General features: G+C 25.7%; 5 protein-coding genes across 5 annotated transcripts; 3 read left to right on the top strand and 2 right to left on the bottom strand.

Moving 5' to 3' along the window:
- Window positions 1–10363: 10363 nt before the first annotated feature.
- On the top strand, window positions 10364–13593 carry LOC145842419 (polyubiquitin-B). Its single transcript, XM_082949857.1, has 5 exons — window positions 10364–10496; window positions 10689–10916; window positions 11744–11971; window positions 12235–12462; window positions 13350–13593. The coding sequence occupies exons 1-5, from the start codon at window positions 10394–10396 to the stop codon at window positions 13478–13480; spliced, it is 918 nt and encodes a 305-aa protein (XP_082805983.1). The 5' UTR covers window positions 10364–10393; the 3' UTR covers window positions 13481–13593.
- Window positions 13594–26044: 12451 nt separating this feature from the next.
- Window positions 26045–28030, top strand: LOC145842455 (TIP41-like protein). The gene is made up of 2 exons (XM_082949908.1): window positions 26045–26292; window positions 27068–28030. The coding sequence occupies exons 1-2, from the start codon at window positions 26062–26064 to the stop codon at window positions 27617–27619; spliced, it is 783 nt and encodes a 260-aa protein (XP_082806034.1). The 5' UTR covers window positions 26045–26061; the 3' UTR covers window positions 27620–28030.
- Window positions 28031–29457: 1427 nt separating this feature from the next.
- On the top strand, window positions 29458–47778 carry LOC145843258 (uncharacterized). The gene is made up of 16 exons (XM_082950721.1): window positions 29458–29549; window positions 30055–30169; window positions 34129–34297; window positions 34660–34773; window positions 35166–35270; window positions 37179–37245; window positions 37938–38067; window positions 38970–39054; window positions 41265–41364; window positions 42342–42465; window positions 43035–43093; window positions 43428–44050; window positions 44585–44871; window positions 45753–45887; window positions 46656–46734; window positions 47548–47778. The coding sequence occupies exons 1-16, from the start codon at window positions 29458–29460 to the stop codon at window positions 47697–47699; spliced, it is 2436 nt and encodes an 811-aa protein (XP_082806847.1). The 3' UTR covers window positions 47700–47778.
- A 6460-nt stretch (window positions 47779–54238) lies between these two features.
- Window positions 54239–64154, bottom strand: LOC145842775 (phosphorylase b kinase gamma catalytic chain, liver/testis isoform-like). Its single transcript, XM_082950259.1, has 9 exons — window positions 64079–64154; window positions 61934–62161; window positions 61290–61444; window positions 60403–60601; window positions 57316–57548; window positions 56777–56918; window positions 56336–56449; window positions 56055–56131; window positions 54239–55133 (listed from the first exon to the last, which is right to left on the bottom strand). The coding sequence occupies exons 2-9, from the start codon at window positions 62143–62145 to the stop codon at window positions 54961–54963; spliced, it is 1305 nt and encodes a 434-aa protein (XP_082806385.1). The 5' UTR covers window positions 62146–62161; window positions 64079–64154; the 3' UTR covers window positions 54239–54960.
- Window positions 64155–64159: 5 nt separating this feature from the next.
- On the bottom strand, window positions 64160–67019 carry LOC145842776 (glycosylated lysosomal membrane protein-like). Its single transcript, XM_082950260.1, has one exon. It carries the CDS (start codon window positions 66958–66960, stop codon window positions 65740–65742), a length of 1221 nt encoding a protein of 406 aa, XP_082806386.1. The 5' UTR covers window positions 66961–67019; the 3' UTR covers window positions 64160–65739.
- Between the last annotated feature and the right edge of the window lie 3874 nt (window positions 67020–70893).

Below are 70893 nucleotides of genomic sequence, written 5' to 3'. Positions count from 1 at the left end.
ATTTGTCAACTTTAAAATATTTAATCATAACATTGTTTAAACATTGTAAATAAGTTTTAACCAAACCTAAAGTTATTAGACTAAAAGTAGAATCTTTAAAGTATTTTTTAATTATGCTTTTTTGCAACTTAAAAAATAGAATAAGACTAATGTTTTCTATTATAGAGAGGTTCTTAACCGTATTCATGTAATTTTTGCAACTGTTTGCAACTAACCATGTAATGACAAATTTCTTTTTTTTTATTACACGAACGGTTTAAAACTATATTAGTTTCATTTTTAAGTTATAAAAGTGAAATGAGTTTGAAAATGTTTGGTTATTAAAACTGTTTAACCTTAAGTTTATATTATGATGTATAATTAAGTTTAAGCTAATCAAGTTATAGAGTTTTGCAAGTATACTAAAGTTAAGACAGGTTTATAAATTCTTAATAGTTTTGCTTGTCTATTTAATAAGACTTACGTATTTAACTTCGACCATTTCCTCAATCAATAGTGATTACAGGCTGTAGAGCTCGGTCTACATCAGCAAAAAATCTTCTTATTACTCCAGAATAAAAGTAATTGCTTACAAATATTTGACGCTAATACCATTTATAAATACAGCTGCTCTGCAGTTGAGAGCATCCCCTGTATTGGAGAGACATCACGACAAGTATTCTGACGAATTACAGGCCACTATGAAACGGACAAAAATTTTATTGTATACGCTGTAAAACCTCTAATATAGTTCAAAACATTAAACATTTGAAACGACGTAAACAAAGCGAACTCTACAGCCTTAAATCAATATCAACTGAGGATAACAACCAAAGTTAAATACGCTCTAGCATTAAAATGAAATGTAAAAAAAAGGATTTATTAATTCGTAGTAACTAAAGTTTTATTTTCAAAACACTATACCTTATATTTACTTAAATTTATTTATAGGTCATAATTCAAGCATTTCTCAGACTTTTTTATTAACCAAATATTTTCAAGTTTATTTAACATTTACCGCTTGAAATAAAACTAATAAAGTTTTGAGAACGTTTGTGTATTTAACAAAATAAAAAACAAATAAGTAGTCTCTACATAATTAGTTGCAAATGGTACATAAATACTAATATATGATTGTTTTGTGTTTTAACAGCTTTTAAGTGTGCGGTATAGGTTTAAAAATTTAATAATTATAAAAAATGTATACAAATTATATAAAATTAAATAAAAACTTCAATTTAAAGTTTTATTGGGTGGTTTCAAAAAATTACGCTGACTAAAGTTGTGTAAAAGAAAACTTTCTATTTTGTTAGGTAAGATGTTTATTAATATAAATTAAATCAAGATTTGTTTATAATTACATATTTTTTCCTGTAAGTACATACTTTTTCATATTCTTACTATACAATTTCTGTTAAATGTTTTGCTTTTCGAAAACAAAAAAAGAGATCTCAAGTTGAGATTCTCAACTACTAAATCTCAACAATTTCTGTTTAAAACACAATAAAATAAGATTTTTTTTTTAAGCAAGGTAATAAACTATTAACTAGTCGTTTGTTATAGCTAAACAAATACATTAATTTTAAACCGTAATCATCTATAAATATTTCGTAATTTTTTCTAGAACTTTGTAAACTTTTAGACATTGAAGACTTACAGATACTGTACAGATTTATACATTTGTTTAATCAAATAAATAAACAACAATCAGGTTTGATATATTGTAATGGCTGATTTGTTGTAAAGTATGTCTTTTCATTTAAAGTTTGTAAGCTATAGAATATTTTTAGCTTTGTCTCTAGATAGTTAGATTTAACTTTTGCAGTTGTTAAAAACAACTGTTTTTTTAGTTTTTAAACTAAAAAACTTTATCTTCTGGTTTTTGATAAAACCACTTGCACATTAGGTAACTCTCGCACTATGTTATTAATCAAGGAAGTGTTTTTCTCAAAACAAAAATTACACAAACATCACATGATGAAAGTTTATTTTATTACATGCAAATTTTTGCATTCTTCAAAAGTTTATTTTAAGTGGAAAGTTTGTAGGATATGTAAGTTTATGTGAAATGAAAGGTACAAAAGTTATTTTAGTAATTTAATTTGCTTGTTGCTACATATACAAGATTTCTTTTAAGTTTACAATTTTTTAATAACATAAAAGTTTAAATGTAATAAATATTTCTCCAGTAATCATGTTTAATAAAGAAAATAATATCAAAATAATGTAAAATAACTGCTATGTGTTAATAAAACCAGGGTTGCTAAAAAACCTTGAATCCTGAAAAGACCTGGGATTTAACTATTTAGGCTAAAAATCTGTAAAACCCTAGAATTTAAGGAGTTTTGAACAAAAATCACTATTTATCTTAATTTACAAACAAAAATCAATAAAAAACCTAAAAAAACTTGGGACTTCGCACAGCTTTTACATGTTAGGTAGTAAAATTTTGATTTGACACAAAAAATCTATGATATACAGTAACCTCTCGCATCTTTACGCACTTGTGACGTTACGCATTTTAGAATTCTAAAAAACTAAAAATTTAATTTTTCTTAATATTGCACAAATTAGGTTTATTGTATATTTTTAAGTGAAATTAATATTGTTGCATTTTTAGTTTGTGCTTTCCATAAGGAACCTACTGAACTCTATTGCTTTGACTTTTATAGCTTAGGTGTCTTAACACTCCTCCTTTTATACCTTTAAAAAAAAAAAAAATCAATTCTTCAAATTCTTATGGCATGAAATTTCTTTCCTACTCAAAAAATCCATTAATATATTTTTGATACAATGCTTTGCAAGTTTATTCTTATGTGGGAAGAGGACAATTAAAAAAATATTTTAGTAACATAAACAATTTTTATTAAACATTTTTCTTATATTTTATAGATTTTTGTTCAAAAGAAGAAATCCATTACAGCACCAAATGCATAATTTTGTGAAAGGCTATAGAAACAAATTTTAATATAGACACCACACCATTTCTTAATTGTAAGCAAATGCCTAATTATAATTTGAAATTGCTAAGTAGAATAGAATATAAACGTTAAATATCAATTAAGTCACATATAAATAAAGATAAAATCTACTTATTATTAAAATTAATAAATTTAATTAGTAAAATTATTTTATATAAATTTAAATCTTTTTTTTTATTGTATGTATAGTTTCATCTTTTGTTTTCATATTTATAAATAAAATAAACAAATTGTTAAAAGATGGAAAGTACCCAGTATGTTTTAAACTAGAAGCAATATCAAAGACAGCCATTATAGTAAGCATATTTGGTACCTCTCGTATCTTTACGATCTCTTGTATCTTTACGCACTTTTTCTGTGGACACAATGTGCATAAATAAGCGAGAGGTTACTGTAGATATAAATGTTTTGTTATCATCAATTTTTTTTATAAAGAACATTCAAAAAAGCTTTAAGATATCTTTTTAATGTTGTTACATTATTTAATACAGTTTTTTACTTTAGACTTAAACCTTACAAAAATAAACAATGGGCAACACTGAGTTGATATACTAATCTTAAGATTTAAACAAGTTTGAATTAACTTAACATTAAAAAAATTTGTAACAAACTAGCTAGGGTTATTTAAAGTTTGGAACAAATTTGCAATGGTTAGCTTAATTTATTTAGATTTTTGAGACCAGCAGTTTTTATTTTATTTATACAGGGTTGCCACACACTCAGGGAACTCAGGAAATCTCAGGGAATTTTCAAACTGTAGAAAATCTCAGGGAAACTCAGGGAATTTTGGCATTTTTCTTTTAACTCAGGTAAACTCAGGGAAGTTTGATTTTTTCTCTAAATTTCAGGGAGGTTTTTGAAAATCTCAGGGAAATTTTTTTTCTAGATCTAGAATGAGGTTTAGTTAATCCAGTTTCAATATTTTGTTCAAAAGTAGTAATTTTTATTATTTAAGTGGTTATTTAGATTTTTTTAGCCTTGCGGCTAGTTCTTCAATATTCTTAGTATTAACATTGTAGTTTTTTTAAGTTTTAAATTTATATTTACTTTAGTAAAATCAAACAGTTTAGAGAAATGAAAGTTGTTGTTAACTATTCATTGAAAAGTTCTAATAAACTTTTTATTTTTAGTTACTTATGTAGTTTCTTCTGTATTGTGCTGCTTCTACTTTAATTCAAGATTTGCTAAATCAAGGTAAAGTTTCTAACATTTTGTTCAAGTCATTTCACAATGAATGTAAACTTTTTATATTTGCTATAATAAAAAAAATTAAAACAAGAATGACTGTTGGTTTGAACTTTTTAAGAAGGGCTGCTGTTTTAAATCTGGCATGTCTAATTGGAATGGGTAAAGACCGTTGTGTCAGAAACTTTTTAAGGTTGGTCCAACAACTTTTCAGCATGAAGATACTAAAAGCAAAAGAAGGTGATGACAGCATTAATCAATACATTGATTTGTTAAGTTCTTCTAACACTCAAATACTTTTTGAAAATTTTCTTGAAAAAAGTCACAGTTTAGACACCTTTTATTTTGACACACTCGATATCCCAAGCAAGTATAAAGATTTAACAAGAGTCCCTGAGGCTGTTTTTGTGCTTAACAATGGCCAGGCAAGTGTTGAACGGGGCTTTAGCTTAAATAAGGAAGTAATATCAACTAATATGGGAGAGATGACAATAAGGTCCCAAAGAATGATCAAAGATCATCTATATGCAAACAGTCTAGAACCAAGCACAGTTGAACTAAGTTCTGAATTGTTAAAACTTGTAAAATCTTCTAGGGCCTAATATTTGGCATATCTTGAGCAACAGCGCTTTGCTAAAAATGTTCTAAATAAAGGTGATGCTTTGAGCAAGTTAGGAGAAAAAAAAAGTAAACTTACAAAGCAACTCAAATGTTTGAATGAAGACTATGACAAATATACTGCAGATGCCAACAAACAGTCTGATTTAGAAGCAATGAAAGAATTATTAGCAAGAGGAATAGCTGCTAAGGACAACGCAAATAAACTTGAAAATAAAATTAAAACTATTGATTTAGAAATTGCATACTTAAACAAACAGTATTAAGATTTTTTTATTAGGTAATGTGAAATTGTTTTAAAATCAAAATTATGTTTTCAGTTATTTAAAATAGATTGTGTATGAACATCTAAAAGACATAAAAAAAATTTAACTTTAGATTATTTTGTATCAGTTGTTAGGTATTAAGTTGTACTTTGATATGAGATATTTCTTTAGCTATTTCTTTAAACTTTCTTTTTGCAAGTTTTTTTACAATAATGTTAAGCTTTTAAGTTTTATTTACTGCATTCAGAACAGTTGCTAGGAAAGACATACAAGTCATAATGAAGTTATTATGTATGCATTTAAGTGAGTTCTTCATGTGAAATTATTATTATAGTATAATTAAATTTTGTCAATTAAAATGTCAAACAAATTAAACTTTATTCTTTTATGTAGAAAGTTAACTAACAAGTTTACACAAAGTTGTGCAAAAATTTAGTTTTTAATTTTTAATTGGTTTAAACCTTTTAAGATTGAGTTTTTGAAAACAGTTTTTTTCATAAATTTAATGCAGAAGCATACACATACAACCTTCCTTTTATTATTAAAGAAGAAAAATGAGAATGAGGTATTAATAATTTGTGTTAGAAGAGAAAAAATTGTTTTTAAGATTTGAAAAATACTCAGGGAAACTCAGGGAAATTTAAGGTTACTCAGGGAAATTTTTGGTCACTCAGGGAAGATTTTTTGGCTTGAAGAGTGGCAACCCTGTTTATAACTTTGGTAAGACTTAATCTTCAACTAGCTATAACTAAATTTTTTTATATGTTTGATCTGTAATAAAGTTAAAACATCTGTCACATATCTTTACAGAAAAACAAAAATGAAACCCATCAAAACAACAAGCTAAAATATTATTGTCTATTTATAAATCCAGCACGAGTTGCATTGCAAAAGTATATAAAGTTCAAGTTTAATGTTTCAAGACTTAGTGTTTAATGGTTTAAGTTCAGATTCTAAAGTGCTTGAATTTTGTAAATAGAAAAAAAATTAATGGCAACCCAGTAATTTTAACAATTACAGGGTTGCCACAAAACCTTGAATCCTGGAAAAACCTGGAACTTCAGGGATTTTAAAAAAAAAATCAGAGTTAAAAAAAATTACTAAATTAACCTGTAGTTGTAAACCAGGGGTCAGCAAACTGCGGCCCGGGGGCCACATTAATTTTTTTTTTTCAATTAGTTAAATATATTAATGTTTTCAAACAACACAGATTAAGTTTTAGTGTTATCTTTAAAGAGTAAACTATCACCTAATTTTTTTGTTCCTAAAAATTATCTTTAAGTATGTTTTTTAATGTACATAAAAATGTTTCTTTTTTGACCTGCTGACCCCTGTTCTAAGCAAATTTTATATGTTAAGGCCATAGGGGGAGAGGTAAGCCATGTTTTTTACATTTTGACCTCATTTCATAGAATTTATTTTAAGCTTCATGATACTTTTTATTGTTTTGAAAAGTTCAAATTACTTTTTGAGATATGACCAGTCAAAGTCTGGCCTCATAATAGGTTCCCTATGGGAAGAGAAAACTAACAAAACAAAAAAAAATACTTTATATAAAACTGTTCAAAAATATAGGTTTAATCGTTTGCTAACAAAAGATCCTAGTGAAACAAGTTCACTGGAATATAAATAAAAATATAAACAAATTATACAGTAATATTCCTTTATTGTACCAATATATTTCTGTGTAAAAATTAATCAACACACTTCAACTGGGTTCTGTAGAAAATAATTACTGTAATATGAGAATAAAAACATAAAATTAAGTAGGTGTATATATGTTTTCATTAAAACAAAAATAATATAATTTACTACAAGTTTTTACAGGTTAAGGCCATAGGGGGGGTCCAACATTTTTTTTCACAAAAATTAACTTTGGCTTTTATATGAAAGCTTTAAGTATAAACTACAAGTCAGTTTTTATAGAAATCAAAAATATTATTCAACATTTGAGATATTTAATTTTTTGTAAAAATTTTCCTATAAAAGTATGACTGGCAAATTTTTTGGGGTCAATTTTTTTGGAAATTTAAAAATTCTCTAAAAATCTATCTCCTCCTTCATTTTTCAAGCAATCATCTTCAAATTTTCAGGAAATTTTCCTTTTAATATTTTGAAGAATCTGAATGTTGGAATTTTTGAAATTTTGAAAAATAAAAATTTTATCCACAAAAAACTAAAAAAAAAGGGTATATTTTGACAATATTTTTTTTTTACTCTAAATTAAAAAAATTCCTACAATAGATCTCTTTAAAGTTTAATGATACACATTCTGTAAAAAATTGAGAAAGATTACTCAAAAAATGAAGAAGGAGATAGATTTTTAGTGAAATAGTCTTTTTTTGCATTTTTAGTTTTCGCCTTCCATAAGGAACCTATTGAATGCCCTTTCTTTGATCGCTTATATCTCAAAAGTTACTTTGAGTTTTTTTAAGCGGTTAAAAGTGTCTGATAGCTCAGATTAAATTCTACAAAATAAGATCAAGTTGTAAAAAACAAAGTGGACCCCCACTATGACCTTAATAGTTAATAATAAGTAAAATACTTAATGTTAAATTCGACTGTTATAAAACTATACAATATTCATAATATAAACAAACCACTCACTTTAATGGAAATAAATACTGATTCAAATTTTTTATTGTTGTCAATCATTGAACAAAATACATCCAATAATTATTAGTTTTCATAGTCAATATTGGCAGAAATGGGTATAAAAAAGAGTGCACACCATTTTTTTAAAATAAATTTATAATGAGCAAGTTTAAATAATAATATTTTGAAAAAAAAAACAATTAATTAATAGTAGTATTGGTTTTTCATTGATCTTAAGTTTCTTTTTTATTATTTTAATTGACACTGCTCAAAAAATGTTATAAAATGTATGGTGTGGGGCTCAATGACCAAAAAGTCTTTCTCCACACCAATCCATTGACCATAGTTGTGAGCGTCCACATTTTTCTTTCATATAGGTAAAAATATTTTGTCATCATCAATTTTTTTTTAAACACATTTAAACTATCTTTTCAATATTGTTATACTACTAAACATAATATTTAACCTTTAAGGTCATAGGGGTAGTCCAACATTTTTTTTACAAAAATTAACTTTGGCTTTTATATGAAAGCTTTAAGTACAAACTACAAGCCAGTTTTTAGAGAATTCAAAAATAACATTTAATTTTTGAGATCTTTTATTTTTTGTTAAAAGTTTCCGCTACAAACGTATGAATTGCAAATTTTCAGGGTCAATTTTCTTGGAAATGTTAAAATTCACTAAAAACCTATCTCCTCCATTTTTTAAGCAAATACTACATTCTTAAGGAAATTTTTTATTTTTAAGAGAGTGCAAGAATTAGTTCAACAACTAATTGAAAATTTTCTGGTGAAGTGTTGAATTTAGCCTTAAACTGAATTTAAATGTTTCATCTGTTTTAGTAGTAAATTTTAAAACTCTAAGATAAGAGCCACCATATCAATTTAAGTATTTGTGCAGAAAAAAAAAACATATATTTTTATTATTTTTATGACTAAATAGTTAAATACATTTATATAGATATGAATATTTTTAATATGGTTGCTGCACATTCAAGCTAGTTTAAAGTTTTGAAAAACAGGCTCTTAGTAGTTTTAGAGGTGTTATGTAATTATGACAAGTTTTATTTTTGTATCTTATTAACTAAGAGTTGACTAAGTTGAAGTAAATTAATATTTTTTATAAGTTATTAGGTGTGGTTTTTTAACTTCTTGTCATATTTTTATATTCAAAGTTGCCAAATTACCTGGAAAACCTTGAATTTGACAATTAAGGCAAACAAAAAAACCTGAAAAAACTGGAGTTTTAATATGTTCTGTAGTAAAATTTTGATTTAACTCAAAAAATCTATCATATAAGTAAAATTTTTTGTCATCATTAAGAATATTTTATTTAAAGTAGCTTTACAGTTTTTTTAATGTTTTTATACTATTTAACACAATTTCTTACCTTAAACTTAATTTTAAACTAAAAGTAGACCTAAAGTGTATACTTATAAAAACCTGGAAAAGTTTTTTGAAAAAATGAGTGGCAACCCTGCATATAATAAATTTTCTTGTTATGATATTTTAAAATTCTTAGTTAAGTTTTTTGGTTATTACTTTTAGTTTTGTATCTGAATAAATAAATAATTTCATTGTAAGTAATAATAACTTTATTAGTAAGCTTAAACTTATAAGCATAAGTTGATAAGCTGTTAAATACTTAAAAGATCTAATTACAATCTTGAAACATTTCATCAGTAGTATTATTAAGGAGAAAATTGTTATAATACAATTACTTGGTCACAGCAGAGTGAATGTAAAGTGCAATTTTTTGAGCTCATTAAAGTGTACAACTATTGTGGGAGTAGCTAGTTAAGTTTATATCATGAATAGTCAGTGTGTTATCCATGCAATATTTAAAATGTGTATATAAGTTTTTAACAAAAATTACTGTTGGCCTTAAATTAACCAATTTTTAATTATTTTATATATTCAAATTTGTTTTAAGTTCATAGCCTAAATCTACTAGTTGTTTTTTATGATGATCTTATTAAATGTATCCATCATACTAATTGAAACATAAACTTAATTTTTCACTGTGCAGTAGTAAAATTGTTTAAAATAGTTAGATTTTTATGATTTTGTTTTTAATTAACAGTTAGATATTAGGAAATTAAGTTCAGACAAGATCAAGGTTTTAAATAATTTAATACCAGAATTTGTTCATCTTAATGCATTTTAGGTTCTTGACATATTTTTGTCAACTCATTGATAGAACGTTAACTAAAGCACAAATAATTTAGACATTAAAATAAATTTATAAAGCACTCAGCAATTACACATAAGAAAAATTTATGATATTTGGCCACAAAGTACATGCACAAATTTTTATACAATAACTGTGTTCATAACTTAAGGTAGTAAAAAGTTCTTGTAGTTTTGTCATTACTGTAATTTAAATAAATAAATAGATTTTAAAGTTTCACACTAAATTAAAGGTGTAAGTATAAAAGCTAAACAGTTAGACAAATTTTGATTCTACCTTAACACTTTCACTAAAGTTGTTTATCAAATTAGTATATCAGCAAAAAAAAAACTTAGTTTGTTTTGACTGCATTTTGTTTAACCTAAGACTAAATAAAAAAGTTCAAGAATTTGTGATATAAATGTAAATTTAGGTTACAATAAAACTTCTAATTAGTTTTGGTTTTTTTGTAATTTAATTTGACTTGAAATTAGCTAAGCACGACCAAATATGTACCACACCTTGCATTATGCATTTCTATCTTGCTTTTTTTAATCATAAATATTTTTAAAGCAGTTAAATTTAGTTAAAAGTTAAACAATGCAAATCTTTGTAAAAACATTGACCGGTAAAACCATTACATTGGAAGTTGAAGCTTCTGACACCATTGAAAATGTCAAAGCTAAGATTCAAGACAAAGAAGGTTTGTAAAATTCAACTTTTAAGAAAAAATGTATATTTATTTCAACAATTTTATTTTAGTTTTTAAAACAAATTGAGTTGCGCTTTACTCTAATACTAAAACTTTTGCTAATTAGAGCCTGTTAATTTTTTATTTAAAATATTTTATTTAAAACTAGAAAGAGCATTTTGTATTTATGTCCTATATTTTCAGGTATCCCACCAGACCAGCAACGTTTGATCTTTGCTGGAAAACAATTGGAAGATGGAAGGACTTTGTCTGACTATAACATCCAGAAAGAGTCCACTCTTCATTTGGTGTTGAGACTTCGTGGTGGAATGCAAATATTTGTGAAAACATTGACTGGTAAAACCATCACATTGGAAGTTGAAGCTTCTGACACCATTGAAAATGTCAAAGCTAAAATCCAAGATAAGGAAGGTTTGTAACAAAAATTAAATTTTAAGTAAAACTAATTTAGTAATTAGCAAAATCTCAAGATCTTAAATTCTATAAAAAAATTAAATTATGCTTTGTTTTTTGACTTTAACATAAGCATAATATATCTTTACTCGTAATTTTAAATAACTAACAGTTTAATAAAGTGTAATCTTAACTATAAGCTTATAGAAACAGTATAGTTAAAATTAAAATACGTATAGAGTCTAGTTTAAAAAAGTTGTTTTAATAGATTTACAGCTTTTAAACTTATTCTATATTTATAGTGTAGTGGTGTTTTACTTTTTCTTTTTACTATGAATTTATAAGTACTTAAATTTCTTTTTATAAATAATGTGCAAAAAATAAATTAATCCAACAAAAGTGTTTTTTTTAGTTTCTTAATACATTTAATTGTTTGCATCTCTATAAACAATAAGGCTTTTATATGGTGTTGAAAATATTTATTCTTAGTGCACTAAATAAGGTGACATGTATTTAATATGTAGCTGTTAGTCTAATTTAGCAACATAAAATAAAAATGAAATGTTTTGTAAGTATTAAAATTAATTTAAGAAAAATATTCGTTTTATAAAAATGTGTACCTGAAATATATTTAAGATAGATAAATTTTTCCAAGTTATAAAATTGATATAGTTAGTGAGTGTAAAATTAAAATATTATTTGAAGATAATTAGTGTTTTATTTTGCAAGTTAATAATACAAAATTAGGCCTAGCACATGTAATAAATACTTTTAATGAATCCATTTTAACTAATAAAGTATGTGACAAATTGAATTTAACTATATAATTTACTCTTAATTTTTAGGTATCCCACCAGACCAGCAACGTTTGATCTTTGCTGGAAAACAATTGGAAGATGGAAGGACCTTGTCCGACTACAACATCCAGAAAGAATCTACTCTTCATTTGGTGTTGAGACTTCGTGGTGGAATGCAAATATTTGTGAAAACATTGACTGGTAAAACCATCACATTGGAAGTTGAAGCTTCTGACACCATTGAAAATGTCAAAGCCAAGATTCAAGACAAAGAAGGTTTGAAAAAGTCCTAATTGATTTTAAAGTATTTTATATGTAATACATCTACAAAATACTAAAATATATATAAATCCTTATATAAATAAAAGCTTCAACAACATATTTTATTTGATAAAAAAAAGTGATGTTTAATTAAAGTCATATCTTGAAACTTATGATATAGTAGAAAGCAAAAATTTCTCTTAAATTTTGATTTTAACAGTGAAAAGAACTAAAAAAGTTGTATTAATTTCATTTTATCATACATTTCTTTTTTACAGGTATCCCACCAGACCAGCAACGTTTGATCTTTGCTGGAAAACAATTGGAAGATGGAAGGACCTTGTCCGACTACAACATCCAGAAAGAATCCACTCTTCATTTGGTGTTGAGACTTCGTGGTGGAATGCAAATTTTTGTGAAAACATTGACTGGTAAAACCATCACATTGGAAGTTGAAGCTTCTGACACCATTGAAAATGTCAAAGCCAAGATCCAAGACAAAGAAGGTATGTTAGACTCTTAGCTTTTAACGAATAAACAAACTTATAAACTTCAATTGTAAGGATTTGTTAATAATATTCTTAACAAAAATGAGATGTTAATGTAAAAGGCCAACCTACTATTTCCTAAGGATTAAATTAGCTGTTTAATAAAACACTTAGTTTTTTCAAGTTACTAATTCAACAAGCAAAATTTTGTGATGAATATTAAAAATAAAAATGTTTGCTATTAGTAAAATTTTGAAACTCAAATTCAAAAACTCCAATACTTAAAATTATTAAGCATAGTTAACGTAGGTTGAAAATTTATGCAGTTTAATCTAACAAATAAAAAAAAATCCTTAACTATAGTATTCATGTGAAAAGTTGTAAAACTAATTTTACTTAAGTCTATAAAAACTTATAAAAACAACTTAATTATAATGTAAAATTACTTTTTAAAGAAAAAAAATTATTTGAGAATACCTGTAGAAACTAAATATTCTGAATATAACTTGAGCAATTTCTATTCTTGCTGTTCTATATAATTCGATGTGTAATAAATGTTAATTTAAGCGTAGCATTTGTCTAGGTTAGTCACCTTAAAAAAGAATATTATTTAAAATATTAATTACATTACGGTATTATTTTCTCTAAATGATTTGTACGTTATAGTATTGATACTTTTTACAAAAAAAAAAATCATGTTCAAATAGTTATGTAATTTTAAAATAAAAGTTTTCAAGATCATTATTGAATATTACAACCAGTTCAAAATCAAACTAAACTTAAATATGTATATCTTAAATTTAAGTAATGTTTTAGACTTAAAATACTGTAAAACTAACATACAGAAGATAAATAATATGTACATCTTACAGCATTTAATCATGCTTTCTTTCAATATTTTACAGGTATCCCACCAGACCAGCAACGTTTGATCTTTGCTGGAAAACAATTGGAAGATGGAAGGACTTTGTCTGACTACAACATCCAGAAAGAGTCCACTCTTCATTTGGTGTTGAGACTTCGCGGAGGTCTATAACCCGCCCAAACTTGTATTCATTGCCTACTTTTTGGCATTCCCTTTATAAATTTAGCATGTTTGTAGTTTGTTAATTGTCGCAGTATAAAAAATAAATTTGTAGCACTTTAAAATTTGTTGGCTTTTTTTATGTAAACGACGGGCTTGATGATATTCTCCTTTGCTGTAAAAATGCAGAAATTTTATAACAAAAAATTAATAATCAAAAACTTTATGTTTCCTTCATTTATTTGAAGTTAAATACATTTATAAACGTTAAAAAATTATGGTAAAAAAAACCAAGCTCAAGTTTTAAGTTTTTGATCATTTAATCTATTTATAGTAGATTTTTTTAACTTAAATTACAAGTAAGTTTACTAAAAATCTACTAACATAAATATAACCTGTTTTCTTTGGCAAAGTACTTTTTTGATACTAAATTTTATGGGATGTAACAGTAAAGTAATCGATTAACTTTTGTGAGTAAAACTTGAAAAACATCTATCATAATACATAGTTTTTGCGTGAATTAAAAGCAAATGCATTTGAAACAAAAAGTCAAGTGTTACTCGGATAGCTATATGAAAACGGTTTTTGGATATGCTAAATAACTGATTAAAAAGAAATAGGTTTGCAGTGAGAATGCTAAACATTTTAAACAATTTACCTAGATTTAAGTTACCGCTTAACAAGCAAAAGTAGTAAGATTGAAAAATCAATTTGTTCAAAAAGAACTTATTAAATATGATGCAAAGCTCTTAGTCTGTTTTTAAAATTAATATTGATTGTAATTCAAATTTATTCATTTACTAATTGAGAAAACATTATTGAAGTTTTCTTTTAAGACTAGTTCTTTGTTAACTATACAAAACTTAGCAACAGAACAGCTGTATTATTGAGTTTTTAAAATTGAAATCTCGGACGAACAAAGTACTAAGTAGTTAACCTCTTTTTTTAACTACGATTGAAAAAGCATTTTTGTTTAACAAATTTTAATTTGATTAAGTCTTTACCAAAAATATTTACATATAGTTTTAAAAAAGTAGACACTACTTTTTTACATGTATGTTTTTTTCACTTTTATTGCTTTTTGAATTGGTTTTAAATCGTCACAAGTCCTGTTGGTACGAAAAGTAGCATTAAAAAGTCTAATGACTTTCTGTGCTATCACTCAAAATGGATTCTTTTGAACGGAACTATAATAAATACTTTTTTAAATGGAACAAGGAACTAAATTCTAGTTGAAAAAAAATTTATAAGAAAATAATTATCAATAGAAAAGATGAAAAAATTGCTTAAGTTTTTTTACAGAAAAATATTTCGATTAGTTTGATGCACTGAAAATTAGAAAAAAAACAATCTTTTTGTTTCAGCGATTAAGGCTAAATATAAAACCTATTTTCTATAATTAATTTATTTGACTTGAAGACAAAACTTTTGAAATACATTTCATTATAAAATACCATTTTAAGATGTAAGCTAACTTCTGTGATTCATTTATCTACGTACATATTTTTTAGTTTGTTTATAAGCACATAGTTTAATTTTAGGATTTCACTTAAATGCTGAAAGAAATTAATGTTATAATGTATATTAATTTTGTTAAACTTATGTAATCTAACACAAGCTTGAAATTTTAGTTTATACTAGTGTATAAGTTTATTTAATGAGTACACAGAATGAGTTTTTAATGAATGCTTAAGTTTTCTTGTCATATCAAAATATTGATAGCCATTTGTGTTAGTTATCATACAGCTTATTCTTTATCTTTTTTTTTTTGAATAATTATAAAGACAAAAAAACCACAAAAAAAAGACCAAAATAACACATGGACGATTTAAAAAACATGAATGTTATAAAATTAATACAGCCTTTTTTTACAAACGTTTGCTTTTATAAAAGGAATAAAAAACAAGTTCTTTTATACTTTTTTAATGGCTTAATCTATGATTTAAGCAAATTAACTAAAACGTTTTGAACAATTTTTGTAGAAATTTTTTATTTAACTGGTTGAAAGTTTTTACGTATTTTTCGTTAGTTAAGTATTCATACAATCTCTGTTTTCATTTTTATTTGTTTAATTTGTTTATACAGATGAAAAGCTCTACAACTATTTTGGTGGAATGCTTAAACACTTTTTTGAACAAAGCTTAAAAGATTTGATGTTTCCGTGAGCTGGTTTCTTTATGTTTATAAACAAAAACTAACATTTAATATTTTATAATAGTATTAGACTGATATTCCAATGTATTTGTTTTTGCAACAGTTACGCTAAAATGAAAGTTTAGAGCTAGTATATAAACCAAAGTTTTCAAAACTCATTTTCATAAACACCCCCTTGGGCAGAAATTTAATCTCCCCTTCACTAGTTAATTACTAATTTACTTTCTAAGCGTCACACTAGATATTACCGCTGATAGCCATAATTGCCCTCGTGGGGATATCGATTATTTTTAGAATCCTAATCTGAGCATTTAATTGTTTTATTAAACTAATCTGCTTTAAAATTTAGTGATTGAATACTTTTTTCTATAACCATAAATCAGCTTTACTTAATGCGTCTGCTGAAAAGAGAAAAACTATAATCTTTTTGAAATTCATTTGCTTAGATAACTTTTAACTAAGTATATAAAATGAATTATAAAAGTTCTGTCTCAAAAACAGCATAAGCCAATTATTTGTTAAACTCTATATTCCGTTAATAAGTACAGTAATTTTTATCTTTAATTGTCAAGTATTTAATCAATTAAAGATCATCTAACAAAAAGTTATTTAACACACATAAAAAACATAATTCATTCAGTAAGTTTTAAAGTAAACCTACTCTGCATCATTTTACAATACCCAAATTAAAACAATTTTGTTTTTTCATTTATTTACGCTCAAGCAAACTTGTAACACAAAAATATTTTATTTTACTTTACCTTTTTTATCTAAGATTACTATTGATATTGTCAATACTTAGTATTTTTCTCTTAAATTAAAATCCAGGCCAATTTATCTTTTATTCTTTGTATTTTCCTTTTTAGCTTTTCTTTGTAGAACTTGGTAAAGTGAAATTCCTAAACAACTTATTTACTTTCTTGATTAAATTTATTAAAATTTTTCAGACTTGGATATTTTTCTTCGATTTTTATTACAGATTGAATTGAAAACAAATGGACTTCAGCGTATCTTTTTAAGCCAAAAACCTTGTATCTTTTAAGTTTGACATCAAAAGTATCAGTGACACCAATACTTTCAGTTTTCCTTACTGTCAACTTCACTCGTGCCGGGGTCCAATCCACCAATGAAAAGCGAGTATTTGTTTCCGTGGTAATCATACGTAATCTTGCCATGTCAAGTAACTTTCGAGTATAATTGTATACCAATGCTAAAAGATTTTGTGTTGATTACAGGATATTTTAAATTCAGCTATTTTTAAAACTTTTCACTCATAAAGTAATTGATATTGAAACACTTTTGTTAACTCCACAGTATGAAACACTAACTTCTAAATGAATTAACAATATAAGCAATACGCATTTTTATATTTCTAATCACTACTGTAATTTTTATCTATAACTAATAGTAAATGTAATCTAAAATTGTTATAATTTAATGACCTATCTTAAATATAAATTAAATGAGATTTGCACTTAGCTTGTAAACTATTATTTCTTTAAAAAAAAATCGTTCAAAGGAGAAATCATAATTTGAAAGTTGTTATATAACTCTATTATTTTTAGCAACACTTTATTTAAAGTTTTTAAATTAAACTGAAACAAAAAATTAAAACACTTATGTTGTAGATGAGCTCATATCTGCCTACAAATGAAAAATAAATTCAAAAGTAAGTAACAATCTGCACTCTGTAGCACTTTCTACATCTAATATTTTTGAAAAAATACAAATATTAAGATCAAAAAAGCAATAATAATAAAATTTGCTCTATTTGATACACATGTCATGACAAAACATTTTATTTGGTTTATTAATTGGTTTTTATTTGTTTGCTTAGAGTGTTAATTTATATTGATAACAAAATTAAGTGTTGTTATAAAAACTAAGTTGATCTCTTTATTTATATTTAAAAAAATTTTAACAAGTTTTTCATCTTAATTTAAACAAAATCAATGAAAAATATTCATTGCAATAAAGAATTAAAGTTGTGTAAATTTAGTTGATTTTACAACATGTGCAAAAATGACACTAGTGCAAAGTAGCGCCATGTATTTCGAACTCTGATGGTTATCATGATTATTTTAGTTTGTTTTAGCTAGTCTTTATTATGCATTTAGATTATTGGTAGAATGATTTATCAAACACTTAACATTTGTTTTTGTACATTGATATATTTTTACTTCCTAATTTATTTATATTTACAAAAAAAATACTAATAGCTTTCATAATAGTTATGTTTACTGATTTTATGAAATATTAGTTGTGTTTCAGCATTGTTTTCTCTATTACATGGTCAATATACGTATAAGCGTTTTTTGTTTCTATTTTTTACAATACTATAGTTATATTTTCAGGTATTGACGTATACAGTTGTAAAACTTTATAGTTAGTTAAACATAATCTCTAATCAACTTTAAAACACACAAGTTTATGATACTAATCGTTGTCTTGGCTATTATTACTTTAACTTCGTTCCTTGTTATAAAAATAACAATTAATCACAATAAACATTTACTACAGCTCATAACAAAGTGTATGCATACTTGATACAACATTTTAAAGTTATGTTTAGTTTGACTAAACTGTGATTCCTCGTTTGACCAAAGAAGAAAACGTAATTTATATCATTTTTCTACAAATTTTCATGCGCTAACTCACTTACTGAATAGAAAAGATAACTTTTAGTTTATCAAACGCTGATTAAATGATTCACTAAAAACATTACGCATTGCTTTTTAAATACTTTAGATTTGTTTTGTAGCATTTAAAAAAATATTTTAAATTCTTTGTTATACAAAATTTTACAAATAACCTCGTAACTTTTTGATTAACAACTTAATTTCAAAAAAATAGTAGAGGCTGGTAGAAAATCAAAGCAATTTGTGTCTAGTACAACTTAACAAAAATAGATTTTTCTCTAATTTATACTAATTGAACAAAAAATTTAAAGTTTTACACAATGAATTTGCTTAGAAGTAGTAAAATTAATTAGTTACGTAGTAACTAATTGTTTACTGTTGTTTAATTCCTTTTCTTATTATATTTACAGATTTTAAATGATCTAATTTTAATTAAGTTGAATTATATAGTGAACATATATGTCATAAATAAGTATATACTTTATAAAATAAAATAATTTAAACAATATATTGTCTGTTGAACTTTTGAATATTAAAAAATGCTTTAAGTAATATTTAGTTGCTGAATAGGGATGTGAGTACGAAGTAAACCAAACGGTTTTATAGTCTCTTTAATTTATATCCCCATGCATTTAGTTAGGACGAGGTAAGGTAAAAAAAGTAGAAGCCCTAAAACTGCTAGTTTTTATTTGGGAAATTAGTTGTTACGGTTCTGCGCTAAAATAATTTTAGGAGAAATTTTTAGAATGGGATAAAAATATTTAGTTCTGGCAAGTATTGAAGCATTTTAAAAGAATATAAAACGATAAAAACTAACGCTCAAAAGTTTAGGATCATAGGATTTAGTGTACAGAAAACTTTTTTGGTCATCGTTCATAAACTAAAGAATCTAAGTTTTGCTGTTCCAACGTTGATAATAAAACATCCAAGTTTTACAGTTATTTTACTCATATTCATTAGCTTTGTTTTGATATTTCGTACTAATTATATAAATTCACAAGATGGGTATCTGTAGTTAAGGAAAAGTTATGTTAAAGAAAAATACAGGGTTGACTATAGCACCAATAACAAACTGTTGTGTAGTAAAAGTGAAAAGAAAAACATTTTTATATATAATTTAAGTTATGGTACTACGAGAAAAAAAAATTAAGCTACATAACATGAAATTATAAGCTATCAATGAAATAAATTTTTTATTACGCAACTTTTAATCACCTGGAAAACTTACTCAAAAGTATCTTTGAATTATTACAAATGCTAAAGAAGAAAATTATTTTTTTTTACGTTAAGTTTTTATAGTTTTTTTTGAAAATGTTAAAATATAATTTTAAAACTTTTGCTGTACTTAACTTAAAATACTAAACAAGACTTGGTTTCTCGTGACAATGCCTAAAATGTCTTTTAATATCGATTCCCCGGACTATCTTCGGACTCTATCTTTAGAAAAAGGAGGGAAAGAGAAAATCCTTCTAGAAAATCTTCCCAGGATCAAGGTCTTCAAATCAAGATGTGCTCCTCCTCGCAGTAAGTTTTAAATAGTTTCCATATTAAGCACATTCGTTGAAAAAATATTTTAACTTTTTTTGTTTGATCTTTGTTATTTTTAACTTGTTCAAAAAATAAAACTACTTAAATGAGTTGAAAAAATAGTTTGCAATATTTTTTGAGCTTACATTGAAAATTTAACACTTAAGTAATAATGTTTATACTCAGTTTTAGTTTCCCACATAAATATCAGTGCTTTAATGTTTAACTGGTTTTGACAGTCAAACATTAAGTGTGGAATTTAAAACTAAGAATTTGAAAATCTTAAACCACTTTAAGCTTAAATTTACCTCTTTATTAACTTCAGCTCTCTAAAAATTTGAATGTAATTTTCTATCTGTAAAATTTACAACAATATAGTTTACTTTAAAATTAATTTATCATTGTTTTAATATTTAAAAATATGTAAACACTAATTTAGTCATAATGCTTAAATTTTACTTTAACAGGTATCAATTAAAATATTTTATTAATTATGTAATTTACTAATTACTTTTACCAATGAACTTTAATTGGTTGAAATGACCTAATTACTTTTTTATTATAGCATTTAAACTAAATTTGGTTGTTAAAAGTTTCAAAATAATCTAATATGATTTTAAAAATAACAAAATGAAAAATGTGTTGATCATATTTTAAGGTCATAGGGGGGTTGGCCATGTTTTTTACAAGTTGATCTTATTTTATAGAGTTGATTTTAGGCTTCATGATGCTTTTCATCGTTTAAAAAATTCAAATTAATTTTTGAGATATGACCACTCAAAGTCATTATTAGTTGTTGTATAGAGATTAGACTGTGAAATTTTGAAGAAGATTGCTTGAAAAATGTAGGAGATAGATTTTAGAAGAAATAGTCTTTTTGCTGTTTTAGTTTTCCTATTTCATAGGGAACCTTTTATGTGACCCGACTTTTACTGATCATATCTTAAAAAATAATTTGAATTTTTTTAAAACAAAAAAAAAGCATCTTTAAGCTTAGAAAAAACTATAAATTAAGATCAACTTGTATAAAACATGGCTTATCCCCCACCCCCTATGGCTTTAACAATTAACTATTCAAAATACACCAAGAAAACAAAGCTATCTTTTAAATTGTAAACCTATGTTGATTGTAGTTTTGAAAATACCCAGGAAGCTAAATTATTAACATTTAAAATCACAAAGTTTGGGAAAAAATTAAGCTTTTAGTCCTCAAGCAAGTTTTTACTAAGACAGCAAATCCTAATGTAATGGTAATCAAACAGTTCATCAACAATCCTATTTTTTTAGGACAGTTAGACAACCTTTATTTTGGCAAAGCTACCACACAAATAAAGTTATAAGCTTTTGTGCTATTGAAGTCTTTTTCAATTTATCATTTATTTTAAAGTTAACCAACAATAATTACAATGTAAAACCAACATTTTACTTATCAAATCAAAATAATGATAAATACAGATTTTTGTTGTCATATTATGATTACTCAATGTATTGGCTTTAAATTAAGAAGTCTTTTAAAAAGTAAACAAGTTTTTATAACTTATGTCTGGTAACTTTGCAAAATACAAGGGTCTTATTCAGAACTGTAATCTAAAGGTTCTCCAGAAAAGTGCACAAAGTTAGATTGTTGGTTTACTTTTTAGTTCATATGTTAGTAAAACTTGCTTGGGAATTCAAGTGTATGGAGTCTTGTTTTTTGAAACCTCTATTTTATAGGGTGTTAGTTTTTGATGGCCTAGTATTCCTAGTAATTGCCCTTTTGAAATTACTGTTAATGAAATATGTTTATTTAAAACTAATGAACTGAATTACATTTTGTTTACTAGATTCAAAAACAGCTAAAATTTTTTAGAAAAGCTATTGGAATAAGTCAGTAGTACATTTCTAATATTTGTGTAATTTTTTAAGTATCACTTTGTTCCTAGCTCTAATGTTTTTATATTTTTGATATTTACAGTTATTAGGGTGGCCACTAAACCTGGATTCCTGTAATTTGAGAAACTTGGATTCTGATATTATTGTTTAAGAAAATATTTTATGTTGTATAGTTTAATACTCTCATTTTTCATTAAGTTTTTTGTTTTAGAGTTTAATTTTAACTGTAAAGTTTTTTTTCATGCTTTAGCTAATTATAGTTTTGATTAAAGTTGGTTATGCAACTTGATGACTAAGAGGTCTTTTTGTGTACCCAGGTCCTTTAAATAAAAATTTTTGATAGGGGTAGGGAGTACAGCACATTTTTTTGGTATGTTGTAATATTCATTCAAGTACATATGATTTGGATGTGTTTTTGCTTCATTAAAAAGATTCTGAAAAAAAAAGTTTGCAGCCCAAAAACTAACTTTACCCCTAAAAATCACATACTTTTTGATTTTTGACTTAAACAGTAATAAAATCACTTATACATGTTCTAAACATATAATTTATGTCTTAAATAAAAGCTTATACTTATTGACATATATTTAAAGACATATTTTAACTGCTATTGATGTATTATGATGTCATAATTACCCCAAATGTTCAAAATTTGTCTGTAAAATGTAGGGGTAGGGATTACAGCACGTTTTTTTGGTCATATTGTAAAATTCAAATAAGTACATATGATTCGGATGTTGTTTTTGCTTGGTTAAAAATAATCTTAAAAAAGAAAAAAAAAAGCTAACCAACAAACTGATTTCAACCCCAAAAATGACATATTTTTTTGATTTTTTGACTTAAACAGTAATAAAATTACTTATACATGTCCTAGCCTTATAAATTATATCTTAAATAAAGGCTTATATTTACTGACATAAGTTAAAGACATTTCAACTGCTATTTTTGTATTATGACGTCATTATTACACTAAATAAACAAATTTTGTCTATAAAATCGTACTTTTTTTTTTCTAATTTAAAAAGCAAATTCTTATTCTGTTTTACTTTTAGATTTTTGATTTAGAGTATAAAATGTCTTGAGTCAGCTAGGCAGAAAGATATTACTGATGTAATGTCATTTCAATTGCATGTTGAAATATATATATACATTTAAAATACAAATAAATCACTTTCCGTTATTAAAAATTATGATTATTAAGAGCACCTGTCTAAGAGTAGACTTATGTATCACAGAAAGTGCATGTAAATTTATTAAAATTAGTGTAATTTTATTCTTTAAATTTAAGAATTTTTATTTAATTTTACAATAAATGTTTATCTGTATTAATTTTTTTAGCTTTAAGTATGTTATTGTTTTCAAATTACTATAACTTAAAGTTTATAAAGTATTGTATATCTAAGTAAATTAAAACTTAATTTGTTAGTTTGTTTAAATATTTTAATTCTCTAATTTCAAAGCTTTTTATCAAATCTTTTTTAGTTTTAAACTCATAGCAGTTAATTATTATTGTATTTACTTATATAAAATGCTCTCAATAATTATAATTTCTAATATAAGAAAGTGTTTTTAAATGTTTTTTATATATATATATATATATATATCAACATGCAATTGAAATGACATTACATTAAAAATATCTTCCTGCTTAACTGACTCAAGACATTTTATATTCTAAATCAAAAATATAAAAGTAAAACAGAATAAGAATTTGCTTTTTATATTAGAAAAAAAGTTTGATATTATAGACAAAATTTGCATATTTAGTGTAATAATGACGTCATAATACAACAATAGCAGTTGAAATGTCTTTAACTTATGCCTGTAATTAAAAGCTTTCATTTAGGTTATAAACTATAAGTCTAGGACATTTTTATTACTGTTTAAGTCAAAAAATCAAAAAATATGTGATTTTTGTGGTTGAAATCAGTTTTTTGGGCAGCAACTTTTTTTTCTGTGAAATTATATCTTTTTTTAGATTATTTTTATCTAAGCAAAAACACATCCAAATCATATGTACTTATTTGAACTTTACAATATGACCAAAAAGTGTGCTGTACTCCCTACCCCTACATTTTACAAAAAAAATTGCATATTTAGGGTCATAATACATCAATAGCAGTTAATATGTCTTTAAGTATATGTCAATAAGTATAAGCTTTCATTTAAGACATAAATTATAAGTTTAGGACATGTATAAGTGATTTTATTACTGTTTTAAATAAATACATCAAAATGTAAGTCATTTTTGGGAATGAAATTAGTTTTTTGGGCAGCACTTTTTTGTCAATTTTTTTGTGAAATTTGTTTTTTGTTTTTTAGTTTCTTCTTAATAAAGCAAAAACACATCCAAATCATATGTACTCATAAGTCCAGCAAACATAACCCAAGTACTCTCTACCCCTATTTTTGAGCACTTTTTTGTTTGTTTGTTCAATTAACTAACTTGACCTTAATAGTCTATCTCAATAAATCAAAGTAAACCATAAAAAATTGATTTTTTATATTTTTTCAATATCTAAAAAAAGTAGTTTTAATTTAAATATTGAAAATAAATGTTTCAATTTAAAATGCACAAATGGTTAAATAAGTTGCAATGTAACATAGTTTTTGGATAATTATGAAGGTAAGAAGACTAAATAGTAAAAATAATCCATGAAGCATTATGGCTATAGAGGTGGTCCAAAATAGAAAAAAAAAACATTAGCCTTTATTTAAAACTTTGAAGTATTAACTAAAAGGTAATTTTATAGTTAAAATTCCTAATATCAATCAGTTTTTAAGATATAATCTATTTTTTAAAGTTCCTAAAACAAAAATATGGAAAAAAAGTCATTCAAGGTTAATTTTATCTGAATAAAAAAAAAAAAAATTAATTATATCTTATACCACATTTTTACAATTGTACTTGAAGATTTTAGGAAATTGATCTATGCAATTTTACAAAAAACTTGTACTAAGCACATTAAAAAAAAAGATATATGTCCAGAATTAGTAATTTTTTTGTAAATTTAAAAAAGATATTTTTAGGTATAATTAAAGGATCAGTTTTTCACAAGTTGTTCATAACTAAATATTAAAACTAAAACTGAAGAAGTTCAAAATAATTGCTTGAAAATTTAAAAATATATGGCCTGACGGCAGGGGTCGTAATGACGGCTTTAAAAACTATTTTAATTTAAAGTTGCAAGATCAAAAACCAGTGGTCAAAACTTATTAATAAAATTAGTGAAGTGGTCATTTTAATACCTTTTACTTTCATAAAACAGGGTTGCCGAAAAACCTGGAATTCTGGAAAAACCTGGAATTTGACAGTTTAGGGCAAAAAAAACCTGAAATTTGAGAAATTTTGGAAAAAACTTGGAAAAATCTGAATTTCAAACAAAAATAATTAAAAAACTCTGAAAAATTTGGAGTTACAATTTTTTTTATATGTTAAGTAACAAAATTTCAATAAGATATGAAAAATATATAATAACAATAAAAAATGTTTTGTATCATTAAATTTTTCAATTAGAAACCTCATTTAAAGTAGCTTTATAGTATGTTTTCAATGTTGTTATACTTAAGACAATTTTTTTTTAACTAAAATTTAATTTATATTTAAGATTGACTATAAAGATTGTTTTAAAAAACTCTGGAAGAAATTTCAAAAAAATGTTGGCAATCTTGGTGAGAAAAACCTATTGATCTCTCTAACTTTGATTGTCTAAATGTGATTTACTACTTTTTACTTTTTTTTAAATGGTAAAAAACTATTTTACTATAGTTGTAATGTTTTGTCTCTTCCATTTTACATTTGCTTGTTGTTATAATTATTTCAACATAAATTCTTTAAATAGCAGCAAAAATTATATAAAAGTTGTGATTACTGTAGAAGTGTAATTCTAAAATTGTTTTTAAAATAAGTTATTAAAGTCTAAATATTTCAATTAAAACTGCTACTTAACAATTGATTAAAAAAAAACTAATTTGTTGATATTTATGTATGTTTTTTTATTTAAATTACATTTAAAAATAATGGCTAGTACTGCTCATTTCATTATTTGTTTGTTAAATGCTTTGTTTTAATTTACCAACCTTTTTATTTTGTATTTTTCATAAAACAGAAAATCAAAATATTGGTTGCAAGTTTTAATTTTAAGTTTTAAAAATTGTAGTTAAATTGGTTCAAAATATTGCAAAATAGTCTACACATATACCTAAAAAAAATTAACATATCAATAACATTTCCAGCCTTTTAACTTAAACTAAAAACAGTTTTTAGTTTCAAACTATTATTTTGTTAATTGTATTTAATACCATACAAAATGTATGGCAAGCAGTCTTGAAACAAAACCAGTATAAATGTTAACATTTAAAAAATTTTTACAACAGCCTTTTAATTTAAATTAAACAAAAATGTGCGACAAAGAGTTCACTTTCGGCCCCTGGTTTGTCAAGTCCACCAAGGGAACAATACTGTCCACTTGTGAAACAGACCAGATGTGCAGCGATCTGGACATTCCGCAGATACCAGAGATGGTTTTTGGCAGGAACACATTCCAGATCCAGTACAAGAACGGCTTCAATATCGAGTTCAACGCCTGCGATGCATTGAAGCTTGTGGATAACAAGCATGATAAACTGAAGGTAATATGAAGGTATTATGTAATATTTAAACTAAGGGCATGGGAGGTGCAACTTTTATTGCTCTAAAAGATAACATTGGTTCTTATTTGAAAGTTTGAAGCATCAAATTCGAAAAAGTTTTTATTGGATTTGAAAATCTTGTTTAACTTTTGAGATATTGTTAAAAAATTTCTGCTACAAAAATGAACCCCAAATTTTTTAGATTCAGTATTTTTTGAAATTTAAACAAACCTATCTTCTTCATTTTTTGAGATAGAGACTTTAAACTTTTAGGAAATGTTTCTATTATAGTTTAAAAGACTTTTAATATTGCAATTTTAAAGATATTAAAAATGACTATTAAGATTATGAAACAAAAAGAATAAGTGTTTTTTTTCATAAAGTTTTTATTTTCAATATTTTTATATTAAATAGAAATTTGAGACATGATTCATTCAAAAACATTTCATTAAGCAAACAAGTAAAATATATTTCAGCTTACCCTTATCAACTTTTGTTAGCAACTAATTTAAAAATAAATGTTGAGTAAGAATCAGTTATAGATTTCATCAGAAATACTTAACTAATAAAACTAAGCAAAATTAAATAGAGCTAGATTAACATTTTATAATCACAAAATTATAGATTAACTAGTAATTTAACTAAAATAAGCATACATACAAAAATAAATAAAAACAAAAAATTAGTAAGATAAATAAGTGACAAACAACATTTATAAAACTTTTATGAAATATATTAATTTTATTCTAAATAACTAATTAAATAATAAAAACAGGTAGCAGTAGCAAAGGAGTGGAAAGAAAGCAGAATGGACAACGCTGACATCGAGAAAGTGACCAAGCCTTTCGATTGGACGTTCACCACCGACTACAAGGGGACACTGACCAATCAGGAGCACTTGCAAATAGAAGAAAGCGAGGAGACGATCGACTTTGAGAAGCTGAAGCAGCGCGAGAAGATATTGTACTTTGACGAGATGGTTTTATTCGAGGATGAGTTGGCGGACAACGGCTCGGCTGAGCTCAACCTGAAAGTCAGGGTGATGGAGTCCTGCATGTACGTCCTCATGCGCTTCTTTCTGAGGGTAGACGGCGTTTTATGCAGGATCCACGACACCAGGTTGTACCACGACTACGCGACAGACTTCATGATCAGGGAGTACAAGGAGAAGGAGGCTCCGTGGAAGGACCTGAGCTACATCGCTCCGGGGAAGTTGACGGATCCGTGCGCGGTGGAGCCGTGTTTGAAGACCAAGGTTTATTTGAACGAGAAGTTAAAGTTCACCCAGCTGGCTGAGAAATACAAAGCGGAGAACTGTGAGGAATAAATTGATTTTATAAGTTTTTATTTCTTTTACTGATTGCATTTTTAAATAGTTTTAGGTAATTTTACTCATTGATTTGTGAAGCGTTGGTTTTAAAATTCAGTTGATTGTTTGGTTTTTATAGATTGTGCTACTCACCAAATAACTTTATTCGTTGGCCATCAACTCTAAGTAAAATAAATATTTATTTGAAATAATTTTAAATATGTTTACTTCAAATGTTTTCTTTATTAATTACACTTATACAGTTGTCTGTTTATATTTTAAAGTTTAAATTATTTTTTATAAATTTTTACTTGTTTTGGTTATCATCCGTAAGACTTTAGCTATGTCTGAAATTCTTTTAATTTTCTGTTTTTAGTTGTATAACTTTTTTATTTTTTTATGTCTAAGATATAGTACTCATTTTTGAAAGTTATGATTATTGTGTGCAATTGTAATTATTATTGATATTTAGATTTTAAGTTTATCGTTTTATCACGTTGAAAAAAAAAATTCTCTACATTTAAATAACTTGAAATAAAACAATTTCTGATAAAAAAATAAGAATCTACTTACACTAATATCATTTGTTTTATAGAATTTTTATATAGAACTATGTAACAGTTATTTTAGCATAAAGAAACTATTTTTAAAACTATAACTTGTTTGTTAGAAATTAAAATCTTATTTGTTTTTAAGTAAACATAATTTGAGCTTAAATAAAGTTATAGTGTAAACTGCTTTTTGGCCTAACTTAATTGTGCTTTAAATTTTGTAGTTATGCTTGATTAATATCATTTTGGATTTGTCAATTAACATTATGATGATTAAAATTAAATTTAGTTTATAGCAATAACGTTAAAAAACTTATATTTTACTTGTAAATTATCCCCAGTGTAAAATTTTTAGTATCTAATAAATAAGTACTTAAAGCTCTCAAGTAATAAAAGAATATATTAAACACTTGATATTAAAATTTAAACTTATTTGGTCGATGTCAAGTTCATGATTAGTTTAAAAGGTCTACCAGTAATTAAGTTGGTAATAAATATCATATTTTCCAAAACTTAGCTATAAGTTATCTAGGAAATTTCAATCACTGAAAACGGTAGCTTTTTAAGTAAAAGCTTTGTCAGTAATACATTTAAGAAGTTGTTATCATACAGTAACTTGTGTACTGAAAATACTAGTTATAAGATTGACCTAATTTTTGATCCTTTTACAATAAACTATTAAAACCTTGTTATATGTTATGAAGTTTTTATAACATAAGATTTGATAAAGAATTTGAAACAGTTACAATTTTTTAGTCTATTTGTCAAGTTTGCTTTCAAGAACATTTATGAAATTTTATTAAAGATTGGCCTCAGGTATGAGATCATTTCCCTCAATTATAGTACCCATTTATTGTTTAAATCTAAAAAATAATTAGATTCCCTTTAAATTATTGACATTGGCCAACAACTAATAGTCCCATTTGAGATAATCAAGTTTAAAGCATATAACTGTTTCATACTTAGCAATAATTAATTTTATACTTCTTAAAACTGTTTGAAATAAGCAGTTTAATAATGCATAGCTTTTTGTTTTTATCCTAAATGGTATGTTTGATTTTTTTTCATTATTATATTTTATAATTCATCAGCTTTATTTTACTAGTTTTTATTTTACACCTTCAAAAGCTGTTTTTGTTATGGAATCAAATGAAATGGAAAATTCAAAACATTTCAATCCAAATTAACAGTTAAGCAACATAATTAGCATGATTTTTTATTCATTAAAATGGTAGATTTCAGTTATATGACTTTAGCTTTATTTAGTAGTTGTTATATTTGTCAGTCAGTAAATTGTAGTTTATCATGGAAACAAATGAAGAGGAAATTCTCGGAGACTCAGACATCGAAGATTTGATTTTAGAGCAGCTCAAAAACACATCAATATTTTCGAACTAGTCAGTAAGTATGATTAGTTTTATTTTAGTTATAGTGTTATGTTTAGCATTTTACGTTTGGTTAATTAACATGTAGCTATTTTTGAGCTTAGTTTTATTTGTTTAACTAATTTAAAAAAGTTTTAAAATCAATAGTTTTACAAACAGTTTTTTTAAATTAAAACAAATTCTTTAGGGTTTGATTATTTTTTTTTGTTTTTTAGCTTAGCATAAGTTTAATTATTATTTATTTACATTATTTTTTTTTAAAATTCAAAGCTTAGTTTTTTTTTAGATGTTATACTAGTTGATAATTATTTAACTTTTTTTTTTCTAAAAGATGAATTTGTTGTGGTAAGAAGTTAAGTTACTTAAGAAAATTTAGTTTAAATATTTGTTGAGAACTTAAAAAAATTGCAGGCAATCTGTTTTGTTTTAATTTATATATATATATATAGCAAAAACGAGTCTGACCTACTTAGCTTATATTTTAATTATAGTTAGCACATTCAATTTTGTTTTTTAGTGAGCATTTAGAAGACGCACAGTCAGATTATTATTATGACAGTGATGAGACAATACTTTCCCAACCAAGCCCAGAACTGTTTGCGAATAAAGACTTGCTCTCTCTTAATAACAAAGTAAATTGCATTTAAATTTTTTATACAAGTTTAAATACTTTCCCAAACAAGTCCTGAATTGTTTGGAATTATAACTAAATATAGAATATAATAAAAATAATTAATTTAATTTGCTATCTACATCTAACAAAGTAGATTATGGCTTAGTATCATAATAGTTGATAGTTATTGACGACAAAAATGCGCTCAAAATATTTAGTCCAAGGTATGGCCCAATAACTTTTCAGTTACCGAGTCGCGCACCACGGATACCTTTAAAATGTCATGTCCAGGACATATAAAAAGTTGATTTTGTAAGTTTTACTTTCACAAGCAAAACCTGAGCTGTATGCTAATATAGACTTCCTATCTACGGATAATAAAATAAATATAATTATCTACTATATAGTTATTTTTTAATAAATTTAAGTACCTTCATAGCAAGCCCAAAAATATATGTTAACGAAAACTTACTGTAAACATGTAAAGTAAGTTATGATAGTTTTAATTGTTATATAGTTTAAAATACTTTCACAAGCCTGTTCAGAGTCAATGCGGTTAAAAGTTTTTCAGCGACTGATTAGATTTATCAATCAGCCACTTAGTTGCACTCAAGCTAGTTATATTTTTTATAAAAATAATTTGAATAAGTTGTTATAGTATCTATTATTTTATTGTAGAATTTTAAAATTTAGTACTTAGATAACAAGTTATGTTAATATAACTTACTAAAAAAGTGTAGTTTACAATTGAAACTGTTGAAGTAAATGTTTAATCTCAAGCATAATTGTGTGTAAAAAAAACGAATATGCAAATAGTATACATGTTTTTTAAAAGTAATATAAAACTATAGATAAAAACGAATTTAGAACTATTTGTATATATTACGGTTATTATTAAGATTTGTTATTTATGCGTGATTATCTCTGATGCCAAAAGTTAATATTACTAAGTTATATTAACTTAAAGTTATTTTAAAAAACTCATACAATGGTTGTATAAAAAATCTTTACCAATCAATCTCTTAGTAGATATAGATTACTTTGGTTTTAGCACATGTCTTGATTATCATATCCAAAAATGTAGCCGTACGTACTTCAAAATAATACGATAGAAATTGATTTTTTTTATTTACAAAGTCTACATGTTCTACCCCAAATTAAAAAGCCTAAATTCGCTTTTGAATTTTAATTGCAATTTTTAAAATGTCAACGTTGTTGGTAGTTTTCCAGAATTTCTGATTGAAAATATAAAGTTACTTTTGAAACAAATTAAAGTTTTCATGGCCAAGAAAAAATTGACAAAAAACTCGAAAACAAATCAAATATTAGTAAGAAGTTATTTAAGGTAGAAAACAACTATTTTAATTTTTAAATGACAAAATAGACTTCTTTAAATCAATTAAGGGAGAAGTAAAATTTGCTATACACATTAAAAAAAAAATTGATTTAAGTTTTTTACAATTTTGTATGTCTCCTTGATGAACTCAAAGCTTTTATATTTCTAACAAATAACAAAGTGTGAATACATTGCTTAATTTATTAGCACTACTATAAAACTTAAGTAAAGGTTTTGGTAAAAAACAATTTTTGAACGCTAATTAAGCATTTTAAACTGGTTTTAATTTTTAAGTAAGACAACAATTTAAAATCTTGTGGTTTACGAGTTTTTTACTGGGTTAAAATGTATCATGAATTAAAAAGTGTGCTTAACAATATGAATATGAAAAGTATTAGTTTGTTAAAACTATTTGTTTAGTTAAATCTATTTGTTTTGTTATAAAAAAAAATTGATAAGCTTCAGGGGCGTGGCGTTGATCATTGGATAAAATGCTTAAACTAAAAAAAAAGAAACATTGTAAAACTATTAAAATTATTAAATTTTGAATTAAGTTTCATTTAGAAACGATTTGTTGCTTTTGTAGTATTTATTACAGTGCTTCCTCGCTAATCCGGTTCCTCGCTAATCCGGCCGGTTTTAGTCGAGAAGTCACTTATTTACTTTAGCGTTTTTAGCGTTTAATTTCACTTTACTTCGAAAAAGTATTCAATTTACGTTTTATAAGTATGCAAGCAATAAATAGTTACGTCATAATAAAGTATCATTTGTATAATCTTAAGTTTATTTTCATACTTTTCCCGCTCAGTTGTAACAAACTTGTTTATTATTCATTTGCAATTTTTTTGTCTTTGCTAAGCAAGTTACACTTTAATATACTACAATCAACATATCTGGTAAAAAAATGTTTAAGACAGCAAAGAAACGAAAACGCGTTCAACTAACAATTGAAAACAATTTAAAAGTTTGCGAAATGGCAAACAATAATGTGCCTAAAGCTGTTATAATGAGCCAGTTTAACATCGGTAAGTCAACTTTAAATGACATTTTGAGAGGCGAAGAAAAGTTCAAAAAGTTTAAAGCCGAAAAGGAGGAGCTGGGACTGATTGGAGCTGCTAAAACGGCAAAAAAAGTAGAGGGAGGCGTCTTTGACAAGCTAGACAGCGCCCTTCACATTTGGTTTCGTCAGGAACGTGAAAAGGGTTGTCCAATAACTGGCCCAATACTGTTAGAAAAAGCCTCCAAGAGTTTTCTGCTAAGAAACGAGAAAGCACTGTAAAACAATCTTCCATTCTTTCTTTTTTCAAAAAAAATCTTAACTTAGTAAAAGTGTTAACAGTGTAGTTTTTTTCCACTAATTTAGAACTTATAAAATTTTGTTTCGTTTAGTTTTGTCTGCTTTAATTCTTTTTTCTTTGAATAAAGTAAAATAAATTTAATTAACAGAAATTTTATAGTACGTTTTGTTATATACATTCATAATATAACTAAGGTAGATAATTTGTAAAAAAAGCGATATTTTGTTCTTATCCGGCCAAAGGCAAATCCGGCCGTATTTTCAAAAAAATCTTGCCCAACTTGGCCGGATTAGCGAGGAAGCACTGTATTACTGTATTAGTTTTAAAAAATTTAAATTTAGGTTATCTTAAAATTACTTTTAAGTTTTCAGCACCCCTAACAAAAACGCCACGCGTCCAGGCTTTTACTGTTTGTTTGTCCATTTTCTATAATTTTTTTGTGAATTTTATGAATTTTATTTCCTTTATATTATATAGTACACTTCACTTGTATTCTTTACTACTTTGCATATGTTTTAAAGACTAAAATGTATAACATTAATCAATATAATTTTCTTGATGTTCCCAGCAATTATGAACTTAATTTTATGAAAATTCGATATAAAAATTGTTATTATGAATAGTTTATTGAACAAAAAAAATACGCTCAAAACATTTGGTTCTAGGACCAGTTGCACAAAAAAACCTTTCGGTTATCGAAACGCACACCACGGATACCTTTTAACGTCTTGTCCAGGACAATTCTTTCATTAATGATCGTTAACTAAAAATTAATATGAGTAATCTAGAAAACAATGGTTTAGTCTGTTTCTTAAAGTTTAAACTTTTATTTACTAAAAATTTTTCAGTTGGGTTATATTTTTAAATAAAAACAAAAACTTTCTAGTTTCTTGTAAACTCTATTTCTACGTTCTAATAGTTAACACATTGTTTGATTAACATCAATTTAAAAATAGTTTTTAAAAGGAACTTAAAAAACAAAGTAATTTGTTTTGGTAAAAAGTTTTATAAGCATTATGTATAGTTTTAGAAAAAAAACATAATTTACATATTTATAATAAATAATATCTAAGATGAAAAAGTTTAATTTTAAGACTTTTTTTCACAGGCTTATGTGAAACGAAACCGTAAAACTTAATAAATTAAACTTAATTGATACTTTTATTAAGAACCTATGATTTTGAGATTTAATTGATTCAAAGAGCTAAACTTAAAAAAAATTAAACGAAAGTTTTTGTACTGCTACTGATATTAAATAAATTTCAATTTACACAAACTGTGATTAGATTAGAAGTTGTCTACAACTTAAACTAATTGCTTTAGAACAATTATTTGTTTGAACAGGGAGTTAAAAACTCACTAGAATCGCGTTCAAACTCTGAAAAGAGCGATCTAGTTTGCATTCAAACACAACCAGAAATTTCAAAGTATGTAGATTACAACGCAGATACGCAAGTTTATGAGAGAAGTCAAAACTCAATTTTTAGTCCTTTGAAAAATGGAAATTATACTGGTTAATTTTTTATCTAACAACTCTAATTTTTAAAATTGAATAATTTGCTTAATTGAATTAATTTTAAATAACTAATCAAACTTATAATAATCTATTCTATCTTTGAAAGTATCAATTCAATTTGAAGAATGCAGAATACATATTTTTTTTGCTTATGTATAAGTTGAAATACTTATATTATATATAAGTAAACCTTTATATGTTTGTAATAACATAAAAGGTAACATTAAAGCTTAACAGTAGGGTAAGATTATCCATTTGTGGTATTTCTCAAAACCTGTCAGCTACATTTTATACAAAATAAACCAATTTATTTTTTAATTTTTTTTAGTTTATTTGTATGAAGTTTCCATTTAACACAGAAAACACTGGTTGTGATTCCGAAAAATTACTGGCTTGCACACAAACAGCAATAAACTGCAGCAATAATCAAAATAACCAAGTTGCTATGTTTCGCAGAAAATCAGCAAAATCTGGTACGTTTTGCTCAAATTGAATAAACTTTGAAAAGTATTAAAATTTTAAAGTTTAAATATTAATAATAATTTGCTCAGTGTTTTTCAAGGAATAATTCAGTTTAGTGAACCCCGTTTTAATTTGAAAAAAAAAAACTTTCTTTGCTTACATATAACTTGAATATATTTATATATAAGTTTGTATGTATATTTAAATAAACCTTTATATGTTTGTCATAACATAAAAGGTAACATTAAAGCTTAACAGTAGGGTGAGATTATTTTTTTTGTGGTATTTCTCAAAACCTGTTAGCTACATAATAAGTTTATTACAAAAATAAAACCTCATTAGTTTTTGATAACTTATCATTGTTATTATTTTAATTAGTTTTCTACACAAAAAATTAAAACAGATTATGATTCCGAAAAATTACTGGCTTGTACACAAACAGCAACAAATTCCAACAAAAATCAAAATAACCAAGTTGCAGTTTTTCGCAGAAAATCAACAAAATTCGGTATGTTTTGCAGTTAAACAAACTTTAAAAAGTAGTAAAAATTCCAAGTTTAATTATTCATAAAAAGTTGCTCAGTTTTTCTAAGGAATAATTCAGTTTAGAAAAACCCGTTATAATTTAAGGTTTAAAACGCGCGAAAATTTCTTGCTGAATAATTTATGCAAATTTTCTCAGTTTTTTTTTGTAAAATAATTTTTTTCGACTAACTGTTATTTTGCAGAAGTAGATATTTGAAGTATTTTTTGGAAGTAATACTTTTTACTTTAGTCTATCTTTTACTAAGTTTCTTTTTAGGACTGGAAAGTAGTTTTTGTATATATATTTTTTAAACTTCTATACATTAAAGTATTTAGTTACAAACTCGATAAAGGTATTAAAAAAGTCTTAATTTTTTATTTTTGATTTTATAGCAGCTATTTATATTTTTAAATAAACCTTTATATGTTTGTTATAACATAGAATGTAACATTAAAGCTTAACAGTAGGGTGAGATTATCTATTTGAATGGTATTTCTCAAAACCTGTTAACTACATTTAATAAAAAAAAACCTTTTAATTAAACTTAACTGTGATTCAGCTGAATTTGCTTCTACTAAAGTTTTGTAATTGATATAACAGTAAAACTCATTAAAGCAACGGTTTATTGAAACCACTTGAAATTTATGTTCACATGTTGTATCAATGTGTTCATACAAAGCGTTTGAATACAACAACAATTGTTTTTATTGTCTCAACAAGTCATTGTAACAATCACAAGTGGCCACCTTTATTTCAAGAGGGGTGATTCATTCAATTTCGCAATTTTAGTTTTGTTCATTAGTTGTTCAACATTAGAGGGATATGGTAGGTTTTTGTGCTGTATTTAAAAAAATTGCTCAAAAAAGTTATTTTAGTATTAAAAATTATTAAATTGCAAAATTTTAATAGTTACTGTTACAATCTAATAATTATTATTCGTTTAAATATTGTTTTACAACTTCGTTTAAAAGAACAAAATTAATATTTTAAAGTCAAGCGGGTTTAGAAAGCATGTTTTTACGGTTAATATAGTTCAAAAAAAAAACGCTTTGATAAAAAGGAGTTGAAGAAATATTGCTGACTTTATTAGTATCCGTTTTAACTAAAATTATTAAAAAATTAAACATTTAAAAAAGTTGTTTTACAAGGTAATTTAAATAAAAGTTTTTTTTTTTAAAGTACAGTCTAAAACTTATATATTTATTTATTTCAGTTATAGTCGGTTGAGTATTGTTTTGTAAATTTTTTAATTTGAATTCTCTTGTCGTCTATCTAAAGTAGTTTTTGTTTTAAATTAATTTCAAATAAAAAGGTTTAAAAGTGAAATTTATTAATTTTGAGCATTACTTTATGTTCATATTCCACTTGTTATTAATTAGAAATAAGTTAATTAGAGATAAAATAGCTAATTTTTGTAACTTTTTAAACGTTTGATGTTAATTTTTAGATATATTCTCAGTTTTAAGAAAAATAAAAGTCAAATAGAATAATAAATTCAATAAAATAAATTTGATTAAAACATTAATAGGCTAATATAACTTAATCGGAATTTTATTATATATTTTAGTAAATATTTAAGTATTTTATTATCACTGCAAATAAGTTTAATAAGGTTGCTTGATTTTTAAATTAAAATTAATATATTAAAAGTTTCCTGTTCAAAATTAAAATAAAGTTCATATATATCGAATTTTCACTTGTGAAAAACGTTTTATATGAGAAAAACGTGAAAATATCTTATTTTTAATTTCCGTTTGCCTACTTAAAATGCATTCAAACTTTTTTTAATTGTTTCTACTTTTCACACAAAATGCTTTGTGCTTCGATTTATAAGCTGTTTTAAAGTTTCAAGTCAACATTTTTTTGATAGTTTATTTATTTTTCTTTCAGTTGATATAATTCTTTGTAATTTTGTTTCAGCAGAAAAGAAAAATGTTCCAAGCAGGTCTTCGCGTAGGTAAGTTAACTGTTTTATATTTTTAAAAGAAATATAGTTAGTTTTATTTTGCATTAGTTTTTTTAATACTTTTTCGACTAGCGTAAATAAAACTGTACAGTGTTTTAATTTACAAATATGTTTTAAATAATTGCGTCTTAAAACAAACCTTTATATGTTTGTAATAACATAGAAGGTAACATTAAAGCTTAACAGTAGAGTGAGATTATCTTTTTTGTGGTATTTCTCAAAACCTGTTAGCTACATTCGTATTAAGATATAAGATTTTTTTAAATATTTAACTACATTTAATAAAGTTTGCTATTAATTTGTTTTTACTAACTATATAGTTTCTAAAATCGCTGAAAATATTTTTTGTTTAAAAATAGTTTAATTTAAACAACACTTTGTCTTAATTAAGTATTAAAAGTTTTATGTTTATTAATAAAATCGCTATAAATTTTTTTTTTTTTGCGAGTTATTTATTTAATCTGTGAAGTACTATTTACACTTAAATTTAAATGTTTTATCTAGTTATTTTGTTAAAAAGACTTAATTTACTATAAAAACTTTAATAATTATTAATAAAATAAAATTAGAGAAAACAATCCATTTTACTAACCGTATTTCGAATTTAGTGAAATAAACCTTTTAAAAAAATTCATTACTAACTTATTTTTAAAACATTTAAAACTAAATTAGATTTTATCTAGGGAAAAGAATCCGTTTTACCAACCGTTCTTCGAAATTAACATGGGAGCTAAATCATCTTATTTGCCAGCAATTAAATACCATAACGAAGATAGTAATTGTGAAGAAAAAGTTATAAAACAGGAAAATGATGTTAGAAGTTGTTTTTAAAATCTAACATATTAATTGTTTTTAGTCTATTGAAACTAATATATTAAAAAAAGTCACCTATCAAAGTAATTTGTTCTAAACAAACACAACTACATCAAGACTTAGTATGTAACTTTGATTTTAACAAATTTAATAAATATCAATAAGTTTATTTTTTAAGTTTTAACCATAGATGGTTAAAACTTTATAAAAAAGAAAATAATTTTTTTTAAGCATATATATATGGGTTGTTTTCGCTTACATATAAGTTGAAATACTTATATATAGATAAAAACACACCTTTTTATGTTTGTAACAACATAGAAGGTAACATTAAAGCTTAACAGTAGGGTGAGATTATCTTTTTTGTGGTATTTCTCAAAACCTGTCAGCTACATTTAAAAACAAAATAATATAGTTATTAATGTTGCAAAAATAATGTTAAGCTCTTAATTTAGTCAAACATTAAGCTGTTTAGAACTCACAAGTTGAATAAACTTATTTTAAGTCACTTTTCTGTTTAGAATGTTATTGAATTTTTTTTTCATAGAAGTAGTAAAGTTTGAAAACATAATTTAAAGAAAAGCTTTGGAAGCTTTTTTTTTTCTATATAAAACTTTCCGGGGTAAATAACTCATATAATCAAAATGAAAAAAAAAATTGTAGTATAAAGTATTTGGTTGCCTGTTTTTTATCTTAAAGTGTATTTGGAAAAGTTTTTTAAGAAAGTTTAAACTAGATGCAAAACATTTTTTTACAATAAAGATAAACTCGATAACAGCTAATTTTTTGACTTTTGTACTGTTTTTGGATGTTTTTGTGTAAATTTTATAAAAATCTATTGGAAAAAAAAAATTACGTTTACTTGAACATTAGATTTAATTTATTTTGTTTATTAAATTTAGATTCACTACAAACAAATGGAGGAAATTAACATCGCCGAATCGAAATTACTAACTGCAAAAAAACTAATATCTCAAAAACAGCGTGGTAAGATTTGAGTAATAAATAATATAAACTTTGCTGAGTTTTAATTGTTCAAGTTGCGTTGATTGCACTTCTAAGGTTGTTTCTGATTGGCTAATATTTTACTTACTTTTATTTTAAAAGTTAAGCAATAACACTTTTTTTTCGGTGTGTTTTATTTAGTGTTTTTATTAACTTTATTGTTTTAATATTTAAAAATAAAAATAACTTTGCTTAGTTTTAATTGATTAAGTTTGTATGATATGAGTTTGTATTTGTACTCGTTAATTAGGTGTTTTATTGGCGCAATTCAGGGCTATTCATACAATTTTTAACATATAACTTGTTTTCACTTAAATATGAGTTGAAAATAGTTATATAAAAATAAACCTTTATATATTTGTAATAACATAGAAGGTAACATTAAAGCTTAACAGTAGGGTGAGATTATCTTTTATGTGGTATTTCTCAAAACCTGTCAGCTACACTATTAATATAAAAATCATTATTAGTTGCTTGAGTACTCTTGACAACGTAAAACTTATTTTTAGCGCCAAAAAGTTAGCATCTGTAAACATATTACTGTTTAAAACTACATAGTTGCAAAAAATTTATTTTGTTTAATTGTAAAATTAGATTAAAAAGCTGTTGAACTGTATGTCGCTAAGTAGAAGAAAAATCGTTAGTTCATTACTATTTGAAAAATATTTAGACATGTCCCACATTTGATGATGACTTATAGGTATCATGACACTAACGACATTTGCATTATATTTTCTGAACGTTTATTTAATTATAAAATATATAATTTCTAAGTTATAGAGATCATTGTCAGTATATTGTAATTTGATTTACAGAAAAAAAGTTTCAATTTGAAGGATTTAGTGACGTCATTAATAAACAAACATTTAATATCCGAATCAAAAAATGTATAAGTACTCCGGGTAACTTGGTAAATGTTGTGTTAATACTATCTACTTTATTTCGTATTTGTAAGCTTGGGTAAATAAGTTGTTAGCAGCGCGTCTATAAAGCTCTTTATAGGGCTGGTTTATACAGCTCAGCACCAGTGTTTTTAATTTAAAGTTGTGTGTATACAGATAGAAAAATAACAAACTGTTTAAACTAGTGTTTAATTGCGAGAATTCAAAAACGATGTTTCTATTTGTATGAACGAGTAATTTACTTTCATTTATAACTTGAGTTGAAGCGTTGATCTTTCTCAAATCTATGGTTTCGTACACAACGTATTTAATTTTTGCTTGTTACGATGTTAAATTGTATGTAGTTTATGTGGTTAAAAGTTACATTAAAAAATTGATAAACTGTGTTTTATAATAAGTTAAAGAGAAATCGTTACAATTTCGTTTACAAATATCATCTAATCTTTTGTGATGTTTTATAGATATCATGGCAATAATAACGGTTTCCGTTACATTTGCTGTGCTTTTATTTTGATTTAGGACGTTTTTTTTTTTTTTAATTTTTAGTGAGATCCTTGAAAGACTTGTATATTTTATTTTCATAAAAAAAGTTGCAGTCTGAAGGGTTTAGTGACGTCATTAATTAAAAACAGTTAACTTCCTAATCACAAAATGTATAAAACCTAAGGCTGCGATGTAACTTTAAATAAAAGACATAGTATTAGCAGTAATATTTAAAAACTTGTTGTAAAACAAGTTGATTAGATTTGTCACAAACATAAACCCAAGTTAGCTTGGTTTATTTCAGAGAAACTCAGCACAGTTTGACAAAGCCGATATCAACGTATTTGTGCAAATGAAATAGTTTTGAATTTTGAAAATTAGTGTTTGATACTTATCAAAATTTATTCAACAATTGTCACTTTAGCTGAAACTGTTTCTCCTAAAAGGTACCTCAGAGCTTTTAAGTAACTTATAGAGCATATTATTCCAAAATTTAAACGAGGCTAATTTTACTGATTAGTTTTGAAAACATTTGGCAACCCTGTGGTTTGCTCTAACAATGACTTGATTTCAAACGCTGGTGTTTTTCAATTGTGTGGTAATGTATTGAACAAAACACATTTTTTTAAAACATAACGGTCCTTTAGCTGTCATACAGATTATATTGTCTTTATTCAACTTTTCTTCTTTTCAAAGTATTATCTATTTTATTGTTATCGTCTATTTAAATAAATTAATACTTTATTAAAAGTATATTTTTGTATTGATTTAGTTTGCCTTATTTAACTGATAATTATATTTACTCAGATAAAGCGGAGTCCATTCTTGAGGAAGACCTCGCAAAGAGAATTGTAAAACTGAAAGAAAACATAAGTAATTCTCAAAATTACTCATTAGATAAGTACAAGTACGTCAGAAATATTTTTTATTATTTTTTGAGAAAATTATATTTAGTCTGTACTTATGGATTTAAAAATATTCTTAAGAATAAACACTTTAAATCCAATAAATATATTTAAAAATTAGTATGTCGAAAATAAATAACTATTTAATTTACTTTGTTTAATTAAATCTGACGGAGTAAGTATTATTAAACACAAGTTTTCTTTCTTTCTATATAAGTTTTTAAATAAAAAACTTTAATTTGCTTAGGCGCAAGTTGGAAATACTTGTATATACTTAAAAAATCTTTAAAGCATCAAGCCTTTATATGTAACTTTAAGAATTATCAAAATCGAATATAAGTTATTTTGGCTTATGCATAAGTTGAAAATAATTTAGTATGTATTTGAATAACCTTTATATGTTTGTTATAACATAAAAGGTAACATTAAAGCTTAACAGTAGGGTGAGATTATCTTTTTTGTGGTATTTCTCAAAACCTGTCAGCTACATTTTATATTTGGTTTAAATAAAAACGAGTGCATGTAACAACTAATACGGCTGCTTATTCAATTAAACGTTAAATATCGTTGTATATAGATCTTTTTTGTGAATTTAATTCGTTTCCTTTTATTAGTAGTAAGTAATGTATGGTAGTTTTTTTTTAACTAGGTTCTTTTTTTTTACGTTTATAAAGGCGCAATACAGTAAAAATGTATAATTATTAAGTTAGTTTAGTAGTTTTATTTCCAAGCACCTATATAATTAGCGTTTGCGTAACAAAATGCAAAATTTAAATTGCTTAAAGTTTTAATGATCATAGTAAAGATGTTATTAATTTAAAACAAAAACATACAGCAACACAGAAGATTCATAAAACGACAGTTTGGTAAACGTTTGTCAGGCGAGAGTCGACATACATACTTCTAACTACAAGAAACATTTATAAGATTCAAAATTTAATTTTCATAGTGAATACCTTAATTTTTTTAATTTTTTCAGCAACACAGAAGATTCACAGAACGACAGCTTGGTGAAAGTGCGTCAATCTAGAGTAGACGAACTAGTAGAAAATGTTGAAATACTGAAGACGCAGATATATCAGTCCTATACAGTTGATGAAAATGTTAGTGTTTATATTAGTTGTTTTTATTAATTTGAAATTTTAGCCAGATTTGTTCATAATTAAATTAACCTTTATATATTTTTTATTAAAATGAATAAATATTGAAGTAATGCGTTTGCTACAAAAAGTTATAAAAGTGCTTGTCACATTGACTACCAGTCATGATTAATACCATAGAAAGTATCAAATATACTCACAGTTTTTGACTAATAAGTTGGTTAAAAACTTGTGCATATTTTAAGTAAACCTTTATATGTTTGTAATAGCATAGAAGGTAACATTAAAGCTTAACAGTAGGGTGAGATTATCTTTTTTGTGGTATTTCTCAAAACCTGTTAGCTACATTTTTATCTAGTTTATTTTTATCAACAGTATATTATAAATAAAAAAAGTTATAACAAGTATAATAGTTTGTACATATCTTATTGAATAGCTTGTTATTAAAACTAATCTTAAAGTGTCTTGCAGAATAAAAGTAGAAACTTAGTTTAAGTTTCTATTTTATTTTTAATAAATTTTTTTTAATGACAAATGCAAAGAGTTCTAACAAAACTGAAAAACTTTTATAGAGTTCAACAAGCAAAAAGAAAGGTGGTAAAAAGAAAGAAAAACATTCTACTGTAAAAGTGTAAGTAAATTTACGAGTTTATTCAATATATAATCATAAAGATTCAAGCTAAAAAAAGATATAAATGTTTTTAAATTTTCTTTATATATTTATTAAAATCTATTTAAAACTTTAAATCTCTTTAAAGTTTTTTGTATTTAAAATAAACCTTTATATGTTTGTTATAACATAGAAGGTAACATTAAAGCTTAACAGTAGGGTGAGATTATCTTTTTTGTGGTATTTCTCAAAACCTGTCAGCTACATTTTATATTAACTAAAAACAATCACTTTATTAACAGTACTTGTAATTATAATAAATAATTATTTTAATTTTTTGTCTTTTATCTTTCAGAGTCGTGAAAACGACGCGTCAGGTAAAAACCACGAAAACTTTCCGCAAAACGAAAAACAACAAAAAAGCACCAATATTGACACAAGCGCAAACACAGGGAAGCGTTTGGGACCCAGAAAGATCCGGGTTCACCCAGGAAAGTACCATGGCAACCCAGGGCGGAGTCAGAGGAAGGGGGAAGCCCAAAGTGACCCCGGAAAGCTTAAAAAACGGGAAGAAAAGGAGGAAAGACGCTCCTTTCAGGTCCAGGTACGAGCCTTTGAGTTTCTTTTCAGGGAAAAACCCCTCAGAGAAGAAGCAGTTGTCCAGCGTTGCCAAGCAGTTGTCAACTTCCGGTGCTCAAAAGCGACCCGTTGCCCGTAGCAACCAACTTAAAAATCCCCGAAGGTTCGGACCCTTGCAGTTCGAAGACCAACAACCAAGTTGCGTTAACAAAACCAATAGTGACGTCATAGTGTTGGAGAGTAGCGATGATGGTGATGACGTAACTTGTGATCACCATGACGACTATTCGTCCGACGATGGTGGTTGTCAGGGTGGTTACCAAGGAGCTGGTTACCAGGGAAATGAGGGTCAATCGCTAAACATTCCCAGTTTCATGGTAGACATAGACTCAGGAGCAGGTTAATTAAAGAAATTTAATTTATTTAATGAAGTGGTAGAATAGAATAAATAAATGATTAAGAAGGATCTGCAAAGTTTTTATAAAAATAGAATAGTATTAGAATCGAAAAGACTACACTTATTCAGAACTACTTAGTTTAAAATTTTGTGTTTTTCTTTTGTAAAAGCTTAACTTACAAATTATTTTTAACATCTAAAATCAATGAAAATGCATGATGGGTAGTGATTCAAGTATGAAAGATATGTATGAGTTAAAATACTTACATATATATTTATATACAAACCTTTATATGTTTTTCATAACATAGAAGGTAACATTAAAGCTTTACAGTAGGGTGAGATTATCTCTCTTGTGATATTTCTCAAAACCTGTCAGCTACATAACTTTCAAGTGATTTAGAAAGCAGTTAACTTTTAAATAATTTATTTTAGTAGAGTAGTTTTCAAAATCTTGTAGTTAATATGAAATTTTTATTTAGGCCTAAGCTTAGTATATAAATCGATTAGTTAAAATTGAGTTTTTTACTTTCCAGGCAATGCAGGTTTGAATTTTGACGAAATTTGCAACGAGCCAATCAGAAGTCACCATTCTGCAAAATCACGTGACTCGAACAAACCACGTGATTTGCATTCGAGCCAGCTCAATCAGGTGCCAGAAAGAAGACGGGAAGAAGATCAGGATTTTTACGGAAATCAGGAAGACCTCCAGGAGCTTGAAAATTTTCAGGAAGAATGTCAGGAGGAGCTTCCTGATTTGCGGTGTTTGGTGAACAGGGGAGCCGTTGTGCAAGGAGACTGGAAATTAAATTTCTACAGCAAGGTTGGATTTAATTTATTTGAACTTAATTAGATCGTTTGTGGGGACACGTTCAAAATCCACCCGGTCAAATTCGAGAACCGCTTACCGAACGAGGGTTAGGGGTAACAGTGATAGTGAAAAAAATAAATCAAAAAATATATTGAATAAATTAGTAAATAAAAAAAAATGTAAAAAAAAACCGGGTGGATTTTGATAGTATTCCGTTTCTGTGAATAGTACCTTCTTAGTACACTTGTAAAAATAAATTACTTATCTTTTGGTTGTACAAATAATCTGCACAAGTTATCATGTTGTCACACGTAAGCTATATTTAAGCTGTTTTAGTTAGACTGACAAAAATATACATTGTTTTTTTTATATACAATTTGAAAATACTTATGGTTATATATAAAAGACCTTTATATGTTTGTAATAACATAGAAGGTAACATTAAAGCTTAACAGTAGGGTGAGATTATCTTTTGCGTGGTATTTCTCAAAACCTGTCAGCTACATTATTTATTTTAATATAAATAATTATAAAAACACTGTGTAGCAACAAATATGCTTTTATTTATTTTATTTTCACAAAAAATGTTGCAGTCTGAAGGGTTTAGTGACGTCATTAGTTAAAAACAGTTAACTACCTAATCACAAAATGTATAAATACTAAGGCTGCAATGGAACTTCAAATAAAAGACATAATATTAGCAGTAATATTTTAAAACTTGATGTAAAACAAGTTGATTAAAGAAACATCACAATCATTAATCCATGAAAGCTTGCCATAGACTCAAGCTAGCTTAGTTTGTTTCTCGAAACCTGTTAGCTACATTATATATTAAAATTCAAAATATTTCGTTTATTTTTATAAAAGTTTTATTTTAAATCAATACTTAACAGGGAACTTTGTATACAGCTTCGGCAGCGGTCAACGGTAAGATAATAACTTCCAAGTTTGAAGTTTTTGATGACTTACTGGAATGGTTGCAGAATATCACCAATGAAAAATACACGTTGACAGAAGCTTACCAAATGGTTTGTTATAAACTAAACATTTTTCATTTTTTAAAAGGTTAAAATCGAGTAAACAAAAGTTTGTCAGCTTAGTTTGTTTACAAGCAAAATTAAAAGCATGTTAGTAAGCTTTTGTTATAGAATGTACTTTTTCTACATTTGTTGTTTTTTGGCTTAAAATGGACCAGACCATAAATTTTTGCTTGATGGGTCACAGTTTTCCGACCCTTGAACTAAACAATTTTAGATCATTCTATGAATGTTTTTATCAAGTTATGCCCATGTCAGCTTCAGTTAAATTTAGACTAACTTGAATTGTTTATTACAATACTGATATCAAGCCTTAGATAAAAATGCAGTTGTTTAATATTTTTTTTATTTTTTTAATAAAGATAAAATCTTTCAAAACTAAAATGTGTTTTTGTCTAAACTCAACTATTTTATTTTTTTAAAGACCAATACTTCCAAAATATGTTATCATGGATGATTTTTAATGACAAATCTTAAACTATCAAATTTGATTTATTTTTATAATTACTTATTTTAATGTGTATGTATAAAGTATATATTATTTTAACTTATATAGAAGTTAGAATAACTATATATATCAAAATAAACCTTTATATGTTTGTAATAACATAGAAGGTAACATTAAAGCTTAACAGTAGGGTGAGATTACCTTTTTTGTGGTTTTTCTCAAAACCTGTCAGCTACATTATTAATTTAAAATAAAACAAAACGTCATTTTAAGTAAATATAGTATTTATTACTACAATTATTTTCTACAAGGTTGATTATGACGGTATATCCTTGTTGGAACTAACAATGAACTTGGATTCATTTTCTAGAAGGGTTCCTGTGTTAAAAGGTAAATTTAGTTGTTTATTAAGTTATTTTATACTTGTATATTAAATCTTTTAGTTTATAAATTACTGTCTTAAAGGTAAAGCTACCCTTTAATAATGGCTTTTGTCTATTATTTTAAGATAAAAAGTATAAATACCTATTCAAGTATAAGTATAAATTTAACTTAGTTTTTTAACAACAAACTTTTTTCTTATGTGTTATTTAAGAAGTGTTTTTTTTTTGTTCTTCAAGCTTTCAATTTTGCAAATATTTAAAATATGTGTTACGATTGTTTTTATTAAACATAATATACTTTATTATTTTGTTGCTAAGTTTTGAATATATTAAACTTATATTTGTAAGTTAGAAACGAGCAACTTTAATTTATTAAATTAGTTTGGATTGCATGTTAGTTGAAAACACATATGTAAAATAAACCTTTATATGTTTGTAATAACATAGAAGGTAACATTAAAGCTTAACAGTAGAGTGAGATTATCTTCTTTGTAGTATTTCTCAAAACCTGTCAGCCACATTTTATTTTAACTTTCCTTGAAAAAAGTATATTTTGTTCATCCAATTTTCGATTTAAAAGTTTAGTTTAAAATATGGTTATGATAAAATTTCAACTTTAATATAAAACTAGCTAAATAAGAATACTATGAATAAGAAATATAACTTTTAGTTTATGTTACAAATAGTTATAAACTGTAATAGTATTAATATAAACACATAGTTTGGTTTTTTCTTTGTTCATTGCTCAATTTAAATAAACATGTTTTTTAAACCATACAATTTTTTAAACCATGCAATTTAAACTCAACAATATATTTAGCACCGGTCATCAAACCAAGCCGAAAATTCAACCCCTTATTGAGTAAGTTGAAGGAATTAAAGTTCAAAATTCACGATTTGGAGCAGGGAATAAGGTGCATCGGATGCCACACTGATCACGAACTTATAGAAAATTTGTTAGATAAAGATTAAAATAAAAAGTGAATTTAATATTGTTTCAATTTATTAAGTTGTCATAACCACTGTTGATTTTTCAAAAATCATATTTCAATTTTGCCAATCATTTTTGAAAGTTTGAATTTTTGTCGTTCGTTGCAATTAAAATGTTCATATTTTTAATTTTGTACATTATTTAATTTATGTAGTTTATTATTTATACTGATTTATTTTATTGTATTTTACAGCTCTCTGTGTCAAACCAGAATTGTAAGCATAATTTTAGTTTTCGTTTACTTAAGGCTTAAAAGTATCTACAATTTGGTCTTTTTATTCTTAAATTAGATATTTTTTTGCAGTTTCAGTAAAGTTTAATTGTTTGTTAGAATTAAAACAGGATTTTTTCAACTCAAAGAGCTTAATAAACAAACAAATGATCTTATTTCAATACTTTTTAAGACTTTGTCCCAAGAGAAGAACGAAGTCCCTAGTACAATGTTAGATGGTATATAACTTTTATACTCAAAAATTTAGATTATTTTTAACCCTTGGGTTATATATCCATTATAAAAACAAAAATATAGAACCCATTTTTTTAGTCAATCTGATACTTTTCTTGCAAACTATAGCTCCTCTAAAAATTCACCTTCGATAAAAGTATTTGATTGGCTGGATCTGTGCAAAAATGAAACTTTAACACAAGACCAATAATTTTCAACCAATTTTGTTAAATGGTTACATGACAATTATAATTCGGACAGTTTAAGTTAAAAAAATATCTAAGAGTTCACACCACAAAAAGTGATATATGTTTGTAAAAATACGTATTTAGGTCTTACTATATTTGAAAGTAATTTTTAATTTTTGCAAGATTGGCTTGTATATATTAATACGACTTTTTTTTTTCAAGTATATATTACTTTTCAAGTTGGGGTCGTATAACATTTAAAAAAAACTTGAATTATCCGAATTTGAATAGTCACGTAAAATGTTTTTGTGAAAACCCAACCGCTTGATTTATGGTATCAATACCAGCCAGCTTTAATAAAGCCCTTCCTAAATATTGACTTCCTATATTAAAACTCTTGAGTATAAAATTAAATAATTAATATTTTTAATATGCAGTTCTTAATTTCTCAAGCTTGTCGTTCTGCACCATAAATTTGTTTCAAAATTAACTAATTCCTCAATTAAGAATTTACCTTCCATAAATTTTGTATACTTTTTCCAAAATAATTTTTTTAATGTACTGTCTGGCTTTTTGAGCAAAAATAAGTTTGTTCAAATAAATTTACATTTTTCCAAAAGTTACGATAACTGGGTCATAGTCCATGAATAATTACCTCAATACCACTACCGTGCATTTGTGGTTAATATCATTTTTCTACAACCAAGTTGATTATAAAAAAAGAAGGGAATAACATCAAAAACATAAAGTTTTAATGAGTATATCATAATTATGTTAGAAAAATTGTTGAACTAAAAAACTATGACAATTGATGAATATAAAAAAATCCTTGAGTTTTAAAAATCGTTGTTAAACCTGTAATTTTAAACAACTTAAAAATAAATATGTTTTGACCCGCTAGTTGACACACATACTATAAAATTTTGGAATTTGTTGAAATGTTATTTAAGTCTTTTACTTGAAATTGTTAATTATGGAATTACTTCAAGTTTTTAAATTTTACTGTGAAAACAATGTTTCACTTTTCTTAAATAATTCAAACACGATCCTCATTTTTCATTAAGCTGTATGTAGAGTAAATCATCTCCTTATTATTAAGTCGAAAACTTTTATTGTAACCTTCAAATTAAAAAGTACACAATTAAGGAGTTAACTAATAATAGTTTGCTTGAAAGAATTTTGAAAGAAAACACGAAGTTTAAACAAGAAAAAAATATTTTCAACTAAAAAGTTCCAAATTTTACTAAATGCTTTGATTTTTTTGTTTATTTTTATGATTTTGCAAAGCTATAGAAAAAAAATTATATATTTCGAAGCAATATAATTTGTAAAGCAGAGGACGGAAAATTATGCTATTATTTTTAGTAGTTTTTAATGGAATAACAAATACATTTTTTTATAACTTTGTCTTTTATTTAAGGTATAAACAGTAATGATACTAAAGTAACTTGTACATTATCTTTAGTTATTAAGAATTTAAGCAAAGTTAGAGTCGAGATTCTAAAAAATATAATTTGTTATCCATTAAGGAATACAGAACTGACTGTACTATATAAATATGTTTATAGAAAAAACTGTAAAAGTTTTTATCAAAAATGTTTTAAATCAAGCATCTTGTGAGTTTTTATTTAAAAGAAAGTTATTTGTCGGTAGACTAGACCTACACTTACTTAATCTTTAATAAACAAAATTTACAAATGCAATAAATTTTACCATCAAGTTTGATATAGAAAAAGTTATTGTTAATATTAGGTATATTGTGTTCTGACATCTTTTACAAACGTTAGCTATTAAGTAAACATTATTATATATAGATACAGAAAATTCAGTTCATATTTAAAAAAACAAGAGATAAATCGTTATGACGTTGCGTTAGTTTTTCGACAAAAGAAATGTTTGACTAAGAAAAATAGTGACACAACCACAAGCACTAGTCTACAAAACAAAATAAATTAAATGAAGAAGTTTAGGTCGGATATTTTATTTAGATTACCAGGATAAGTGTACCACAAGCAGAAGTAAAAAATGTCTTATTAGAAGGTAACTAGATTGATAATCAGTCCTTTATCCACACTTAAGAATTTACAATGTTTTAGAAAAAGCTACGGAGTTACTTAATTATAATATTAAAAACAAGCTTATTTTAAAAAAAAATCTTAGACGCTCAAAAACTTCTATATAGGAACTTGAAAGAGCACCTTGATTTAGCAGTAACAATTATTTTTACATATGTATACAAACGATATAAGCTAATACTTGTTTGTTGCGTTATTAACGGATGTATGTGAATAGAAAAAAAAATACTGCTTAATTGATTTTGATATAGTGTGCATCGTTTTAGTTTAAAAATATACTAGATATATTAAATAATACAACATTCGCTTTAAAAAAGTTTAGCTCTTAATTTTTTGAATATCTTTCTAATCGGTTGTAAAATATATTGGATAATAAAATCTAAAATTACTAAGTGATCTTTTTAACTGTTTAAAAAAGACTTAATATTTTTATTGTTTCAGTTTAGTAAGTAAAATGCTTTAAAAGTAGTTTTAGTTTGCATAAATATTTCTATGTTAATTTCACATGAATACAACTTCTTACTACTTGCTTTGCAAATGTGCTAAAATAAACTCGGCTGAAAATTATTATTAATTTCTCAATTGTTTTTAAATCCAGCAAGTATTTATAGCTACAATAGTAAGCGATCGTCCGTAATAATGTGATCAAAATATTTAGAAAAATTTCATTTCATACTTATTAAGATTCTTCTAAGATATCCGAATAAAAAATAGCATATTTTGCTTTTAAGGTTTTAAAAATTTTAAGAAAATTTAGTTTTGTTTAGTCTAGAATAAAACTTTTAAAAAAAGGATGAGTTTTATTTAGTTAAACTTTTAGTTTGTTGGTTTCACACCCTATTTCATGTTAAACATCCTGAAGAATTTGAAACATAAAAAAAATTACTTAGATTAAACAAAAAAGTCAAGCAAAAAAGTAGACATCTACTTGTAATAAATAGTATTTCAAACAATTTCATAACTATTAACACATTCAGTATTTACATATTAGGAGTTTTAACCTTAGCAGAAAACTTACGTTATAACTTAAGTTAAAACTTTTACATAAGTTCTCTAAATTATTTCAATTTTTATATATTCGAAAAAAAACTAACTTGACCAATTTTCAAAGATACGTCGTTTTATTATTGATGAGTTGACAAACATTTTTTTGTCCAAGTTTTTATAAAGCCTTGTCTAGCATTTTTAAGCTGAAAACAATTTTATAAACTAGATAAATTTATGCTTTAAAAATATAAATCAAGTTTAGAGTTGATGTGGCTTTTTAATTGAACTTTTTAACATCATAAATTTACTTTTTTAAAATATTCTAATTTATGTTGCCTAAAATATACTTTTATAGTTCATTACAAACCTCAGTATATCTAACGTAGGTTTTTACTATTTTTGGTTCCGCAGACCAAATTTAGATGCTGCAGGCTAAAGTTTTTCCTTTTGCCGACTTTTGTTGTAGAACTAGTTTAAATTGCAAGTTAAGAATATAAGATTTGTTTCAGTTAGTCTATGCATTCAGTATTCCTTTTGAAAGAAAGTTTGAACTCAGCTAAAAGGTTCGTTTTAAACTTGATAAAAATGTTCTCAAAACTTCGTAGAAATCTTATAAATAAGTCAGCAATTTGTACCAATAATTTTTAAATACTAAATAGGCAATATGAATATAACTACACTCCAAGAGTATTGCACCCCAAATATCATTGCTCTTTTAAAAAATGCAACAAAACATGTTCGCAGTTCGGAAAATAATTTTAGCCAAGTATAAAACTAAACTGATTGAATTGACAAATTTGTTTTCGAATAAATACTGTTTTTGAAGCAATAACAGTATTTAATAATTTGTTAAAGTTATTTTTGGCTTTATGAAAAAGCCTTTTAAGTATAACCTTACAAACCAAACGATAGCTAAAAACAGTAGATAAACCAGAATACTGCTTTCTAATACTTAAACATCTATAGAAAAAAAATCAATACTCAGTCAAATATGAAAAATTCATTAAAAAAGCAGATTTAATTTATTTGGTTAAAAGGTTTTTTGGCGATTTAAAATAGTTAGGCCAGTTAATGACAATTCATAAGCTTCTTGTTGTTTATTTCAGTTTCTCACAACTTGGCATATGTTGTCAATTCGTAAAATAATATTAGAGTTATTATAGTTAATTTAACAACAAAAAAAACTTGGTTTAAGCTCTTGGTGCACGAAAAACCTTTCGGTTATTGAGTCGCACACTACCGGTACCTTTTAACGTCTTGACAATAGTTCTTAAATAACAAACTACTAAAAACTTATATAAGTCTGTTGACTTTTCATACAACCTTTTTTATGAGCTGTTCTTAGTTTTTTTATAGTCTGTATTTAAAAACTGCCGTTCCTAAGTAACACCTTTGTTTATTATAATTTGAAAAGGTTAGTTCGCCTCAAAGAAACAATAAAAGTTTTTTACATGTTTGTTTGTACTTTAAATTAAACATTGTTTTATAATTTATATTTGAATGACCTTTTATACTATTTTAATCTCAAATTAAATTATAAAAATGGTTTCATATATGGTGAAACTTTATTTTATATTAGTAGCTTAATAATTTTGATAGATCGTTTTGAAACAACTTGGTCTTTAAAAAAGCTTGATTGAAAGTTAGTAGATATCATAAGGTTAACCTATTAGCTGTTCAAATGCTTCTTTTATAAAATATTTGTTTTAAAATAATTAAGCATTCAGAAAAAAACATCTTAACATTATACAAAGCTTTTTAATTTCAATGTAATTATAAGTTTGTATAACTTGATGTGTAGTTTTTAAACAAAGCTGTCCATTACAATAACTTTCGTTCAGTAAAAATTTACAACCAGTTGACAAAAACTTTTAAAAAACGAGTATACTAAATATTTTTATGGTATAATTTTACATGTAGAGTGTTTATGTTAATGATATTACGAAAAAAAATTACTTTATAATTAAGAATTTCAATAAAATTTATAGGTTGATTTTGCAAATATATAGAAAAATTGTTTGAAATTAATTTACAACTTGTTTTAGTAAAGTATAAATTGCGATTTTATTGTAATGTTTGAGTTTGAAGTAAGTTTTAATGACAATTTTTGTTCAAAAGTAGAGTTTAAAATAAATATATTTATGTTTTACTTTATCTCAATTACATATTATTTGATTTTCTGCATAAAAATGTTTAACTGTTAAATTTACAATAAAATAATATTTGAATATTTTTGAAAGTATATCAAAAGCTTAAGTAGTAAAAATATTTTAAGATATTATCAATTTTGATATAAAATAATAGTATTCAGCTTATTAACGCTTGTGTTAATTTGTTATCAACTTTTTTTTTGTAACTTGTTGAAATAACAGCAATCCACTCTTATAAATAATGTACAAAATAAAACAGTTTAAGCACAAATGTGATTACGTACAATGTAAGAGTTTATATTTATATTATGTTTTTAAAAATCTTTTACTTTTTGAACACTTTAACAAATTCAAAGGTTAAAAAAATTTAAACTTAATAAAATTTAATGTTGTATTTAAAAAAAAACAAGCTAAAACTATAAAATGTAAATTTGAATTCAAAACTCACAGATTCAAAATATACTGTTAATACTGACAGTGATAAAAAAAATTTGCAAAGTTTGAATTAAATAATGAAATGTAACACATGCTTTTGAGATCTACTAGCAATAAAACTAAATTTGATTAAGATAGTTTAACACATGTTTGGCAAAGCAATAAAATATTACTTATTTACTTATAAAAACTAATATAGTTTAAAAGTTTTACACAAAAGAAAATTTGCATTTAGCTAGCATTAAAAAGTAACGAAATAATAAAACAAGAGCAAAAGTAAGAGGCACTAAAACTAACCAATAAAAACGCTACAAAATTTTATAACATGAAAGCTTAAAAACACTTTAAATCTTGATTTAAATGATAAATAGATACAAAACTATTATGAAATACCTTCTTGGAAATAATAATACAAACTAATGACTAAATATCTATAAAAAGTTTCGCAATATAAAAAAGTATAACATTTTTTATTGAGAGATTTTAGCTTGAAATAAATGTTTAGACCAATACAAAAATTTAAAAAAACGGCTACTAAAGTTTTAAAGAAAATTATAAACCTTAAAAAACTGCAATCATTGGTTTATAAATTTGATTAAGTTTTGATATTTTAAAACAAATTTGGATTTAAAGGCTTTTAAGGTTTTACATACTTGACAATAAAATCTTGTAAAGTCTTTATTACAATTAGTATTTACGTATAGATTTCGTAAAAACAGTTTTAACTTTTCATGAACTACGTTACTACCAGTCAACACATACAAAGTAGGCATTGTTGAAATTAAGATTGAATTTAGGAGCACAGGACTTAGGATTTGTGACTATAAATATACAAACAAATTACGGAAGCCACAAATTATTTAAAATGCTTTACCACTACTTCATTACTATGCAAATCAACATAGTTTATGTTGTTTTAGATTTAAATTAAAAGTATCTATATGTATATAAATTAAAAACTATCAAAACACCTCTTCATCACTATTTTCATTATCATGCGATTCATTGTGTTCAATATTATTTTCAAACAGAACAGCTCTGTTCTGGTCACCTGCTTTCTTGACCCAGTGACCGTATATATTGAATGCGCAATTGTCTATTTGTTTTCTTATCCGCTTGATGGAGTAAGGATCACCTGGTTTGTGTAAACTAATTCATTTTTAAGGGACATTTTTAATTTTTATTTTTATAAAATTTTAAAATTTAAAAAAATTTAATGTTGTAACACAAAAAGTTTATGTGAAAAACATTTTAAACTATAGTTAACTTTTTTTTTGATAACTTTTAGTCTATTTAAAATACTTGGTAGAATTTTAAATGTTTGTAAAGTATTGTAAAGTAAAGTTTGTAATTAATAAAATTTAATGTTGTAACACAAAAAGTTTCTGTGAAAAACATTTTAAACTATAGTTAACTTTTTTTGATAATTTTTGGTCTAGTTAAAATACTTGGTAGAATTTTAAATGTTTGTAAAGTACTCAAACTTTTAGTAAAGTTAAATCCTTAATGAAATTTAAGTTTCAGTTAAACTTTCAGTAAAACATTCTAATATTTTATTTGATTCAGCTCGTTAAAACATTTGTGATTCTTAATAATGGTTTATGTGGTATGAAATAATGGTTAAATAAATTTTTCTATTAATATTAAGACATTACTGCCATGCAAAAAAAAAATAGTAGAATAAACCTAGATGCATTTATAGAGCCCATTTGCTTAACAGTATAAAAATGCTCACAACAAAAAACTTGTTTTAAATTTTTATAATTTATTCAGTTTACCTAAAAATTATTAAGATTTTTATGATGTTTTTACCATTTTATAAAATCATGTATAACTTATTTATAAAAAATAAAAATTACCTGAAGTCACATGTGTTTGCAGATTCAATACTTTATTATAACAAGAAAAAGTTAATTTGAATATAAAATATTGAAATTGTTTATTATAATTAAATAGAATGTAAAAATTATTAACCTGCAGCAACGTATGTAGGTGATTTCATCATTTTTTTATAATAAATAAAATATGTTTAAATAAAAAGTATAAAATTAATAACCTGCAGCAACACATGTAGGTAACTTCATCATTTTCTGATATTTTCTGTCTATCACTCTCACTGCTAGTACGACTAAACTAAAAATAATAATCACACTTAATTTACAAGCATAATTATTAGAAATGATTAAGCAACTAAAACTACGACACCAGTAAAAGTTTTCATTAACTTATTGTTTAAAAAAAAAGTTGAAACTCTTTTTTTACAAGTTTATCTTTAATTTATTGAAGATATTCATTTTTACATATTGACATTATTTTATAAACATATTTTTTACCAACCCAGCAATTCTGAACCTTTTTAGTCCCTTCCTGACATTTGTAACCTTGCTACCTTCTATATTGTGACCTTCCACATCGAAGAAAGGGTGAGATAGGGCTTGCTCGGCCGTCAGTCTGAAATAAATTTGGGGATATGTAGTTTATGTATATTTAAAAGATTTAATATTGGTAATTTTTTTTTAAAGTTAGCTCGGTTGTTAGTCTGGAATAAACTGTTGGTAAATAGTTTACATGAATGAAATACGGAAACAAACAATTATTAAGTACACTCTTTATCCTACTCTTAAATAAAATAAATTGCAATTTTTATTCATAGAACTTGGACTCTTAGACAAGCGTTCGGTATACTGATACTTAAGTTTTTTTTGATAAAAACTTTATGTTAGTTTATTTTTAGATCAAATAACATTTCGAAAATAGTCTTTACAAAACATAACTCACCTCTCACATGGATCAACCACCAGTAACTTGCTAACCAGATCCTTGCAATTGTCGCTCCATTCCTCCTCCAACAAAGAGTACCTTCCCTCCACAATCCTCCGCAGCATCACTATCTGCCTGCGGTGCCAGAACGGGGGTTTACCTGACATGAAAGTCACGTGTTTAATTAAAACCTACAGTCAATAAGTGCATTTTAAAATGTTTAAACATTGAAAACGAATTTTTTTTGACGTCGTATAGTATTGGAGTGCGTATCTTTGTTATAAGTTCTTGAAATGAGAATCATATGTTGTGAGAAACTACAAGTAGTATGAACTAATAATAGCAGGAGCTAAAGTGAAAAAATTTATTAAAACATCTTTAGAAGCATATTAGTAACATGAAGATGTGTAGAGGGACTTATATTAAATGAAGAGTTATTAGTTTGTTTTAACAGTTTGAAGATATTTAATATAAATATGTTTTGACATAAGACAAACAAGAAACGTTGAAGTCGGGCAGTTTTATGAACATTGTAAAAAGTATCAGTAAATACCAACCTGCTAACAAGGAATACATGATGACCCCTGCGGCCCACAAGTCAATCTGCGTCCCGTAACCACGGTGGTCCTGGGTCATGGAACACTTGAGCATCTCCGGGGCCATGTAGACCGGGGTGCCTAGCAACTCGGTCAACAACTCGTTGCCAGGGACAATTTTGTGGCTGAAACCGAAATCTGACAGGTGTACGTTCAGGTTGGAATCCAGCAAGATGTTCTCAGGTTTCAAATCTCTGAAATATTTTTTATATTGTTTAAATTTATCTATTTTTATTTATTTCGTTAAATTAAAGTTGAGATATAAAAAACAAATAAAGATTGAATACAGTTTTTGATAACTCAAATAAGTCTTTGATTTAAATAGGTTTTTTAAAATTATATATTTTTTAATTTAATTTAGAATGTAGCATGATGTTCTCAGGTTTTAGATCTTAGGAATTGTTTTATTATAATTTTATTTATATATAATTGTTTGTATTAATGTCTTATTATTTACATATCTCTATGCAAATGATAAGATAACATATTTTATAAGAAAAATAAAAAATAAAGGTTGAAAAAGAATTTTTAAATCTATACCAGGCGTGAAACCAGCAAAATGTTCAAAGGTTTGGGATCTCAGACAATTATTATATGAAAAAATATTTTAGCATAACTTATTATACATTGGTGTTCACATCTGAGTCTGAAATGACAATGTAATATACTTTTTGAAAAGTAAAAATGGTCTAGTATTTAAAAGTTATGTTAATTTTAACTTTTATTATTTTTAGTTTAGGTCCAACAAGATTTTCACTTCTTTCAGATCTCTAAGTAAAAAATATTACAATTCACTAGCACAATAAAAATACTAAATAAAGGTTTTGATTGTAACTCAAAAATACTATAAGTTAAAAGTGTGTTATTGTAATTATAAAGCAAACTTATAAACTTTTTCTTAGTAATCTTCTGTTTACTTCATAACATACTTTTCTAAAGTAAATAAGTTAAAACTGTTTAGTATTGCTAGATACTACTTGTTTTTATTCAATTACTTATTTTTATGACTAATTAAAACCTTTTTCTCCAAAAAACTTTATGTATATTAGATTTATATCAAGTAAAATTTTAATCGGAAAAAGTTTAAACAAAAGTTTATAGTCTATAACAAATAACTTCTAAAATCAATATAAGTAACTCTAGCTTAAAATAGTAATTTTTGACATATAGCTTAAAAGTTAGTTAAACTTTTAAAATCTAATTTAATTTTTCTTTTGATATAAAAACTTCATTTTATAGATTATCCTACTTAAAAACTTAGCTTTAAAAGGTAAAAATTATGTCTTGCATTTAACTAGAAAATATTATTTTTTACATAATTCTATATTAAATTTAACATTATTCAGAAAAATTTGAAATCTAAGCATAGAATTAGTTACACAAAACAATTTTAATCTCATGTGTAGTTTAAATAAGCTTGATAGACATTTCACTTTCAAACATTTATCAAAATCAATTTTTTCTACTAAAAAATCTTTGTTCAGCTTCAAGTTGAAATCTTTAATGCATTTTTAACTGCCTTAAAATTCGATTGAAAAAAGCTTTTACTGTTTAATTAAATTCATATTTTTCAATTTATAATCCCTGAGGAACTGTTAATTTAATAAAAATGTTTTTAAACATAAAACAAATGTAACTTTGCTACTTTTACAAGAAAATTCAAAAATTTTAGCACATCAGAAATTTTTTTAAACAGGTTTTCAAACAGAAGTTAATTCAAAAATCTAAAAGTTTGTTTTTGTTTTAGAAAAAAATTAAGCGTTGTGTAGCCAAGGTTAATTTTAAAAACTTAGTTTTATTTGCTTTAATAAAATACTACTGTGTTTAAATATATATTAATAAAAACACCATGTATATACTAAAACTTGTACTATAAATGAATTATACTGTAGCACATTATTCTAAATTGTGTAATACAAACATTATAAAAATGTTTTACAACTTGAGTCATTTGTAGTACAAGTTGAAAAATATAATCAAAATTTACACATTGATATTTTAAGTTTTACAAGCACAGTAGTACTTTATTAAAGCAAAAAGGAAAAATATAATTTTAATACGAACTTTAAAAATGAAGCTGTTACACAAGCCATTATATTTAACATATTTTTTTGGCTTTCAACTTTGCCCTTCTATAAAAAATATATTCAAATCTACAACTTTCTATCCTCATATTCCAAAACCTAAATTTAATTTTAAGAAACTGTAAAATTCAATTGTTAGCTAAGTTAAAAATCTTAGATGAGATCAACTTGTAAAAAAAAGGGATATACCCCTATGCCCTCAAAAAAAATTGGTCCATAAAAATATCTCACCATTTCAAACTTAAAAAGCTCCTCGTATATTTTTGAAAAAATATGTGCAAAAATAAAAACAGTGATTTTAGCCTAACATATATTATTTATGTATATATTTGTATATTTTTATGTATATTTTTTAATTAATGTATATTTTTTAACCCTTGCAATATTGACTTCAAAAAAAACATAGATTAAATTTATACTTTTACCCCAATTGCCAGTGGCTAATTAAATTGACTTTGGTAAAGTTAAAGATAAAATACTTTAACTATGAACGATATTATTAGAACCTATATACTTGGTAATACTGAGTTACAAATTAAAATAACAAAGAATTGGTAAAAATAAACTTAATATTAAATGTATATACTAAAAGCTATTCAAACTAGCTCATTAAGTGTAAACATATTATTGTGTTTGTTATTACAAATTGTAACCTACGCACAACATTAAAAAAAATATTTATCTACTTCTTAAGGTTTTTTTGTTGATACTTTGTTCTCCAAATTTTTATAAAAATTCAATATATATTAAACAAAAAAAAAAAGATTTTCATAACAACCAACTGATGAACAATATATGTATATACTTCTGCTCTGCAATATGGAACTCATAATATAAAACTATTAAAGTCCATGAAACTTTTTTAATGTGAGATGCATATATCAAAACTTGTTTAAATTAGTTTGTTTTAGCATCATATATACTATAAACATAACATACAAACTAAAATCGTATAAATACAAACCTATGAACAATGTTCTTCTCATGTATGAACTTCAGCCCCTGCAATATGGACCTCATGAACTTTCTGGTCTGTCTTTCCCCACACTTTACCACTTCTGTCAGGTAGTCGAACAACTCACCCTTCTGCAGTAGTTCGAATACCAGGAATATTGAGGAGCTTATTTCGAACGTTTCAATCAGCTCTATTATGTTGGCATGGCCTGTAGTGATAAATATTTACATTCTATTTTGAACTTAGTAGTACAAAATTATTGTAAATAAAAAAGTGTAACAAAAAGTGTAACAAAACTGTAGTAAAAGTAAAAAACTCTATTATGTTGGCATGTACTGTTGTAATAGAGTCATTGTTTTTTGTAAATTCTTAATACACTTGTGCTGAAGATCAAGCTTTAAGTAATTCCTATTAGAAGTAATGATTGAAGCTAAGATATTTTGATAAAGGAGCATGTTTGCTGATAGTATTAATCTAAAATTTGTAGTTATACCATTCATACAAAAAATAGAAATAGCTTATTATTTTTACTAACAAGATAGTTAACAAATGTAAAACTTTTAAACAATTATAATCACTAATTAATATTAAACAAAGTATTATGCTACAGCTAGCAATGTTAAAGTTTGATTCAAAAAATATAGTTTTTATTTAACAACTTTAAAAAGTCAAGGAAATAAAAAAACATTCTTTAAAAAAAATATCAAAAAGTGTGTTAAAACATTTAAAACACATTTTAAAAGTTAAAAAAAAAAAAAAAACCAACCTTAAGATTTCTGAATAAATCTGATTTAAATAAAGTAAAAAAAAAAAATTGAAATGCTAAAAAAAAACCTTCCTAATTATCTACAAAAAAACATTAAAAATCAATCTCAAGTCAAGTAAGAAATATTTACCTTTAAGTTCCTGAAGTATCCTGATTTCGTTCCTGGTGACACTCCTCAGATCAGTGTCCTTGTGATGGGGATGTTCTAGATGAGAGTCCTCATCCTCTTTGCACAGATCGATGATCTTCACGGCGTACTCTTTCCCTGTACTCCTGTGGACGCACCTGTGAATAATATGTTCATAAATGCTGTTTTAATTAATGAGAAAAAGTCAAGTTTATTAATGATATTCATAAATACAACTAATTGGTGATTAAAGTATATAGTTATTTGCATTACTAAAAAAGAATGCTCAATTTACTGGGATGTAAAGAGCTAATTTAAATAGATTTATAAATAACTAACATTGTTATATGCAGTTTAATATTTTATTTTTGCTTGAAAAGGTCGCAATTTTTTGCCACCGAAACCGGTCGCAAATAAAAGATATAATTTGCATAAATCTATTTAAGTGACTAAAAGTATTAAAAAAAGCTCATTTTATCTCATAAATACTTGATACATTGATATGCTCACTTTAAAATATTTAAGTTACATTAAGAAACTGCTTTATCTATAGATAAAAAAAATCACAATGATAGTGATATTTTTAAAATTGTTCTAAATTTGTTAAATTACTTTAATAAAAGAAAAACAAACTCTTGTGTACACACCTCCTCACAACTGACGACATTCCCCTCCCAATTTCCTCCTTAGTGTCATACAAGGAGTGAAACTTGGATGCCTGGTTTGAAGTGTCACTGTTGTTGGTGCTTGTAGAGTTGGTGATGTCTTTGAGCGTGTCACTTTTACTGCAAGGTGTGTCACATTGAGGTATGGTGCTTGAGCATGCGTTGTTGTTGTTTTCTTGAGCCGTGTCTGCCATCCTTGATTAGAACAACCTGTGATTGTTTGGATTTATAAAAAAATATAGATTGATGTTTTACAAAATGGTTAAGGCCATAGGGTGTCCAGTTTTTTTTCAAAAATAGCCTTAACTTTTACCATAAAACTGAAAGCTTACCCCTATGGCCTTAATTGATAGTTTGTTAGTTGATAAGTTTAGCAAAATGTATTCAAGTATGGCAAGTCATAAGTTGTTACAAAACGTTTTTATGTCTTATACTTGGTTAACAAGAAAATCGCGTTTAGTAGTTTATTAAAATCGTAAGGAATTTATCATTTTTTTGCCAAAGAACAATACATAACTTAATTTTATTAAATATTTAAATCTTCTTAATTATGTTAGAATTAAGTTGAGATAACCTAAGTTAGTTGTAACTTTTTTTTACTAACCCTTTGAGTTTAAATACTTGTGAAATTAGCTTAAAAAAGAAAAGAAGTCTTTTAAGAACTTATTGGCTAATCAAAGGTACTTATGATTTTTTTGTCAAAATATATTGCAAAAATTCCAAAACTACTTTTTCATAGTAAATTTATTAGATATATTTTAGTAAAACTATGAAATTTTTGTTTTATGAAACAACACAATATAATGCAAGATTTTGCTTAAACATATACTTATTGATTTTAGTTATATATAAAATGAACAAAATTAAGTAGTTATAAAACTGTACATTTTTGAAAAAAAAAAAAAAAAAATATCTGTCCTTTTTACAATGTAATTTTGTCTCATAAAAAAGTATAATGATGCCATTTGTTACTATGGTATGTTAAAAAGTTTAATCTAATTACAGTAGCTTTGCATTTATTTCAATTTTGTGTGGGTTTCCTAGTAAAACTAGTTTAAAATAAAAAAGCTCAAACACCAGCTGATGACTTGTTTTACAACATGCAACTTATTTTTTAAAATTAATCAGCTGGTTAAAAATCATGTTTATTCAAGCAAAAACAATGTTTTATTTACTTGCTGTGTTTACCCTACTTTGATAACCAATGCAATATCACAAAACTTTGTTTATGTTTGAGTAATTTACCCAGAATGTGAAACAAAACCTCTTATTTGCAAACAAAACAAAATATTGCGAACTGCAATGGCTGTTAGATTGGGTTGTGTAAATAAGTTAAGCAAATAGAACTTTATTTATTTCAACGTTAATGTTACTTAACTAGGTCTAAATCAAGTTTACTAGTTAATATGTAATAAAACTAAGTAATTACTAAAACGCTACAGAGGTTTAAATAAACGTACAACGATAGTTGATAACCAATACTGTTGAAATATTTTCAATTTATGTTTGTGAAGTTAAACTCAAAAAGTATAATGAATATTTTATCTGAAAACAAAAACAAACAAATTTATGAAAACAGTTATAAAATGCTGCAGGAGTTCGAATAAACAAACGGTGATGGTTGTCTTGTGATAGTTATGAAATCTTATGAGCAAATATTTGATTGTTTGTATTTCAATAGAGAAATTACACTTTAGTAGTACTTACAAGCACTTTTTAAAACTAATTATTTTAAATTTTATTGACATCAATACATTAGTTTAAGCCATAACCTTATTGAAACATAAAGCTTAACCAATATTAAAAATATTACTCCTATATGTTTCTTTTAAGAAAAATGTTACTACCTAATTACTTACAATACAAAATAAGCTACTCAGATAAATTAATACTAACTTGACTCAAATGAGTCATACATTAAATGTTATATATAAATTTTACATAAAGTTTAAATAGTAATTAAAGAGAAATTGTTAAACGTAAATAAATACATTTGTACCATGTATTATAAAACAGTTAGATTAGATGTAACACAATATAAATTAAACATTAGATTAAAAGTATGTTAATCAAACAACAAAATCACTAACATAGATAGTCAAAAAATAAATTTTAAATAAAACTAACCTTTCTATAATCTTTAAACGAAATTCACATAAATATTTTGGGTGTACTCATATTGCATAAAATATTGTTATAAAATCTGTACATAAAAAACCATAATATACACACACCAACATAGGCAAGATTAAAAAATATTGTTTTTTCAGTAAATTGTGTTTTTATGTTTTTTTTAATAGTATACTAATGAATACAGCAACTGGTTGGAGTATAGAAATTTTAAAAACAAAAATAAAAAAATTTTAAGTATAAGTACTAAAGTAGTAATACTCAGGGTTGCCACTCGTTTTTTCAAAATTTTTTCCAGGTTTTCCAAACTTCTTCCAGGTTTTTCAATTTTTGAGTCTATTTTTAGTTTTAAGTTAATTTTTGTATAAGAAACTGTATTAAATAGTATAAAAACATTGAAAAGATACTGTAAATTTACTTTAATGTGTTCTTTAACAAAAAATTCTTATTTATATGATAGATTTTTTGTGTCAAATCGGAATTTTACTACTGAAAATGTTAAAATTATTAAAAATTCCAGGTTTTTTCAGGTTTTTTAATCAAAATTCCAGGTTTTTCCAGGTTTTTATCAAAAAATCTCAAATTCCAGGTTTTTCCAGGTTATTTTTGCCTAAATTGTCAAATTTCAGGTTTTTCCAGGTTTCCAGGTAAAATGGCAACCCTAAATACTTATTCAAAGTACTTTTGAAATCATTTTGCTGCTAAAGACTGCTTAGTATAGAAACTTTAGAAAAGTTTAAATTAAAAAAATATAAATTTCACAACAAAAAACAAGTAAAGTAATGCTTTATAAAACTAAAGCTCTAGGTTTGTTTTTTTATATATAAAATTTATAACTGTAGTTCTTTATCACTTTTTATTACACTATTACAAAAATATTAAATCAATAGTATATTGAATGTAGTAATACCTGAAACTTTCTACATTTACACCAACAATTAAAGCAAAAAAATTTTGAGCACTATGATAACATATGTATACACATTAAAGTGATTATAAACTTAAATATTCAACATTAGATCTTAAACAAAAACTTTATATTTAAAATATTCAATGCAAGAAAAGTTGAAGTAAAAGCACCAAAGTATTTTATATTTTAAACTTTTATTCTATTTTCAATAACTAAAATAAGTTATACAGCATTTTGGAATTTTTTAACAAAATAAAGTATTAGCTAAACTTTTAGTAGTATAAAACAAATAAAAAACAATTTTGTACTGAGTCAAAAAATCTCATGAAGTAGTTTAGAAACTGGAATTCTTTAAAGTAGTAAAAATCTTACAATAGCACTTGATAAGTCATAAAATTGGTGTCACACGATCACAAAAATTATACGAAAATGATTGTTTTTATGTAGAATGATAATTCAGACAACTTCAAAAATACAGTCTTAATGTCAATTAGAAAAACAAAACAGAAAAGTACTCAGACACATTTAAAAAGTACATGATTAAAATTTGATGAAACTCATACATGATGTTTAGAGAAAACAGAAGTGAGTTCTATTCTTAACTTAATCCAAAAACAACCCTGCTTCCTCAAGAAAAACAATTGTAAAATCACAAATTAAAAATTTATATACCACAATACAGAATGCTAAAAGATGTCAGTAATTAAAAAAAATGAAAATAGTCAGAAAAAGCATCACCTGAAAATTACTATTCATCCGTAAGAGGCTCAAACCCGCTTGTGCTGGCAATGATCATGTGCTTGGACTTGGACACGCTGATGAAAATAAAACATGATAATAATACTATGAAGGGCAGAAACAGAAGTCCCACAAAAACAGAAAAGGCAACAACTGAATACCCATCAACAGGGGCGCTGCCAAAACCCACAACAGAAGAAAATTTCAAATACTTCAGGTCCAGTGGTTCCTGGCCTCCAAACTGCAGCTTTATCGACTTTGATATCAGCTTGTTGCTGAACATTGCCATCAGTAATCTGTTCCTTGACTTGTCTGCCAATGTGTCAAACCCAATGCTGTTTGAACTTGCCCCCACAACACAGTCTGTGTCCTCTGTAGCGTTCTTGCAAGTGTAGGCGTGAGTCCTCCACCTGAAGAAGCTCGTGCTCTCAAGTTTGTATGCGGGGGTGAAATCAAACCAGGTCACTTCTTCTGTCCTCAAAAGTGAGGGCAGGATGTTGTCGTTGACTGAAGTTGTTTGGAGGAAAAGGACGCTGTTGTTCACGTTGTTGGTGTGGGGCACGTACTTGAGGTTGTATATGATGTCATACTCGAGCGTCATGCTCGCTTTGTCACTGAGCATATTGGTGAAGGTGAACTGGAGTTCTGAGGAGGTGTTGCTGAAGAGCATCAGTGGGGGTTTTTCGTTTCTTTCAATTTTCAAGTGTGGCTCAAAGTTGATTTGGATGGTAGGTCTGCTTAACACACTTGAGTCTGCAAACTTTAATAAAACTTTGTCTTTCTCCTTGCTCAGAGTGAGGTTTAACTGAAGTTGGTTGAAGGAGAAAGACTTTATCAAATTGTCCTTGGAGGCTGCTGTTTCATCTTGCTGCTGTTTGTACAATGAAACCCCTTTCAACAGTACCACAGCATAACTGTAATCCTGGTCACTACCACTGAGACTCACAGAGCCTAAGAGGTCATGGCTTTGAGCACCACTGTTCAAAAACCTGTCCCAATCGACCAGTAAAGTAGAGTCAACATCCTGGCTTTTGATCAGCACTAGTGTAGGGTAGTCAACTTCACGGTTGAGCGACCAGACGTAGTGCAGGGAGTGATGGTGAGAAAGGAACTTTCCGTAGACGATGTTGTATTTGGAGTTTTTGCATTTGTTCCCTGTGCAGCCAGGATTGGTTTCAAAGTGGATTTTTGTTGACTCAACTGCCAAGATGAAGAATACAATAAACCACATTTTTTGTTGGGTGAATTGATAATGTTGTCTCAAATTCTTTTAAAGCTATAATATTTATACATATATCTGAAAAATATAAAGAATTTGTTAATTTACTCAATTTTTTTTAATTGAAATTTTAAATGAATACTTTTTTATAGCCTTGTTTTTAGTCTTTAAAAATTTACACTGAAATACGTTGAATGAAAATTTTGTTTATACAGTCAGTTTTCTTCTTTAATAAAAATACTTAGTTAATATTCTTTTATTAAAAGAACAACTCTAAGACAATATCAAAACTTTCAAAAATTCTATGTTTAAATAAAACAATTTTAGTAATAAAGTGAATCCTTGCTAATCCAGCCATGTTGGGCAAGCTTTTTTTGTAATTATGAAATGATAAAGATTAAACATTCTTTTTTTTTTTAATGTACTTACTTTATATTATGCAATGCATATAATAAAACGTACACTATTTTGTTACCATAATTTATTTTAACAAAACAAACAAGTAAAACAGACAGAAAATCAAAGAAAACAATTTATGATAAAGCTTGAAATCAATTTAACAAATACAAAACAGATAGTAAAAAATTGTTTATACCTTTTTTAAGTTTTGAAGTTAAAAAATTATTTCTAGCTTAACTAATTTAGTCTAATTTATGACTGAAACTGGCTAGATGAGCAAGGAATTGAATTAGTGAGAACTGGATAAGCAAAAAAATACTATCTAAGTGCTTGTCTGGGTTGCCACTCAAAAAGTAAAACAATTGCAACAAGGCCAGTCTGAGTTACAACAACCTATCCTAAGTTGGCCAAAGCTTATAAGTAAAAAAAAAAGTACAAAGGAAAATATTCAAAATTAGTTTTAGAAAAAAAAGTTCCAAGTAGCCTAAGATACTTAAGTTAAAAAATATTCAAATTAACCTGAAAGTGTTGCAACCCTGAATTTTTTACTCAGTTACAAAAATGTTTACTAACTCTTATCCATAAACATTTAACCTTGTTTTTATTCTAGCCTCTATGTGATAACAAATTAAAAGTTTAGATAAACTATTACATTGGAAAACAAACAGAAACAAATAATCTAAAACTTACTCATACCAGAACTGATTTTCAAAAAATATTACTTTAATGCTTTTGTTGCTTGAGAAACTTTTTAGAAAGTTCAAGAAAAAACTTAGTAAAAGACAAAACTTTCAACATCAAACACTTGTACAAAAAAAATACATAATATTTAACAATGATAGCAGTTAAAATATTGTACAATTTATTGCTTTAAACAGAATGAACTTAGATTTCTAAAACTATTTTATTGATTGGTAGGCTTTAACTAAATTCCTTTTGTACAAGTTTAAATACTGTATTATATGTTAATAATGCATGGAATTTAAAGATTTTTTTTATGTTCACTGCTGGGGTTTATCAAATATCTTTATTATGTATTGTACATTATAAACGTTTTTATGATTGAACATCATTCTACATTGGTAGTAGGAACTTGATATGACATAACGGTAAGTTATTTGAACTTGTTTACATTACACGGTTTCTTAAAATTATTTTCATAAATCAAAAATAAAAATGCTTTGTTTATTTGCTAAAAGTATCTATTTAATTTTTTCTCCTTTATGAGTTATAATCTACTTATTTTTCACCCCTTTACTATTTATTGCTCACTTTAGAAACCCTGGTTTAAATATAAACCTTAGGATAAAATAATGAAAAGCAAGCTAAAAAAAGTAAAACAGCAAGCTTAGAAATCCAAAAGTTTCTAAATTCCCCTATACTTATTAACTACCCTAAATTAATAAAATATCTTTAAATTTATGATATTGTACTCCTTTTTGAAACCCTGGTTTATATTGAACTAAACTTAAAGACTTTTTATATAAAATAAGGAGACTATTTTCTCTAATATGAATTTTGCAAATGAAAGATTAATATATTAATGAAATTTTAATTTTATACTAAAAACATGAATATTATTGCTTTTACTTTATAAAGTCATGTTTCTTTTCTGTGAGAAATCTAAAAAAACTTTTTTTTAAAATATTTTTTGATTACATAGATAACACAAACATATTTGGTTATAGAAATAAAGGTCTCTTTATGCACATTAATTTTAAAATTGTAGTAACAGTAAAATAGTAAAGCATAATGATTTTGTAATTTAAATCTAAGACAAACTTTTATTGGGGTTTTTCAAAAACATTAAATATGTGGTTGAAACAAACTTAATAAAAGAATCAATTCAAGATAAAGATTCATGTATTGAAAAATATACTTTTAAAAATTCAGACAATTACTAAGTCTCACCATGGACAGATTTTCAAACTGTAATTATGCAATGAAAAAAATAAAATTGGCAAACCATGCAACAATTTATCTAAGTTATAAAATAAATATTTTTTTATAAATTCAACTACACTCATGGTTGCCAAATGTTTTGGCAAATTTTTTCAGGTTTTTAAAATAAGACATTTTAGGGTCTATTTTTAGTTTAATTAATTTTAAGTTAAAAAACTGTGTTAAATCGTATAACAACATTGAAAAGATATAGTAAAGCTTTTTTAAGTGTGTAGTTGATAATATCTAACAAAGGAATCCATTCATAGATGAAGATACATGTATTAATAATAATAATTTTTATTATATATAGTAAAGGCTCATCACCTTGGATCATCATCCAAAATTGTCAAGCAGATCAAGCCAGGCGTAGACGTTGAGGTCACTATAGCCGGCGAATAAACAAAATGTTTACATGTTTCTTGTTTTATACTTGTTATAGACAAATTAATTAGAAATAAATTTTGCCATAGTATAATTATCACAAGACTGTTTATTGTAGCAACATAATTATTTCATTCACTTATTTAGAACTTGTTGTTTTACTAGACATTGTAAAAATATCCCCAAATACAAAACAACGCTTGTAGTAGGGAAGTAAAATGTTTTCTCAACTAATAGTTGACCTAAAACATTTGTAAAACGGACTGCTTCGTATCATAACAAAAACTATAGATATAATAAAAATAAATTTTCAAATAAAAAAAAGTTTTAGAATATACGTACGGTAAGGTCCTAATTGTTATTTTTTTTGTAGTTATATATTGCTACTTAAGTGTTTATTAGACAGCGTTTTCTAAGGTGCAGGAAAAGAAAAACGATACTTTTTCCACCTATGATGTATTCTTCGTTTGCACAAAAATGGATGGCAATAAAACTTCACCAGCGAGGACCAATTAAGACTTTACCACCCCAGCCAGCGTAGGCTTTGCTTGTTTAACAGTGTTCTGGGGATGGGCTAGTCTGCAGTTTAATCATTGTAAAATCTTTGAACGTCGTCGTTTCATAATGTTCTGCAAGCTTGACCTTTGTAGTAATTTTGAATTATACTTCCCGGATTTTCTTTTCCGCGCTTTTTACCAACTCTGGTCTGACCTGAAAACTCCTCGAGTATCAGCACTGATGCGTTTTAGTAGCTTGCTAAAACTATTTTATAAATAAAATTTTAAATATTTAAAGATATTAGGCTAGTTTTGCTTTTATGTTTTTTAAAAGCTGATTACACTATACCTGAAGTTTAATTAAATTTTTTATTACATGGAATAAACGTTATAGCATAAAACTTAATTAAAGCTTTTACTTAATGTCCAACGCTAATTTTTGTAAAAAAGTATTTAAACGAAAGATTAAGTTTCAACTACTCATTTTATATTTTGTATAGTGCTAATTACAAAACTTTTAGCACTTGATTTTAAATTTACCTTTTAACTACCTAGTCGACATTTTACTAAAACAATAAAGCTCAGTATTGCAAGAAGATGGTTACTATTACATCATAATCTGTCTGATGCACATTTGCTTGCATTGGTCAAATAGGGTGTTAGCAGATCAAGCAGACAGAAGAAAACGTTCGAACAGCAGCCTAGAAAGAGTTAAAATCCTACA

Source organism: Thalia democratica, chromosome 8 (assembly GCF_965202585.1).
Source record: "Thalia democratica chromosome 8, ktThaDemo2.hap1.1, whole genome shotgun sequence".
NCBI lineage: Eukaryota > Metazoa > Chordata > Thaliacea > Salpida > Salpidae > Thalia > Thalia democratica.
This window is presented reverse-complemented; position numbering and strand designations above follow the sequence as displayed.

Bases quoted from the DNA above. Each gene is read 5' to 3' on its own strand.
- LOC145842419 (XM_082949857.1), top strand. From the start codon at position 10,394: ATGCAAATCTTTGTAAAAACATTGACCGGTAAAACCATTACATTGGAA. The intron at 10,497-10,688 runs GTTTGTAAAATT...CTATATTTTCAG, and splicing joins TAAGATTCAAGACAAAGAAG to GTATCCCACCAGACCAGCAA. The intron at 12,463-13,349 runs GTATGTTAGACT...AATATTTTACAG, and splicing joins CAAGATCCAAGACAAAGAAG to GTATCCCACCAGACCAGCAA.
- LOC145842455 (XM_082949908.1), top strand. From the start codon at position 26,062: ATGTGCGACAAAGAGTTCACTTTCGGCCCCTGGTTTGTCAAGTCCACC. The intron at 26,293-27,067 runs GTAATATGAAGG...TAATAAAAACAG, and splicing joins ACAAGCATGATAAACTGAAG to GTAGCAGTAGCAAAGGAGTG.
- LOC145843258 (XM_082950721.1), top strand. From the start codon at position 29,458: ATGGAAACAAATGAAGAGGAAATTCTCGGAGACTCAGACATCGAAGAT. The intron at 37,246-37,937 runs GTAAGTTAACTG...GATTTTATCTAG, and splicing joins CCAAGCAGGTCTTCGCGTAG to GGAAAAGAATCCGTTTTACC. The intron at 39,055-41,264 runs GTAAGATTTGAG...ATATTTACTCAG, and splicing joins AATATCTCAAAAACAGCGTG to ATAAAGCGGAGTCCATTCTT.
- LOC145842775 (XM_082950259.1), bottom strand. From the start codon at position 62,145: ATGGCAGACACGGCTCAAGAAAACAACAACAACGCATGCTCAAGCACC. The intron at 60,602-61,289 runs GTAAATATTTCT...TTATCACTACAG, and splicing joins GATACTTCAGGAACTTAAAG to GCCATGCCAACATAATAGAG. The intron at 56,132-56,335 runs GTTGGTAAAAAA...TATTATTTTTAG, and splicing joins AAAAGGTTCAGAATTGCTGG to TTTAGTCGTACTAGCAGTGA.
- LOC145842776 (XM_082950260.1), bottom strand. From the start codon at position 66,960: ATGTGGTTTATTGTATTCTTCATCTTGGCAGTTGAGTCAACAAAAATC.